The 72089-nt window shown below is 37.9% G+C and overlaps 1 protein-coding gene and 1 pseudogene across 1 annotated transcript; both read right to left on the minus strand.

Annotated features, from left to right (window-relative positions):
- Positions 1–23425: 23425 nt before the first annotated feature.
- Positions 23426–23896, minus strand: LOC149256654 (uncharacterized). Its single transcript, XM_089455428.1, has one exon. It carries the CDS (start codon positions 23894–23896, stop codon positions 23426–23428), a length of 471 nt encoding a protein of 156 aa, XP_089311554.1.
- A 48186-nt stretch (positions 23897–72082) lies between these two features.
- LOC149256655 (putative E3 ubiquitin ligase SUD1 pseudogene) overlaps positions 72083–72089 on the minus strand; it is a 1449-nt pseudogene continuing 1442 nt past the window's right edge.

Genomic DNA, 72089 nt, shown 5'->3' on the forward strand with positions numbered 1-72089 from the left:
AATCATAATCATAGCCGTCAAATTTACAAATGAAAATTGTAACAAATTGATCCCGGCTGTGAATTGAGGCAACCAGAATAACTCTACATCAGTTTCTGGCTTTTGCCGTAAATGTGAGAGTAAAAATTCTGCATAAAATGCCTTCATCAATTCCTTGAAAATCATAATTTGAAACCTTTTGAATAAATTGAAAGACGTGATTAAAAGCAGAAGAATTTCTCTTACTATTGAACTTTACCTGAGACAAGAGTCTTACTACTTCGGGTGGAGTATTGGAAGATGCACATCCATGGATACAACTCCAAATTAGAAGTTTAAGAGGAGCCATCGTGATTAAATAAAATGTTAAAATTTAAAAGACTCCAAAAGGCAACAAGTTTCAGGCTCTCCTTCTAGCGCCATTATGTTGAAGCCTCGGAAATTGCTACAACAACACGGAGGATAACCACCCGGTTCAGACCTTAAAGCAGCTCATTTTCCGTTTGAAATGATGGTTTCGACTAATTCAACTAGGCCCAGTTACCTTCTCTCAATCTCCAATGGCTTTAAAATATGACTTTCATTCACCAATGGAAAAAAAGACATCAAATCAGCCCTCTTGTTGATCAAGGAAGAAAATAATCCTTAAGGTGATTTGGGACTTAGCCAATCCACTACTAAAGTTTGCCTCTTTGGGAAGAAGACTTAAAAAAATGTAGAAATTAATCTAAATGCAAACTTATTCCAAAATGCAAGCAAAAGAAACTATCTTAATCCTATTTCAATTAGGCAGATATAGATCTAACCTAACCAAGAGCAGCTATTTAAAATATTGGGATTTAAATATGTCTGACTAATAATGAATATCAAGCTAATGAAGTAGTTCAATTAATTGACCTTATGGATACTAAAACATATCCTATTGAGACCTTTTAATTGAAATAATCAATCAACAACACTTAGAAAGAAGTTCAGAAAATGATATTGATCATTTAATCAGTAACTTGAATTATTAAATAATAATATGCGGAAAAAGTTCACAACATATCACTATTTATTAAACCAGTATTAAAAGACAGATTTATGAATAAATAGTTACTCAGAAATCAGAATTCAACTCATAAGAGCAGAGATAATAATAACATAAAATAGAGACAAATTACCCATACCGACAAAAGTGCACAAATATGAAAGTAAATTGAGATATTCATGTCATCAAAAATGAAACCATCATTTAAAATAATAGTATTCGAAATACCAATTTATTGAATCCATTTCTCTAGCTCTGGTCTCTAATAATCCTTTACAATGTCTGAGCTTCTGCTTTCAAAACCAGAGCTACAATAGTGCAAACTCTGTTCATTATACATAACTCAGAATGTAGAAGAAAAAACCTCAATAATCCTCAGATCTGAGATTCCACTCCTCCCACCTACAACTATAAATCCTTATTACAAAAGTGGTTTTATAATTCATAATTGCAGAAGAGAGCAGTGCATATTACATTTTGCAATCTGTTATTTATAATATTTGCAAAGGAATTCTTGAGAGGAAAGTTTGTTGAAGAAAAATCTGCCCAATCACTTTTATTTGCTCAAAATTTCGATCTTTTAATTGTTGGAGCATTCTCATTGATTAAGATCTCTCTCCATATCTCTTTTACTGTTTTCCTACAAAAAGAAATCAAAATAAATTAAGAGGCAACAAATAAAAGCAAAATATCAGTTCTGGCATTAAAATAAATCCAATCAAATTCTATGTAAATAGGTAATTGAAAATAAAATATAAGCTCTCCGTTGCTGCCTGTAATGGTTTATTTGGCCAAGGATATTATTGATGAGCAAATCTACAATTACAAGAGGTTTGGGCAAATGAAAATGAAGAAAATAAAACTCGAAAATTTGATTTTATTTTTCAAAATTCAAAACTTGATCTTCTGTCTGATTTTTGACCCAATAAATTACTAAATCTGTTAGTGAAACCTCCTCAGAAATATTCTCCTTGATTTTATCTTTTCAATGAGCCGTCCTGGACCTCATTTGGCCAAGTATAACTCATTCTATGAGCTTCCAAAGTTGATGAATCAAATCTGGCACAATTCTTAAAATTCTATTGCTAGGCTAAAAATTGAATTTTAATTAAAAATTTAATCATAAATTAAAATTCTAATTAACTAATAATTAATTCTAATTTAATTGTTAAGCATAAATTAAACTAATTATTTAATAGTCTGTTATTAATTAATGTTAATCTAATTAATTAACATAATTAACTATTTATAAACTACTTAATATTAATCTAAAAAATAATTAAATTCCAATTTAATTAAATTAATTATATGTTTAAATTAATTAATTATTTAAGTTAATAAATATTTATTTTAATATTACATATTTATTTTAATATTAATTTAAACTACCCTACCGCTACATTTATGTTACCACTTCAGTCATACGACGTTCACATTACCATCCACTCATTCGTGTGAGTGAAAACTTAACTAAAAAAACAAACAAACCATAAGTTAATGCCATGTGTTTTGACTTATCGCCATCGCATATTGGCGTCGAGGAATGGAGGTCGTTGCATTTTTAGAAAATGCATCACTTGAAAACCCGCGATGTGACTTTGCTATCGGCTTAAATTTTTAATCCATTTTTAATATTAAATTTTAATTTAATTAAATTAATTATATTTTAGTATGAAAATTAATTTAATTAATTTTAAAATTTAATGGTAAATATCAGTTTTTTATTTTGGTTTTATTTTCATGATGTTTAATTAAATTATGAAATTATTTAAACTACAGTTATTTTGAAATTTTGATTTTTCGAAATTAGTAGTTTATTTGAAAATTAGAATAAATTACTGAAATTCCGATGCTTCATAATTTGATTGTATAATTCGGATGCAGAATTGCAGAGCAGCCCCAGTCTATGGACGAAGAATGATGTTGTCATGGTAATTTATGTTTTGTTTGGGATTTTCCGGGGCAATTCAGTTACATTTTCCATATGTTGGCTTTACAGTCCAAATGTCGCTTGTAAATGTCCAAGTGTCCAGTGTATACGTCCAGTGTTCTATGTCTTTGTCCGTGTCAAATATGTTTATGTGCATCATATGTTCAGTCCAGCAATGGACAGTCTATCAGTGTTATGTAATAGAGTCAGCAGGAGTACAGCGAACCACCCAATTTTGAACTCTCTCAAGTTGGGTGCTGCAATATGGGCAAGGCCAAGGAGCCTGAGAAAATCCACTTAAACCTTGCCCTCTGTAATCTTTTTTGTATATTTGTTTTGTAAAGATAATAGAAGTAGTCATATTCAGAAAAAAAAAATATTTAAAATAAATGCATTATTGAACTAATTTATTTACAAAAATGGAATCTTTACATTTTATGCATTTTTAACCCAGGCAACATAAATGATTAGACTTCAAAGGAATATCATTTACAAACCAGTTGTCCAAATGAGGTAAAACAAGCATCAATGGGAAGCTTATGAAAAATTGATTTCAACAAAGCAATCAAAACAAAAATCCAAAGAAAATTAAAAATTAAAAATCGTGTATGATAATCAACTAAATAAAAATCCTAAAAGGTGTTTAGCCGAAATTTTTATGGAAAAGGTCCCCATTATTTGAAGTAAACAAATCAAAAATGGGGGTGTTGTGTTTTATACTATTAAAAAATTAACAACGATTTATATACCATTAAAAAATCAACAAATAATTTTCTTGAAATGAGTTTCATTTCATCACTTACTTTATCTATTCACTATTAAAAACAACTAAATTATTACCAAAAATTCATATACCATTTAAAAAACTAACAAAATTAAATCATTAACAAAGGATTGTATACTATTAAAAAAATAACAAAGGTTCATATACCATTAAAAAATTAACAATTTGGTTTTTTGAAATGAACTTCATTTTATCACTTATTTTATCTATCAACTATTAATAACAATTAGATCTTTTTTTCGATAAAAACATTCGGTATATTATCATAGCAGAAGTGTCAACCAAATACATCACTACTGCAACAAAATACAATGTCACAAGTTTAAGGGTTAACACAAGCCTTGCTCTAAACAGTAAGAAGCCTGAAGAGAATCTAAGACAGCTGGTGTCTTTGGTTATTGTCGGCACAAAAAGATCAAAATTACATGTCTTAGAATTACACATTAAGGAGGGGGATTGGGAAGAAACGTGGGAGGTGCAACAAAGAAAGCAACACGTTCATGCATATGATATTAATCAATGTGTTCCACCTGAGTCTCCAGGGCGCGGAGATGGTCGTTTGTGCGTCGAAGGCGTTGACACCGAAGATCTTCCACCAAATCCAGGGTCTCATTCTGCATATGCAGGAGATCATTAATATAAGCAACCAATTCATTCTTGTCATCGTACATCTACTCCCTCAGTGTATCAATGTTGAGTTGTATGTTATTCAACTAGGTCGTGATGGACTCCAAGGTGACCTAAGCTTCTACGTGGCCCAAGGAGCAGGCTGGGGACAGGGCCATGTCCGCAGTGAAGTGGTGACTCTTAGTCGACTCAGAGTCTGAACTAGGCTCTCCATCCTGCTAGCGTTCATCCATACGTGGGTCGGCACCTCCCCCTTTGGGCACGCCCTCGATGTTGAGGAATACAACCAACACCACCACCATCGATCGCACCGCCATGGGAAGTGTACCACCTGACCAGAGAAACACACCATGAAATTTTGAATTGATAATACTGAAATAAAACTCCACTTATTGTACCAGATTTGTTGAACATAATTAATAATATTATCTACTAGGATTAAAGAGCCCGAAGTCCCAAGCACCAGCACCATAACCACGGCCAACAAAGAAGAAGGAAGGCACGCCACAGGTCCCGGGGTCCGCAGAGCTCAAACAACCCCAGAGATGGCACCTGAAGTCACTCTCCCCTAGAAAAATATTATCCAGTGGAACTTCCTCAAACCAGAGATAGAGCCAGACTAAGGAAAACTATGTGTCTTCTCTTGACCCATGCATTCCAGTCCTGGAACCAGATTATAATTCGTTACGCTGGATAGAGAAATCTTCCCCTAGATCTAATGGCCATGCTTGATGCAGGTGAGAATTCCCCTCTCATCTGAATTTGATGGTCTCGTCCTATTCAGCTGCCCCATGCCACAACCCAAGCCAGGACGCAAACAAATTACCACATGACCTCATCCTCTCCCAACATTCTCTCCTCATCGCCCAACGCCTGTGAATGATCTCCTGCATGCAGTCCCTGTGCGATATTAAACACTGCTTGCGGGGAGTGGGGTATGGGTTCTGACAACTCTTCATTGCGTTCATGTGGCACGTGGAGGCCCCTCTAGCTCCTCGATCCAATAATATTGCACTGCCAAATGGCCTCCAAAATGATCACCCCCATCGGGGAACAATTAATTAATCGTTAACAAAGGTTCATATACCATTAAAAAATTAACAATTTGATTTTCTTGAAATGAGCTTCATTTCATCACTTACTTTATCAGCTATATATCCACTATTAAAAACATTTAAATCATTAACAAAGGTTCATATACCATTAAATAATAACTAGGGATGGGATATTTTTTAATCATATATATATGCACTGCAGATGGATTCAGAGACCCTTGTAGTGAAATGTAACACTTCGGTATCAAAATTTCAATTTTCCATTTCTAGGGTGACACAATTAAAAAAACTAACATAATTGACTAATTCATATACTTGTTGTACTTGTTATTTGGTTGTATTTTTATTCTTTGACTATAATAGTCATTTACGTTAATCATTATTAATTTTGTCACTTATTATGTAGTCATATATTTTAATCATAAACTAAATTAGTCATTTAAGTTAGTCGTTTTTAGTTTAGTCATTTATTATCTAGTCGTTTATTTTATCCCTAGACTAAATTAGTTGTTTATGTTAGTCATTTTTAATTCGGTCGCTTAAAATTGCTCAAATTTAGTAGTAATTCACTTGAAATAATTGCGGTGACTAATGTTTTTAGTCACCTAGTCACTAATTTCATCATTTTCTACTAGTGTTATCAACCCGGGGTTTCGTACAAACTTGGAGGTGACAGTGCTATATACACAGCAGATGCATCATTCTACTCATGTCACTTCTCAACTGGGGCACTTTACCATTATGGTTCTAGACCAACCCTCTATTGAATTAAAGGGAGTTTGACCACTGACAGTGAATGTAAAGCTAGCTCTAGTGCAGGAAAAGTAAATGCTTGTCTATGTAGGAAATGAAAGTTGCCAAATGGTAAATGATATGAAATTCTATAAATCATCTAACTATGAAATGACACAAATTACTTGTAGAAAGGAAACTATGCTAATCTTTCAATTGATCATCTAGCTATCAAGACTGCTTAAAAATAGAAAGTTACTTTATCATTTCAGAATTCAAACATGCACACATTAACTATCTCATTCACATTTGCAGAAAAAGTATTAATTGCTAACTTCAGAAATCTAAAAGCTAATGCTATCTGATCTTGCAGGAGGGAAAGGAATGGAAAAGCTGGTCTAAGTGGCACTTCCGGTCATGGAGTCCAAGCTGAGGGGATAATATACTCCTATACTAGGCTATCCTATCATTTCAGGTCAAAACACGGTCAAAATAGGCTACTACAGGTTTGTTATAGGACACTGGTACAGGATGACCTGATCTTAGACAAGATGTCCTGAAATGCTACAGGAAGTTAGATGAGAGGTTTTGGAGGGTAAGGATTGTTAAATGAGGTGTTGGAGGGGTACATGAAAGTTGTAGAAGGTGTAGTCAAGGTGAAAAATGCCCAAGGCCAAGCCCAACACCCCAAGGAGGTCAGATTTGCCAAAGGTAGCTTGCTCACGGTGGCTGGGAAATAGAGGTTCAAACTATGCGCTAGTATGCCTCAATGGAAGGTGGAGAAGACCTAGGTGAAGCTGGTTGGAGGAGTCCCTTCCTACATATTAAAAATCCCTGCAATAAAACCTATTTCTCTTTTCATTTATAAATCACTATATGTCCACATGGAAAAGATGAGTTGAATTTGAGAAAGTTGATCTATCTATTGTTAAGTAATAGTTGTATGAAATGGATTGTTTTTTAAGCTACAGAAACCCTAAGAAACAAGATAACGATTGTAGATGCTTCCAAGAAATCATAAACAGTTATCCAGCTAAGAATGAAAATCAATCTATGCAATAAACAAAAGACAAACTCTGTTTTTGGTGCTGTGAGAGTGGGGTCCTCTAATCATGATCCCGTGAGGGAGATTAGATAGGGGCCACTGTCACATGATTTTCTGGTATAATTTCACCTCATTAACCTTCAATACTAATCAACCTCTTTAAACTGATAAAAACAAGGTTAAGCAACAATTCAAATAACCTCCTAAGCTAAAAAAAAAAACACATAAATAAACTTCAACAACTAACTATCATTCTAAGCTAAGAATACAACTACAAAAGAGGAACTTCTATTGCTAGGTTTGGGCCTTAACCCAAAAGCTTCAGCCCTCTGAGTCAACTCAGTGCTGGATCAAAAATAAAATTCTCATTATCATAAAAATGTGAAGTACATCATAACAATAACACTCAAAAATTTTTAGCTCAAAATGGCCTCTTGGCTACAACAAAAAATCGAATCCTAATAACTCCCTTAGCTCTCTTATTTATACAAAACTAGAGCTACCAACATATCCCTAGAAAATAGGGATACTTGGTTCCCTAACTCGAGAATAACTCTTCCTTGGCTGTCGCTGGCTTGGCTCCCAAAGAACTCGGTTTGCTTGGTTGTCAGTGACACCGAGTTGATGAGATAGAGTGGAGGAATATTTTAATGATTTGAGGAGTTAAGGAGGGAGACCAACTCCTGAAAACTATCTTGCTTGCCTAACCCAAATTCCTGCACTTAAGTCAACCCAAAACTGGTCCAATTCTTGCATTTAACACACATTAGGCCACATGACATAGTAACTCACCTTTACTCTTCTCACTAAGAAAAATATAACAAAATATGTAAATAAATATGAGAAAAGTCACTTTAATAAGCTGGAGAGTGGCATTTTGATCCATATAGTTTACCTATTGATGAGCCTCATCAGTGCCGAGGTCCCATGCTTTGAGATCTGGTCCGCCAATGAATTCTACTCTATAAAAAGTGTCCTCCTTGTGTGCTTACTTGGTGTCAACTAGGGTGTTTTTCCAATGAAGAAACTCAAAACCCAAAATATTCAGTTATGGTATTACCAAGCCTGATTTTTCTTCAGTTCACAACATCTTCATTATTGTGTGATTAATCACTTTCAGAATATTTCGTATGTCCACCCCTCAAGTGCTTTTATCGATCAAGAGCTACAGTCTTTGTTGCCAATTCTCCTAATTAAGTGAATTATAGGAGTTATCTCTTGCACTGCTCCATGGCAAGTACTTTTCTTTTGTGCTCCTAATTTGGGTTGCAGCACCAACAATCATTGATGGGATTACCTATTGCACATGACAACACAATTATGTCTTGTCCTGTCCTGTATTGTTAATAATGTTTCTGCTTTTGTTTGACTACACACATGAAACATTCTCGCGTGAATTTAACCTCTAACATCAAGTAAAAAACAACAAAATATTAATAAGACGGAATGTAATGTTGCATTGAGAGATATATTTACTTTTGAACTATTTTTTCTTCATTGCTCGGATCTTTCTCCATAGGAAACTTAAATCTAGTTATGTTTCCCGATGCCTCTATCTTTTGTTGCATTAACTTCTCTCCATGTTTTGATCTAAATGGTTGGGACCCGCCGCCATGAATGCATAAGAGTACTCCAATCAACAATATGCAACTCAAAATACTAATTTGACTGCTCATTTTGACATTGATACTCACTTTTGTCTTCTCAATGACACCGGTGCTACTTGCCTCTATTCTAATTCTCGTCATGTAAATGCCTTGTCTTCCTTTCAAAAAATTGGTCTTAGAGCCCCCTTAATAGTTTGTGATGTTCCTACTAGCTTGATTGAGTTGAAGGAAAAAAATAATTATTTTTGAAGTTCCAATCTGAGGCAAGTAAGCCAAAAGACAATGACAATGATGGGTTGCATGACATTGTAAATAAGGTCACATAACTCACAAAAGAGAGTGTAGATCCTAGCAATAGTTATGATGGAAGAGAGGAAAACAAAGACAAAGCCATTGATATATCTCTTGTCAAAGATACCATTGAAGGATAGTGGCCTTTCTACATTGCCATAGGGAATTTTGAGAGCCACTGAGCTAAGAAGCTAATGCTGAAGGAAATTAGTAAACACTCCATTTTAGTAAACTCTGTTTTTGGGGTTGTGAGTGTGGGGTCCTCTAATCATGATCCCATGAGGGAGATCAGATAGGGGCCACTGTCACATGATTTTCTGGTATAATTTCACCTCATTAACCTTCAATACTAATCAACCTCTTTAAACTGATGGAAACAAGGTTAAGCAACAATTCAAATAACCTCCTAAGCTAAAAAACAAAAAACATAAATAAACTTCAATAGCTAACTATCATTCTAAGCTAAGAATACAACTACAAAAGAGAAAACTTTTGTTGCTAGGTTTGGGCACGAACCCAAGAGCTTCAGCCCTCTGAGTCAACTCAGTGCTGGATCAAAACAAAATTTCTCATTATCATAAAAATATCAAGTACATCATAACAATAACACTCAAAATGTTTTAGCTCAACATGGCCTCTTGGCTACAACAAAAAATCGAATCCTAATGATTCCCTTAACTCTCTTATTTATACAAAACTGGACCTACCAACATCTCCCTAGAAAATAGGGATACTTGGCTCCCTAACTCGAGAATAACTCTTCCTTGAATATCACTGGCTTAGCTTCCAATGAACTCGATTTGCTTGGTTTTCAGTGACGTAGAGCTGTTGAGATAGAGTAGATGAATATTTTAATGATTTGAGGAGTTAAGGAGGGAGACCAACTCTTGAAAACTCTCTTGCTTGCCTACACTGAATTCCTACACTTAAGTCAATGCAAAGCTGCTCCAATTCTTGCATTTAACACACATTAGGCCACATGACATCGTAACTCACCTTTACTCTTCTCACTAAGCAAAATATAACAAAATATGTAAATAAATATGAGAAAAGTCAATTTAATAAGCTGGAGAGTGGCATTGTGATCCATATAGTTTACTTATTGATGAGCCTCATTAGTATCGAGGTCCCATGCTTTGAGAGATGGTCTGCCAATGAATTCTACTCTATAAAAATTATCCTCCTTGTGTGCTTACTTGGTGTCAACTAGGGTACTTTTCCAATGGAGAAGCTCAAAACCCCAAATATTCAGTTATGGTATTACCAAACCTAATTTTTCTTCAATTCACAACATCTTCATTATTTTATGATTAATCACTTTCAGAATATTTCGTATATCCACCCCTCAGGTGCTTTTATCAATCAAGAGCTACAGTATTTGCTGCTGATTCTCCTGATTAAGTGAATTGTTGGAGTTATCTCCTGTGTTGCTCCATGGCAGGTACTTTTCTTTTGTGCTCCTAATTTGGGTTGTATCACCAACAATCATTGATGGGATTACTTATTGCACATGACAACACAATTATATCTTGTCCTTGTCTTGTACTGTTAATAATGCTTCTGCTTTTGTTTGAATACACACATGAAACATTCTCGCGTGAATTTAACCTCCAACATCAAGTTAAAAACAACAAAATATTAATAAAACGGAATGTAATGTTGCATTGAGAGATATATTTACTTTTGAACTATTTTTTCTTCTTTGCTCGGATCTTTCTCCATAGGAAACTTAGATCTAGTTATGTTTCCTGGTGCCTCTATCTTTTGTCGCATTAACTTCTCTCCATGTTTTGATCTAAATGGCTGGAACACGCAACCATGAATGCATAAGATATTCCAATCAACAATATGAAACTCAAAATACTAATTTGACAGCTCATTTTGACATCCATACTCGCTTTTGTCTTCTCAATGACATCGGTGCTACTTTCCTCTGTTCTAATTCTCGTCATGTAAATGTCTTGTCTTCCTTTCAAAAAGTTGGTCTTAGAGCCCCCTTAATAGTTGGTGATGTTCCTACTAGCTTGACTGAGTTGAAGGAAAAAAAATTATTTTTGAAGTTCCAATCTGAGGCAAGTAAGCCAAAAGACAATGACAATGATGGGTTGCATGACTTTGTAAATAAGGTCACATAACTCACAAAAGGGAGTGTAGATCCTAGCAATAGTTAGGATGGACGAGAGGAAAAAAAAGACAAAGCCATTGATATATCTCTTATCAAAGATACCACTGAAGGATAGTGGCCATTCTACATTGCCATAGGGAATTCTGAGAGCCACTGAGCTAAGAAGCTAATGCTGAAGGAAATTAGTGAACACTCCATTTTGGGTAGAAGGAAGGTGGAAAAAAAAAATCTAAGAGTTAATTAAACTAGATTAGGGGGGATTTCTGCGTATTTAGTCCAAGGGTGAATTTTCTTATTTAGAGGTTGTTGCTTTTGGGTAAAGAAAAACACTCACTATCAGGTTGCATCAACGCATTAATTTAGATGATATGGAACCGAGAAGGACTAATCTGCCTAGATACAATATAAGAGAAATGGTTTAGATAATAAAGCCCTTGAGCAAGACTTCATATTTAGAAAGTTTGCATCTTTTGGGTAAAACAATACTTGTTTTGGACTTGGGAAAATCCTTTGTAAAATTGTTTGAGCAACCAATAGCCAATTATTGACATATAAATGATGCAAAAGGTACTTTGTTGAAACCATCCTCTATTAAGAAATTTGGTTGAATCGATCATTTGATAGAACCCCTGCTAGAAGTCCCTACCATCTAGAAGGAAGCCATTAGGTTGAATAACTAGTACTACAAATGGTTGCACCTATCTTGATTGAAGATACATCGTCTTAACTCTTAAGGACAAAGGTACTCTGCTCAAATTATTTATCACTAACACAACAGAAACAATGGTTTTCTATAAACCCACAAATGGATCAATATGACCCAACAACCACCTCGCTGAACACCCCTTTTTATTGAATACTATGCCTTTTCCTTTCGGAACCCAAAGGCCTATGAAAAGGCTTAAAACAATGCTTTTTCCCTTTCAGGACCGAAATACCCTTGAAAACTGCCAAAACAACGTTTTTCCCCTTTTTCAAGCAATTCCATATATTATGTTGAAGATCCAGATCTGGCTGATTAGACGACCCAGATTGAATCACAATATCGGCGGTCGGTAGTCCCAATAGTCTGCACTATCGGCGCTTCCCTTTGGCAGAGGTCCGATGCGATATCGCTAATCGCTATCGGCGATTGCAATACGCCCACTTAATGCTTTACTACTCCCACTCCCGAATGCCGATGTGACGTGTCGGCAATCACAAATCGCAAAGGTTCAGGTCCAGATCTTAACATAGACCACTCCCTTGTAGCGATGCAATAATATGTGACGGACCCGACAAGACTCAACACTCATGTGCATAATATTTCAAATCCATTATACGGATCCGCTAAGTGTTTTTGCACGATTTATCTGTGTAAATGGGATTTTCACTCGCGAAATTAAACAACACTAAATTTGTCTTTGTCTCTGGGTTTTCAACGATCAAAGATGGGAACGCATTTGTTGATTCTTATGGAAATAGGAAATCATAGATTCTCTATCGAAATACAAACAAATAGATGTGAAAGCATGCACAATATGATTTTGACGGGTCTGATAAAGAAATTCACACAGACAGCATAAATTATTCACCAATTAAACAGTATTACAGAGTCTCGGCCTTGAGCCTGCTTACAACATGAAAAACCTCTGTTTCCGATGAAATCCACACACAATTCTTGGTTCTCAGTCTCCTCAATCCTATCCGCAATCCTTTCCCCCCCAACCTTCCTTCTTGTTTTCTTTTTAATACATCAGAGGCAGTTCCTCTTGCAATTCGAGGAACTATTTTCTCAGTTTTGAGACAATTTTCTCAAACTAACTCCCATCTAATCCTATCTTGTCTAATTCAAAACTAATAATGGTCGATTTAGTCTTCACTTACAATAATACAAAATGAAAATAAAATATAAATTGAGATGCTTTCCTCTCTATTCGTTAAAATAGAACGAAAAATAAACAAAAAACAAGAACCAACTCCCAGTTGTCGCCTCTTCATTCAGGTGCTCCTGCATCAGGCTCTCGAAGTGAATGAAATTCATGGCTCCTATCCATGAGCTCTTCAATAGAGTACCCAGCATTCTAAATCTGGCTAGCATCTAACCAAGAACTATCTTCAATAGGATGACCCTTCCACTTGACTAGGTATTGTAGATATTCCTTCCATCGGGTCCATCTAGCCCCCTGGGTATCTAGGATCTGTTCCATCTCTAGAGGCTTTGCTGGGGGAATTTGTTTAATCCACATGTCACTCTCTTCCTGGGTGTCCTGTGTTCGTCTTTCCGAACTGTCTTCATCCTCTACCGCAATGTAGTGGTACAGGTCTGCTATATTAAAAATGGGTGAAGTTCCAATACCTGGGAGTAACTGCAATTCATAAGCATTTGCAGAAAATTTCTGAAGAATCCTACAAGGCCCAATCTTTTTCCATTTCAACTTGTTGTACTCGCCTTTAGGAAACCTCTCCTTGCATAGGTGTGCTAATATCAGGTCTCCTACGTTGAATTGCACCTCCCGCCTTTTCGAAACTACCTTCTGCTTGTATCTTTGGTTGTTGTTCTGTAATTTTAATTTCACCTGTTCATGAAGATTGTTGATTGCCTTTGCGAAGTCTTCACCATCAGCACTCCTACGCTCCAACTGTCCCAAATCCCGTAACTCATGTACTCCATGTGGGTGCATTCCGTATAGGATCTGGAAAGGACTACTGCCTATACTCCGGTTGGACGAATCATTATAAGCAAATTCCGCTTGTGCAAGCACACAATCCCACTGTCAAGAATTTTCTCCAACCAAACTCCTCAAAAAAATTCCTAGACTTCGGTTCACCACTTCGGTTTGGCCCTCGGTCTGTGGATGATGAGCTGAGCTGAAGTTTAGTTTGGTGTCTAACTTCTTCCATAAGGTTCACCAAAAATGTCCTATAAATTTAACATCTCGATCTGAAACAATAGACTTTGGCAAGCCATGTAATCTAACTATCTCAGTAAAAAATAAGTGCACTACATGTGTGGCATCACTGGTTTTCCTGCATGGAATGAAATGTGCCATTTTAGTGAAACGATCCACCACCGCCATGATGAAATCGAATCCCCGTTGTTTCTTCGGCAGACCTAAGACAAACTATAAACTAACTAAGTCCCAAGGTCTGCTCGGAATGGGTAAGGGTGCATATGGTCAGGTGCTCATGTACTAAGTGTCGTAAAATGCTCAAAATTTAAAGTGCTCAGAACTGGTTCAAAGTTGAACGACTGGAAATTTCTCGTCTTCCCGATTCCGGCGCCATAAACGGTTCAAAAAACGGTCGCCATATGAGGAAGTTATGGCAAAAAGAAGAATTTGTCAATAACATTGGAAATTTTAATTTTTGAAAAAAAAAATTAAAAAAAGGAATATTCTGCGGAATATTCTAGGGAATATTCCCTTTTTGGCAACCAATCACAGGCTGCCACGTGGTAGGCCCGGAGGCCGCCATGTGGCCCAGGATGACGTCAACAAATGGCTATTGGGTGCGCATGTAAAATTTTGGAAGTCCTGTGGTTTGAACCCACGACCTATGTAACAATAATCAACCACCTTACCGTTAGGTCACGCTGTTATTCCTTATTATATGAATGGAAAAAAAAATATTTAAAGTTGACTTTCTGATTGGGCGGGGCCCGAAGGGGGCCAGCCCCCCCTTTCATATGACCTTGGGCCGAGAACCGTGGGCCAAACCCAACCACCAGCGCGCAATCCAAGAATAACTGCAACGTGGTCACATGCGGAATTTGTGGGCAGTTAATTAGCAGTTAGGATTTGGCGGAAATTTTGGCGGACATGGCGAATTTGGCGGACCCGCCATAATTGGCAGAGCTAACTAGACATTAACTAAAGTTAGCTGGAGTTCTTTTAGGCTAAACTGGAGGGGATCATTAAATGGCCATAACTTTGGCTAGGAAAGGCGGTTTTGGACGATTTTTTTTTTTTTTTATTTTGGGTATTTTCGACCTTCTGAAGCCATTGGTGCAGTTATTATAGCCATCTGAGGTCATTTGCAGAGGTTTTGGAGCCGTGAAAGTTCTAGGAGCCACCAGGGCCCAGTTTTGTGAAGACTGTATAGGGTTGCAGGTATCCATTGGAGGTGATCCAATAGTCAATCCTGAAGGATTCAAGTGTTCTGAATCCATTTTTACCATCTATTTCACCTGTAGATGCTTCTATTCAGCTGTATTTTCAATTTGAGCATTTAATGAAAACAAGGACAAGCCCATTTGGGAGCTTTGGACCCAACAGACGTAGCCCAGGAGGGGTGAACTGCTTTATCAACTTCTTTTGCATCTGTGGTTGATTTATTTTGCAGAACAAATTCGTTTTAGTGTGTTAAACAGTAAAAGGAAATAAATCTGCTATGCTTAAATGGGTCATGAACAGCTGAATATTTCATTTGTTTTCTTTCTGCAAGACATGGAAATCTTTTAAACATGTATAATTCTGAATTGAATACCTTGCAAACAAATTACAAGTAGTTTCAAATTCAGATCAAGTTGGTATCAGAGCTCAGGGTTTTGTGCAAAGATCTTCTAACTGTCTTGCAAGTATTGATGCTTACCAGGTTGAAACTTAAAAGAGGGGAAGGACAGTTGACTAGAGAACGAGAGAATCCTCAGTCAAGGAAGGCCAGAGAGCCATCACCTCCACCTTCAATTTCACCCTCAAGAGTCTCAACAGAAGCTTCCAGGATGTCTGAACATGAAGGAGAAATTCCTACAGAGACAGATCCAAGAGAATAAGAAAGAGTCTTCAGAAAGGCTTTCTTAGACCTCACTGAAATGGTGAGGATATTGTACCAAGAAAGAAATGAGAAATTGGCTGGAGAAGGGTCCAAACATCCACATGAAGGAGAGGGCTCTTCAGGAGGTAAGAAGGATGATGATCATTCCAAGAAAGGACATGGAGGAAATGGTGATCCACCACCCCCATCTTCACCTTCTTCCTCTTCATCCTCGTCTTCTTCTGTTCATAAGCATAGATCCTCTGGAAAAAGTCCTTTTTTGAAGCTTGATGTAAAATTCGAATTACCTATGTTTAATGGTGAAGTGAATGCAGAAAAGCTTGACAACTGGATTAGGCAGTTGGAAGTTTCCTTGAGGATCCAGAATATGCATGATGATGCCACAAAGATTCAGTTGGCTTCTTTGAGAATGGATGGAGCAGCATTGGTCTAGTGGGAGGCCAAGACTAAAGAGGAGATCAAGAAATTTGGTAAGGTTACCTTAACATGGCCTGAATTTCTATTAGCCATTAAAAAACAGTTTTATCCTCTTGCTCACATGCAGAAAGCCATTATGAATTGGCAAAATTTCAGACAACTTAAGGGTCAGAGTGTCCAAGACTACACCCAAGAATTCAGGAGAAGAGCTCTCTTGTTAGGGGTAGATTTACAGACCCAAGAAACCTTGATGAAATACATCAGTGGCTTGCATAGCTACCTTAGACACACCATCTTGATGTTTAACCCTACTAGCCTGGACAAGGTTTGTGTCCAAGCTACCCATTTAGAGGCAAGGGGAAAAAACACATTTGAAGAGGGTAGAAACAAGCCCCCCAAGGGGAAAAACAAAGAGAAAACCTCCAAGGGAAAGAGAAAAAAGAATGCATCTGTCAAATAGGAGAGTGAGAAAGTGATCTGTAAACACTGTTCTAAACCAGGCCATGAGGAGAAAAACTGTTGGAAATTACATCCTGAAAAAAGACCTCAATTTAACAAATCCAAAGGGAAACAGAAAACTGTTGCTACTACATCTACACCACAAGATTTAGGGGAAGATTCAGGTGATGAAACCAAAGTTGCAGCCATGGGTTTGAAAAACTTGAAGGGAAAAGAAATTGAAACTCAAGCCAGCACTAGTACCTCAAACTGCCATGTACAAGCTCCTAATGAGGAAGAAAGAATTGAACTGTTTCATGTGAGGGTGATTTCAAAACATACTAAAATTGACACACTTTTTGATAGTGGGTCACAAGCAAACCTTATATCAGAGGACTTGGTCAAGCAGCTTAAACTTGAGACCGTTCCACATCCGAAGCCATATCCACTTGGATGGATTTGCAAGGATGAAAATTTACAAGTTTCAAGAAAGTGCACATTGCGTTTTGCAATTACTGCACATTTTATTGACACAGTTGAACTTGATTTGGTACCTTTTGATATAGCAGGAATTGTTTTGGGGAGTCCTTACTTGTTTGACAGGAAAGCTATCTTTCATCGCCATGAAAACAAATATCATCTTTTCAAAGATGGCAAGGAGTTCATTGTTAGAGCTCATCGCAAGGAGAAAAATATAGCGATGGTGAATGCAGGACAGGTAAAAAGGCTGGTCAATTCAAGTAAGAATTTTGTTCTTCTTATGATTAAGCCCAAGGTTGATGTGAATCATGAGTCATTTGACAATTGTGATCCAAAACTTAAATCAGATCTGTATGATGTAGTTGATGCATATCATGAGATGTTTCAGGAGCCAACAGGTTTGCCTCCTAAGAGGGAGATTCAACATGAAATCCATTTGCATCCAGATTGTCCTCTTCCAAACATAGGCATGTACCCCATGTCTATTATGGAGAATGTTGAAATAAAGAAGCAAATCAAGGACTTGTTGGACAAGGGTTTCATAAGGCCAAGTACTTCGCCATGTGGGTCACTGATTGTATTGATTCCAAAGAAAGATGGCACTTGGCGTATGTGTGTTGATTTTAGGGCCTTGAACAAGATAACGGTAAAGAATCGTTACCCACTCCCAAGGATAGATGATTTGCTAGATCAGCTGAAAGATGCTCGATATTTCACTAAGCTAGACTTGCGCAGTGGATATCATCAAGTAAGAATTGAAGAAAGTGACATTTGGAAGACAGCCTTTAAAACCAAACAAGGACTCTTTGAGTGGCTTGTGATGCCGTTTGGTTTGTGCAATGCACCTGCAACTTTCATGCAGGTAATGGATGATGTCTTGCGTCCTTTTCTTGATGATTTTGTTATTGTCTACTTAGATGACATCTTAATTTTCAGCAAGTCTAGAGAAGATCATGTCATGCATGTTAGGAAAGTACTTGATGTTTTGAAGAAGAATCAGTTATTTCTTAAAATGTCAAAGTGTGAATTTGGAAAGACTTCTTTGGTTTATTTGGGACACATAGTAGGAGGAGGTGCTTTGAGAATTGATCCTGCTAAGATTGAGGCTATTGTGAAGTGGCCTACTCCCAAATCCATAACAGAGGTAAGAAGTTTTTTGGGTGTAGCTCAATATTGGAGGAAGTTTATCTCTAACTTCTCTTCTATAGCAGCTCCTATACATGCAGTGACAAGTGTGAAGCATGCTTTCCAATGGGGAGGCAAGCAGCAAAAAGCTTTCGAATCTTTGAAAGAGAAGATTAGTTCAGCTCCAGTCCTTGCATTACCGGATTTGAGACAGCCATTTGAGATACAAACCGATGCTAGTGATTATGCCATGGGTGCAGTTCTTCTACAGCATGGTAAGCCTATTGCTTTTCATTCTGAAACTTTTAATGGTGCTGTTGTAAATTATCCTACATATGATAAGGAGTTGTATGCGTTGGTACAAAGCGTCAAAAAGTGGAAACACTATTTGATGGGCAAAGAAACTGTTATACATATCGACCATCAGCCCTTACAGTACTTGCAATCACAAAGCAAGTTACAACAGTCACGACACTTCAGATGGATGGGATTCTTGCAACAGTTCCATTTGGTAATAAGGTACAAGAAAGGTACTTTGAATAAGGTTGTTGATATGCTTTCAAGGCCTATTATTGGTGCTGTTACTTTACTTAAGAATGATTCTATTGTACATGATAGTTACATAGAACAATATGCATCTGATGATGACTTTAAAGATGTGTATGCTAATTTGAGTAAAGGAATCATGTAGAGGAAAATGACTATCACATGCATAACAATTTGCTGTTTCATTTGGGAAAGTTGTGTATACCACAGGGGGAGAGGATAAATGTCATAAGAGAAGCTCATTCTTCTCTTATTGCTGGCCATTTTGGTGTGAGCAAAACAGTTGCACATCTACAGAGGTATTGCTATTGGCCTCGCATGGTAGATTTTGTTTCAAGGTTCATAAGAGGATGTTCATTATGCGCTACAAGCAAGCCTAGCAATAGGAAGCTTGGTTTGTATACTCATTTGCCGATACCTTCTAGACCATGGGAGAGCATCTCTATGGATTTTGTAGGAGGTTTTCCAAAATCTAGGAAGCGGCATGATTATTTATATGTAGTAGTTGATCGTTTCAGCAAAATGTGTATACTTATGCCTTGTAAGAAAACTATAACTGCTGAACAAACTGCTGAATTATTTTTTCATCATGTATGGATTCACTTTGGTTTGCCTACTTCCATTATTAGTGACAGGAATTCCAGATTTGTGGGGAATTTTTGGTCCAACCTATGGGAGATGATGGACACAAAGTTGAAGAAAAGTACTGCTTTCCATCCGCAAACAGATGGACAAACCGAAGTTGTAAACAGAACCATTGTGCACCTCTTGAGAGGTTATTGCAGCAAGCATCCCAAGCTTTGGGATGAACATTTTCACTACATACAGCATGCTTACAATCGTGCCAAGCACTCTTCCACAAACACCTCACCGTTTGAAGCTTGTTTTGGTTACTTGCCAAAATCACCTCTTGATTTCATTCTTGAGAAAGATGTCGCCATTGAGGGACATAGTGATATTGACAAAGCTCGTTCATTCATTGAAAGAATTCAGCAAATACATCAGCAAATTCAAGAACAGCTTGAGAAGAGTCAAGGCAAGTACAAGGAAAGACACGACAAGCATAGAGTCGATCACAAGTTTCAAGAAGGAGATGAGGTATGGCTGTACATTAGTAAGGAAAGAATGCAAGGAGAAGGTAAAAAGCTAAATCCTATTCATTATGGTCCATTCAAAATCCTCAAGAAGGTTGGAAATAATGCTTTTCAATTAGATTTGCCTTCCTACATGCAAATGTATTATGTTGTCAATGTGGAGAACTTACGTTTGTATGAACCTCCTTTGATTGTTGATCATGAAAATGCTGTTCAGCTGCCATCTATAGAAAATTTCTCGCCAGAATTCTTAGATGAGCTGAAAGAAGATACAATCCTTGACAGAAGGACACACACTTCAAGGAGGGGCAGTGTAGATTATGTTCGGGTTGGTTTCAAAGGCAGCAAACCGAACAAGGCAAAGTGGATGGAGGTGGACAGAGTGAGGGAGCTGTACCCTCACCTCATTAACAGGTAGTTGAAGGCTTTTGGGTTCCAAAAGCTTCCTAATGGGGAGGCGTGATCAGGTGCTCATGTCCTAAGTGTCGTAAAATGCTCAAAATTTAAAGTACTCAGAACTGGTTCAAAGTTGAACGACTGGAAAGTGCTCGTCTTTCCGATTCTGACACCACAAACGGTTCGAAAAACGGTCGCCGTATGAGGAAGTTATGACAAAAAGAAGAATTTGTCAATAACATTGGAAATTTTAATTTTTGAAAAAAAAAATTAAAAAAGGAATATTCTAGGGAATATTCCCTTTTCGGCAACCAATCACAGGCTGCCACATGGCAGGCCCGAAGGTCGCCACGTGGCCCAGGATGACGTCAGCAAATCGCTGTTGGGTGCGCATGTAAAATTTTGGAAGTCCCGTGGTTTGAACCCACGACCTATGTAACAACAATCAACCGCCTTACCATTAGGTCACGCTGTTATTCCTTATTATATGAATGGAGAAAACAATATTTAAAGTTGACTTTCTGATTGGGCGAGGCCCGAAGGGGGCCAGCCCCCCCTTTCATATGACCTTAGGCCGAGAACTGTGGGCCAAACCCAACCACCAGCGCGCAATCCAAGAATAACTGCAACGTGGTCACATGCGGAATTTGTGGGCAGTTAATTAGCAGTTAGGATTTGGCGGAAATTTTGGCGGACATGGCGAATTTGGTGGACCCGCCATAATTGGCGGAGCTAACTGGACATTAACTAAAGTTAGCTGGAGTTCTTTTAGGCTAAACTGGAGGGGATCATTAAATGGCCATAACTTTGGCTAGGAAAGGCGGTTTTGGACGAATTTTTTTTTATTATTTTGGGTATTTTCGACCTTCTGAAGCCATTGGTGCAGTTCTTACAGCCATCTGAGGTCATTTGCAGAGGTTTTGGAGCCGTGAAATTTCTAGGAGCCACTAGGGTCTAGTTTTGTGAAGACTGTATAGGGTTGCAGGTATCCATTGGAGGTGATCCAATAGTCAATCCTGAAGGATTCAAGTGTTCTGAACCCATTTTTACCATCTATTTCACTTGTAGATGCTTCTATTCAGCTGTATTTTCAATTTGAGCATTTAATGAAAACAAGGACAAGCCCATTTGGGAGCTTTGGACCCAACAGACATAGCCAAGGAGGGGTGAACTGCTTTATCAACTTCTTTTGCATCTGTGGTTGATTTATTTTGCAGAAAAAATTCATTTTAGTGTGTTAAACAGTAAAAGGAAATAAATCTGCTATGCTTAAATGGGTCATGAACAGCTGAAAATTTCATTTGTTTTCTTTCTGCAAGACATGGAAATCTTTTAAACATGTATAATTCTGAATTGAATACCTTGCAAACAAATTACAAGTAGTTTCAAATTCAGATCAGCATACAACCCTGTGTTTCGGCTGTGTCCCTTTGCAAGCTGACACATTTTGCATCTAGTTACAATTCTTTGTACATCTCTGCGCATCTTCGGCCAATAGTAAAAGTGGCTCAACTGATCCAAGGTCTTGTCTATGCCAAAATGCCCGGCTAAACCTCCACTATGCTTTTCTTGGATCAAGTTCTCTCTCATAGAACATTCCGGAATACATAATTGTCCTCCTTTGAACAGTGATCCTTCCTGCATCTTATAGTCCAACCACGAACTGTTATCTCTCAACAATGGATTTTGGCAAGCTTCATAAGCTTCCTTAAAATCTGAATATGCCTCATACAAGTCCTTAAGATGTTCAAATCCTAACACTTGTATGGTACTTTCCTATAGGATCAGATTCCTAATGCTTAACGCATCTACCACTTTGTTGGCTTGACCACTGATATGTTTCAACACAAATGTAAAACTCTACAAGTACTCCACCCACTTCGCATGTTTATGGTTCAGCTTATGCTGCTGCATAATATATTGCAACGCAGAATTGGCTGAAAATAAGACAAATTCATTGGCCAACATATAATGTCTCCAATGCTTTAGCGCTTGAACCACCACATAAAATTCCTTGTCATAGGACGTGTATTTTTGCCAACTTTCATTTAGTTTCTCACTGAAATAGGCTACCGGCTTGTCCTCTTGGCTGAGTACTGCACCAATGGCTGTCCCATTGGTATCACAACGAACTTGGAAAAGTTTGTTAAAGTCTGGCAATCTCAAAATTGGTCTTTCAGTAATTTTATTTTTGAGCAACTAAAAGCTCTTCTCTGCCATTTTTGTCCAATGGAAAGGCTGATTTGTTTTCTTAATGGTGTCTAGCATAAGTGCACAAATCCCACTGAAATTTTTAATAAATTTCCGACAAAAACTCGCCAATCCATGAAAAATCCGTACCTCAAAAAAAAATTTGGGGGATGGCCAGCTAACTACAGCTGCAACCTTTTTCGAATCCATTTTTAATTCATTCTCAGCAATCACACTCCTAAATAAATTAACTCTTTCTTGGAAAAAGAACATTTCTTCAAATTTATCAGCAATTTATTCTGCTGCAATCTTTCTAATACATACCTCATGTGTCGGAAATGTTCCTCCTTTGTCTTGCTGAATATAAGTATATCATCTAGATACACAATCACAAATTTCCCAATGAATTCCTTGAGCATCTCGTTCATCAACCGCACGAATGTACTAGGAGCATTGCTCAATCCAAATGGCATAACCAGCGATTCGTACAAGCCTTCATTTGTCTTGAAAGTTGTCTTCCACTCGTCACCTTCCCGAATTCTGATTTGGTGGTAGCCGCTTTTCAGGTCTATCTTTGAAAAGTATGTTGCTCCACTCAGACAATCCATCATATCATCCATTCGTGGTAATGGGAATCTGTACCTAATAGTAATCTTATTAATGGCATGGGAATCCGTGCACATTCTCCATTCACCTCCTTTCTTGGGAGCTAAAATGGTCGGTACTGCACAAGGGCTTAAACTCTCCCGAATCAGTCCTTTATCCAACAACTCTTGCACCTACTTCTGGATTTCTTCATTATCCTTTAGACTCATCCGGTAGGCAGCCTTGTTTGGCAAATTGGCTCCCGAAATAAAATCAATATGGTGACTGATGCTCCTCTTTGGTGGCAATTTGTCTGGCAGATCATCTACCACAATATCACTAAATTCTTGTAGCATGCTCTGTATCTCTTCTGTTAAATCAGTAAGGTTGGTGTGTATTAATACTTCTCTTGGTCTCCTTACAACTGCATAACCCATCTCACTCTCTTCAATCTGTCGCAGAAACTCCTTTCCTCCTATCAGTAATGCTTTCGCTCCACTTGTTTCTGTTGTCTCCTCTCCTTCCTTGGCTTCCTTCATAGGTACCAAGATATGCTTTATCCCATCTTTGACAAATCTGTAACAATTTGCCACTCCATCATGGACTACCTTTCTATCGTACTGCCATGGTCTGCCCAGCAGAATATGGCACACATCCATCGGCATTATGTCGCAAGTCACTTTATCCTTGTGCTTGCCTATGTGAAACTATACCTCGCATTGTTCATCAACCAACAATTGGTGTCCCTTTTGCAACCACGACACCCTGTATGGAGTTAGGTGTTTTACTTTCTTCAAACCTAGTTTCTCCACCATCTTCATAGCTACCAAATTATCGGTACTCCCACTGTCAATAATCAATTTACAAATTTTTCGTGTGACTTACATATAGTCCAGAACAATGCTTTCCTCTGTGTCTGATAAGCTACTACCTTGGCTATTTTTAATAACACCTTGTTCAACACCAAGGCTTCCCCAGTTTCTGGCATATTCTCCACCTCTTATGGTGGTGCCTCCACTTCATTGGGCTGAGCAATATATGCTCCTCTCTGCCTGGTTTTCTCATTTTCAAGACATTCAAAGGACCTGTGTCCCCACTTGTAACACTAATAGACATTGCCACTACCTCTGCCATTACCTCTTCCTCACTGGTATGGCCTTCCTCCTCTGGTGTTACCTTCCCTTTCACTTTGTCCTGAAGTCTTCGAACTACTACCCTCTTCATTGTTGCTCGCAGTCTTACCTCTACCAAAGGTCTGTCCTTGACCTCTACCAGAACCTCATCCTCTCCTGGCATTTTGTTTCCTGGAAATATTTTCTTTTGCCTTCAAAGCACTATAATAAGCTTCATCTAAGGTTCTAGGGGAAAGAATGCTAATTTCGTCTAAGATCTCCATCCACAGGCCATTTGCAAACTTCGTTGTCTTCTCAGGAGTATCTTCAACATAACCAGCTCTCAGGTTAATTTTATAAAATTCTTCTGTGTATTCCTTCACAGTCATCATTCTCTGTTTCACGTTCTGTACCTATCTATAAAGGGAAATCTGATAGTCTTTAGGCAGAAACTTGCTCTTCATTTTCGCAACCATCCTGTCCCACTTTCTAATCAAGGCCTTGTGTAGTCTCCTCCTTTTTGCCTGTACACTATCCCACCATAATGTTGCATGTCCCTTCAATTTGGTGACAGCAAACCTGACCCTCTTATCTTCACTGATTTCTTCATACTCAAAATATTTATTTAATTCATTTATCCAGTCCAACAGTGCCTTTGTGGACAAACTACCATCATAATTAGAGAGCTCTGGCTTTGGCTTGCTACTAGCCAACAAAAATGACTTTAATAGCTTAATTTTTGGCCCTTCATCGTCTGACCCATCTGTCATAACCACATTTTCCTCTTCACTATCATCTCCACCTTCCAGCTCTCTACGCCTCTCTGCTTCCAACGCTGCCAAACGTGCGGTTAGGTTTCTAATTTCTTCTCTTAATCCTTCATCTGCTGCTCTTCTGACGGCTCTTGCTCGACCCCTTCTTCCTATCTCCATCTTTATTGAGAGAAAGAAAAATCCCTTTCTCTGATACCAAAATGACGCAGCAGAAACAATGGTTTTCTTTAAACCCACAAATGGATCAATATGACCCAACAATCACCCCGTTGAACACCCCTTTTTATTGAATACTATGCCTTTTCCTTTCAGAACCCAAAGGTCTGTGAAAAGGCTTAAAACAATGCTTTTTCCCTTTCGGGACTGAAATACCCTTGAAAGTTTCCAAAACAATGCTTTTTCCCCTTTTTAAAGCAATTCCATATATTATGTCGAAGATCCGGATCTGGCCGATCGAGCGGCCCAAATTGAGTCACAATATCGACGGTCAGTAGTCCCAATAGTCTACACTATCGATGCTTCCCCTTTGGCATAGGTCCGATGCGATATCGCTAATCGCTATCGGCGATTGCAATATGCCCACTTAACGCTTTACTACTCCCGCTCCAGAATGCCGATGTGATGTGTCGGCAATCACAAATCGCAAAAGTTCAAGTCTAGATCTTAAAGTAGACCACTCCCTTGTAGCGATGCGATAATATGTGTCGGACCCGATAAGACTCAACACTCCCGTGCATAATATTTCAAATCCGTTATACAGATCTGCTAAGTGTTTTTGCGCGATTTCTCTGTGTAAATGGGATTTTCGTTGGCAGAATTAAACAACACTAAATTTATCTTTGTCTTTGGGTTTTCAATGATAAAATATGGGAACGCATTTGTTGATTCTTATGGAAACAGGGAATCATAGATTCTCTATCGAAATACAAACAAACATATGTGAAAGCATGCACAATATGATTTCCGCGGGTCTGATAAAGAAATTCACACAGACAACATAAATTATTCACCAATTAAATAGTATTACAGAGTCTCAGCCTTGAGCCTGCTGACAACATTAAAGACCTCTGTTCCCGATGAAATCCACACACAATTCTTGGTTCTCGCTCTCCTCAATCCTATCCTCAATCCTTTCCCCCCCTAACCTTCCTTCTTGTTTTCTTTTTAATACATCAGAGGTAGTTCCTCTTGCAATTCGAGGAACCGTTTTCTTAGTTTTGAGATAGTTTTCTCAAACTAATTCCCATCTAATCCTATCTTGTCTAATTCAAAACTAACAATGGCTGATTCAACCTTCACTTACAATAATACAAAATGAAACTAAATAAAATAGAAATTGAAATGTTTTCCTCTCTATTTGTTAAAATAGAACGGAAAACAAACAACAAACAAGAACCAACTCCTAGTTGTCGCCTCTTCATTCGGGTGCTCCTACATCAATCACAAAAGGGAAGAATACGTAAATATAGAAAAAATTAATCTATGGAGGTTAATATTTTAGGCATTGTCCATTATGTTAATGCGTTAGTGAGAATTACTTCCAACTTGTTGTAATCACTCTGATTAGGAAGATTGTCGCAGGAGACATAATGTAAGTCTCTAACTTAGTGTGTCAGTTTGTTGAGAATTGACTATTCATTAGGTCATCTATTTACTGGGCCATCCTTGTCATGCATGATGCACCTCCTACCCAAGGTGGGACTCTGCTTAGCACTAGATTTGTATTTGTATCAAACCCATACCCTTTAGCCATATGTCTTCCATCTTTGTTTATAATTAGGGACACAAAAACAATTGGTGATTTGGAAGAAGGGAAGCTCTGAATTGTGTCCCTACCCTTCCATCTTGAATTGATCCATGATTGTATCACTGACCATGTACGTCCATTTGTCCCTTGAGACTCACTATCTCAAAATCAAAAGCAAAATGTGGCCAGGTTTCTTGCATAAAATGTCTTATGGTGGTGTTTATTTGAGAACTTTGACAATAATTTGTCTATTGTATTTGTGAAAAATTGTAGTTCATGAAACATTGATTAGTATGAAAATTTGGATTTACAGTTTGCAGGGCCGTTGTTCATTATAATTATTATCTATATGGAATTATCTGATCACTATTATCATGTTGCAAAATGTTGTTTATGTAAATTTCGAGTTTTATGATCCCATGTAGGATGACTTCCATGGGCTTAAGAGTTCGCTGACAACCTATTACTTTATGTCTTTGTAAATTTTATGATCAAGGTCATGTCATGAAACATTAATTAAAGAGTAACCCTTTTCTTTTAATTGGGAAACTCAAATGAAGCCAAATTACATTTGTAAGCACAATTCAAAAAAAAATTGAATTGATTTTCTATAGTAGCGAGTCACTAAAAAAATTCATTGAAGAACATACAATAGGTAATAATCATTATATTTCAATCCTATTTGGCAAAGTTTGATAAAGATTCTATTAAAGATAATGGAATATTGATTTACAACTTTTTCAATTTAACGCCTATTTGGAGCATTTAGAGCAATCACTAGTGTTACATCTTTCTATAATTTAACCAAATTTCTTTGTCGTTTCGTTGTGCGCGTAATACTTTTGTTATGATGGTGGGTGGCATCCTTCAATGAAAGTCAGATGTTGTACGCGTTGTGGCACCTCTCAACGAAAGTCAGATGTAAAACTTTTTATATCTCTCGTACACAAGATTGTATGGTTATCAAACACGTAGCACAAGGAAATTATCTATAATAAAAAAATGAAGCGAGCGCTATTTCCACTTCCATAGAAACATAAATATCTGTCTTTTACAGCTCAGATATTCTTCCTCTTTAGGTCATCATATGTTCTAGACCATACATCCATCGCATGTTGACGTAAGGAGACGTGTAAAGACGGGCATTTATGTTTCTATGGAGATGGAAACAGCGTTCCATCGCATGTTGACGTAAGGAGACGTGTAAAGACGGGCATTTATGTTTCTATGGAGATGGAAACAGCGTTCGCCGAAAAATGAGCCATCGGGTGTCAGGGAAATCACAGAGTGATGCAGGTCACACAGCGACGGAGGCCATCCTTCACTTGCAAATATCCCGAGTATCACGGAGCAGCTTTATTGATACTTCGAACACAACTGATATTTGGGATTCCATCACCATCATGGGCAAATCGAGGAAGTCTCTCCGTTTCTTCTTTGATGATGCTTTAACGCGATACTTGCGCTGAAGCCAGAGTACCAGTGATTACATTCACGCATTAAGAATGCCATCCGTCGTTTATAAAGGCCTCTGCGCTCTCATCTCTCCATAGACTAACACTTCCTTTACCTCCCGATCGTCACAGACAGACAAAGAAGTAGAGTTCAGTATGGGCAGTTACGTTTCTTGCGCTTCGAACTCTCTACCTTCCAGCACTCTGAAAATCATAAACTCTGATGCAGTAAAATGTTGAAGAGTTCTGCTAGCATGAGTATTTCCGTTGAATCAACACAATTACTGAAGAGTTCCCTCAGAGACGATAGGTCAATCACCCACATTGGTCTGTCAAATATCGGGGTCAGATTTTCAAAATCGTATGAGGAGATCAGAATTGAAAATCATGATGGCAGAGTTCTCTAGCTCTGATTACGCTGAAAATAAATAGTGGGTTAATGGGCATTAAATTAGTGGGCCTATATATGTTTAAGATTGGATTTTATTCAATCAAGGGTGGACATATATCCACCAGCTTATTTAATGTATATATTTTGGCAAGTCATTTAACATATACAGTGTATTTAGCAAGTAGTTTATTCAGGTTCAAAATTGTTGGAATTAATGGAGAAAGCTAAACTTAGATTATTGTTATGATAATGATAAGATTGAGATTCTAATTTTAGATCTCGGAGTGGTTGAAACCACCCTGATTGTAAGAAAGTTTATGTACTACACTGTTCTCCCGACTAAACATGTAATGTGTGTATAAGTACTTAGACACTCTCCACATATCTCACCTGAAAAATCATTTAATTAATAAAACATCGATTTTTATCGAGAATATGCATTGTGAGAGGTTGAACTAGCTCCCTATCACATTCTAGAAATCTAAAGATAATTTTGTGAAAAGATGAGGCCAGCGATAAAAGGCACTCTTTAGGTAGCCGATTTTGTGGACGTGATTTAGCACTGACGGCTAAAGAAAAGGGTTTGATGCCTTTTTAAGTCAACCATGCATATCAAACATGTGATCTACGCTGCATTATACTTTTTAAATTATGATATCGATTATTTATATTAAATGAAAATTTAATATGATTGGGTAAATGAACTCCATGAGATGTCTATTGAGCTCTCTTCAACTAAATTTCCACCCTCATTTGTTTGTCAAGCCTTGTATGCATGGCAAACTCGAAAGCCTTACCCACTTTTTCTATGGTTACATGGACTCGTGAGACTTACAATTCTCTTCTGGAAAGTCTTACCCATTTTTTTTTATGGGCACATGGACCAGTGAGATTTACAATTCTCAAAAGAGAAGAGTTCCATTCACAAGTGTTTCCCTAGTGGCAAGTGAGACCTACAACTCTCGAAAGAGAAAGAGTTCCATCCACAAGTATGTTCAGAGTGGGAGATAATGGAAAGTTACACATGAGATATTATTGATAGCAACAAGTTGACGATGACATCAAATACAAACGCTATTCACAAAATACGAGTATTATAATTGCATAGTGTTAACAAAATTTTAAAAGAATTTTCAAGTATATCAATATTATGTATTTTTTTTAAATATTTTTTATTTAATATAAATGATATAATATATATGTAGTGTTAGAGTAAGGTTTATATATATCTATATATATATATGTTTATGAGGTAGTTTAATTGGTAATATTCGTGGGAATGAAGTCTTACTAGAAGTTTTGGGTTCAAATCTTATCCCCGATCTTGGTGAGAAGTTGGACATGATGAAGATGTAGTCGTGTCAAGCTTACAAAAAAAATGTTTATATATATATATATATATGGTTAAGCATGACATCGTGAAAATAACATTGATATTAGAAAAACCACACAATTTAATACAATTTTTTATTTCATGGTAATAAAAATTATCACTATGACTAACATTAAACTTTGGTGTTTGGCTTGAATGGATTGGATGTATTTTGAAGCTTTCAACCTGGAGATGTTAATTGTTTCCAATTTCAGAGCTAAAAAACAATCAGGAAGGAGGTGGTGTGAGATACCAAAATGAAAGAAAACAAATGTCATGGGTTTTTTCTTTCTTTTGGGATAGAGTGTTAATGGTGGACATTTCTTGTTGCAGGGAGGATGCTAGGCTGAACTTTAAGAATTCATATTTTACTTCAAAGTGAAAATTTGGGTGAATATTAGTTTCTTATAATGCCAATCATAAATTGTTCAGTATTATTTTTGTAAATATGTTCAAATTCCTAAGTACTTTTTATATAGTTATAGGAAAAATTGGTGATTTTAAAAGTAAAATACTTTTATCCTATAAAAAGCTAAGTGAATGATTTTAGAAAGAATGGAAATTAGTGATTTATTTATTTCTTTATTAGTCCATAGGTGAAATTTAGCCCCTAAAATTTTCCTTGCACCATGCACTAAGGTAATGGAACAATGTTAGAAATGGGGTGGCAAGGAGAAGAAATAAATGGGTCAAATGGAAGGACATGTGAAGGGATATGGTAGTAAGGTGACATGTGTAGATGGGGTGGACACATATTTGAAAGGGGCTTCAAGTCATAATTTCTTATCTGATCCACTTAACTCTTGATTGATTATTGAGTTAGGGGAAGACGCTCCAAAACCATGAGTATCATAGTTTGTAGATGCTCATGTTCAATGCCATTAGTAAGGGAGATGGATAGGAGAAGAGACATTAAAGCTTGGATATTGGGGAAGAAGTGCTTTCTACAGAGGGGGAGGGAACAATTTACAACTTTGTTGAAAGGGTGGTTGGTCATTTATCCAAATGGAAAGAGTAAGAGCATAGATCTAGGGGGAGGAGTTACGGTTGAGACTATTAACCTAAGAACTCTATTTTGGCACTAATTTATGACTGGAGAGAGCCTAGCGGCTTTTGGGTGGCATTGAAGATGGAAGGTGAAAAAGGAAAGGGGTTTGGGGATTCTAAATAGGGTGTATATTAAGGTAGGCTAAGGACCTATAAATCTTATGCCAACTAGAGCTCAATGTTATCCAATTATAGAGTCATAGTTTGGGTGGTATTAAAAAAACACACACACACACACACACATTGTTGTTAGTACTACCTAGACCATCATTAGAGAGGGAGATAAAGAGCTAATTCTACTCTCTTGTATTGAGAACATAAAGTATGCATTTACATCTAAACAAAAAAGGCTATAGAACTAGTCTACCCAAAGGAAACTAGACTAATTTCTACAATATTGTGGCATAGTCTTACAACTGGTTTATGAGCAAAGGAATCATTAGTAATTAGAAATTTAATTGGCCTTTCCATTGGCAAACTCGACCACACTATCATGCATAATTTTAGTATGATAGTATAAAATAAAAAAACAAAATACATTGGTCCTCCATGTAGATAATAAGACTCAATATCACATTTAGAGAGTTAATGGTTTTCAGATAATGAGTAAATTTGTAACATATAAGAGTAGAAACAAAACTCATAACTAAGAACCTGAAGTTAGGGTTAGTCACCTATCAATGGTATTTGAGTTTTAGTCTAGAGGAGAAACAAAATAATAGAATTTGCAATACTAGGCTACCTGATGTTGCATGTGTTCCTAAGGAATTTGATTTCAAGGAAATCATTTGTTGGTGCATTGGTCGATATGATCCCAAGAACATAACTATTAAGCTTGTTTTGCAAAAGAAGAACCCTTCTAAAAAACAACAAAATTCTCCCAAGCAAAGAGTTTATAAGGCTAATTCTCATAGTAATGTGCTCCTTCCAAGATCACAAAAATAAATTTTATCACACAACTAAGATTGTTACAAAAGAGAGCTTGGCTATCAAACATAATATTTCTACAATCAGCAATAATTAGTAGGTATTTGATTTATACACTCAAAGATGTATTTCACTTGCAAAAGAAGAAATTTTATCAAGAACATCATTAGGAGTTGAAACAGTTAGAAAAGAAAAAGGAAATTCTCTAAAGTGTATTTTATTGAGCAATCTTTCAAGGAGATGTGAAAAAACTTGTTCCAAAGAAAATTCTCGTTAAAAAAAATGATCTTATTACCAAGGGAGATTTCATAGAGCAATTCAAATAACAAGAAGAAATGGGTTCATAAGGGTTCCCCTGCATAAGTATCTTAAGAGCATAGGTGAAACAAGTTAATAACACATTTCATATTTTCATAACTAAATATTGCATAGTAAATACCTGACCAAACTTAAACAATTAGAATGCAACAAAGGAGATTGGGCATAACTAATTTGGTAGTACAATTGTGTATCTCAATTTTAACTACTTTTTAAGAAAAAAGAAATTCAAATGTTTTGTCATTTATACCAAACATGAATATTGTTAAATCACAACTGTGCCTGATAATTCTTATTCTTCTCACCCTATTTCAAAAACAAATATTGTTTATGGATTTCATCCCAAAAAGAAATAAGTCTGTGCACTTTTCAAACCAAGGACTGATCTTTGCCAATCTTACTCAACAATGTTACCAAGTATGTGCATCAAGGAGAAGAAATCACACCTTTGAAATGGAAGGGAAAATTCCTTAACAGACAATTGAACACCAATAAATAACATTAGCCCACCAAGAGAAGGAACATAATACTCTTTGGAAACCCTGTTGAGCAAACCATGATTTTCTAATTCAACAAATGTTCAAAAATTGTGAAAAAGGAAGTGCAAAATATTGTGCATTATTTTAAGAAACTCATGTTTATCTTATTGAAAGGGATGCAATTATCATCCCTTAGGTACACAAGGCTATCATCACATCAGCCAATGTTGAAATTTTTTTCTTGACTCGATGACGCTAAATTATATGAATTTATCTCGGACTTAGAAAACGCTTGGCAATGAAGATTGTTCAAAAGTTTTTTCTTTTTTTCTTTTTTCTTTTTTCTTTTTTTTCATTTTCCTTAACATTTTTTGAATTTGTATTTGATACTAGGTTTACTCGCAAGTCTTAGTTGTTTCTAGGAAGCTTAACTCACCAACGAAGAGTCATACTCAGGACCAAATTAACTAGGTTGGGCAGTAGGGCTGACAAGAGACTTATTGTGGATTCCTAGAAGATTGGATTATTTTTTGGTAATATGATCAAGATGGCCTTTTATCTACATGTCATGCAAGCAATGCTAGTTCATGCAAACTAACTCCTATTTCTAGATTTCCCTTCTCGGGTTTAAATATGATGGAGAGGGGTTGAGGGTGGGAGTCAATTGTGCGGTTACATTGTCTCAAGGGGAAAGGGGCATCTTGGCTTTCAACTTGTAGGATTAAAATGTTTCAAATTTTACCTAAATATGGAGGCCAGATGGCACATGAAATCAAAACACAAGAGACAATAAAAGAGGATTAAAATGTTTCAAATTTTATGTGAAGATAGAGGCACAATGTTGTACGCGAAATTGCTACCTCACGAGGTGGCGTGATCTTTAATGAGTTGATCAAAAGAAATATTGAGTGATCATATGACAATCATTAAAAATCCATAAATGAAAATTAAAGAAAGAATAAACATGATATACAACAATCCAATCCCATCACATCACGTAGAAACATTAAAATGCGGGTAAAATTCTAAAAATACAAATAACAAAATGGAAACTTAGTATACAATAGCAACAAGAATTGTACCATTTGCACATGAAGCTCTAATATCCAAATGAATCTATAATAAAAAATAAATAGGATATCCACAAAGGGAAAATGCAAAATGAGACAAAAAGGATTTGAAAAATCAAAGTGGGAAATGTTGTAACCCATCTCCATATGTAAAATTCAAAATGAAAACCATATAATTTGATGAACAATTTAATGGAGTGGAATGAATAAATGTAATTGTGTTTATGTACATCTTGGAATAGTAAGAATGTTGTTTTCTTACTAAGAAGTATAGAGCCTATGGTTGACAATGTTGGTGCCTTTAGGTTTCCTATTTGCAATGGATGATGTTGCAATAACAATAAATGCTATGCTGAAATTGCATACTTACATACATTAAAGGTAGCATCAATTTATTTAACAACTTAACTAGTAACAATAATAAATAAATACACAACTAGGAATAAGAAAATAAGGTTTCCTACGTAGAGATGATTTTTGGAAAACATACTTTACTAACTGAACTCTTGCTAGCCTGGAAAATCGAGACTACTGAAGAATAACATAATGAAAAACAGGAATAGAAAATTGCTAGGATTATAAGGACGTATGAACAACAACCTAGGAAAAGTAATAATGGCTCAATATTCTAAGATCAAACTACCTTTAATATTTTATGAAACATATACACCAATGTAAAGAGCCACATCTAAACCAACTCCATTCTATTTATCATGTTGACACAACCAAGCAGTGTAGGCTGTTACCCCTGCCTTCACTTCTGATATGGATTTTTGAAAAAACTCAAACCTCTTCACCTACTAGACCAAGGAGTAGAATAGTGAGCCACCTTGTTAAAAAAATGACACAACTTTCACTATTGGAGATCTCCGCCATAACTGTTTAAAGCACACTGCAAAATCCATGCCGATTAGGGCCACATTTTTCAGGATAATAATTGAAATAAAAATATATATATATATATATATATATATATATATATATATATATATATATATATATATATATATAAAATCACAATAAAAAATAAAATAGTAAATAGTATAAATAGTAAATTAAATTAATATGAAAATTTTATGGAATAGGAGTGTGAGTTTGATTTGAAAATGGGGCACTTAGGCTTCTTGTCCAACTTACAAGAACCTCTCCCACTTCCAAAGCTTTAAATTTTCCCAAGTCTTATTGATTAACCAATGCGGAATTAAAAATGCTTGAAAACAATGGTGTATGCTGGTATTTGTTTTTAACTATTCATGTGTTGTAAATTAATGTGCTGAAATTGATGTATAAATACATGTAACAGAAAATAAAGCAGCAATAAAGACAAACACATAAGACAACAAATTAATTAGGAGTTCACCCACAACTCTTGGGCTACATCTCCGTGAGCTCTAGTCAACTCAACTAGGCTCTCTGGGATTATGGTATAAGTCTTTTTTACAAGCTCTAGGCTTAACTCCTGTTGTTTTACACAGAAACAGCGGGTTTAGACACCATATTATTCCTTGGCTCTTGAAGCTCTGGCTCTTGGCTCTTGGTTCTGCCTCTTTGGCTCTGACTCTGGCTCTTCGGTTCTGGCTCTGGCTCTGGCTTCTTTCTGCCCTCTATCACTTTACAGCCCTCTTGGCTTTTCAATTAGCTTCCAAGTGACTCCCTTGGCTAACCTTTTTCTTTTGCACTGCTTCTTTTGCCTTAGCTTCCTGCTTCAGCTTTACTTTCAGCAACCAACAATCAACTACAGCAACCAACAGTCCTCCCTATTTCTGTTGTTCTGTGGCTTTTTAAGCCAAATTGGCATTGTTGGTTCATTTCCGCTTCTCGGCTTTCTGTCTTCCAGCCACAGTCCACTCAAATCCCTTCCCTGAGCATTAGCAATCATTGCTAAATGCCCTCAGGGATGGATGCCACCTATTCTATAACGGAAGGGGCAATTGGCGCTTGAAATCCCCAAATTTTGGCATTCTCGGCTTACACAGGTAAATGCACTAAACACGGGAAAAATTTGCAGAGAACACTATTCCGGACTTCAAATCTTCATAATTGCACTTTATAACCTTATCAAGTCCGCCCATAACTGCTATCACAAGTCGCTTTGGCCCTGTTCCAAGGTTTCCCTTTGTATTTTAAAAATACATTAAAATTGTGAAAACACCGCAAAAATGGCTTATGACGAATTTCAAATATATCAAATGTCATTTATCACCCCATCAAATCCGTGTATCATATCGCACCAGCGCATATACATATGGCCCGCTCCGTCGCATGACCCCAATGCGATATTGCGATATTGCGATATCGCAATCATGCATTGCATATTGTATCGGCCCTGCTCCTTTGAATAAATCCAATGCGATATTGCGATGCGACTTGTCGCAATCGAAAATCACACATACCCTCGGGCCATTTAGTATGCGCACCACTATGATCACCGATTGTGATTTCGCGATCACAATTGTCATGTATTATGCTCTGACATCCTCCGATAGCCACCGCCGATTGTGATTCATAGATTGGATCTGGAGCGTTGATTGGCCAGATCCGATGGCTCCTGTTCACTATCCCTTTGACCTCCAATGGGCTCGATTTTTCCTGTTTTCTCAAGTTTTTGCCTCTTTCCCAAAGAAAAAAAGGGGAACTTCTTTTTATGATAACTCCCTGGTGTGAAGTTCATTTTCGCCCATTCAAGTTGCGTTGGATTCAAAATGAGGAGATCTTTGCAATGAGACTATTTCTGAGAGTAGCCTATGTTAGTGTCAGTATCTTCATCCCTCCATCAATGATCAAAATTCTCTTGTTGCATTTCATTTTAGGTGTCTCATCTGATCAGCTGCATTCCATTAGGATCATGGATCATCTGATGGCAGTGGCATTTTATAAATTTTTCCCTCATGATCTTTACCTGTTAGCCCATTTTCAGGTCATTTACAATCATTTCTGTCTTTACATCTACAAAAAGTCATTTTTAGGGTTTTAGGTCTCATTAGGTCTAGGGTTTGTCCTCAAGGTCTTATAAAAGCTCAATAATGGTGAGCAGGTGCATGAGGAGGTCAAATAAAGTCTCAGCAACAAAAATTTCAATAATCACATGCTCAGTCATTGAATTTTCCTCAAAACCCTGTTTTGAGGAAAAACAGAGTTTTTTTTTATGTTTTATGTACAAGATTTCATGTAATTTCATTTTTCCTATATGTAATAATTTCAAGATGTAGCCCTCGTCACTTTGCCAATATCCTGCATTCCATCCCCTACAAAAGAGTCAAAAAAGTCAAAGCATTTAATCCATCAAAGGCAAAAAGCAGTCAAATTGCCAAAACAGAGTTTTAAAAGATGAAGTGTAATCCTAACATTAGAAAGTGGGTTTCTTTTCAGTGAAAAATTAAAGTGATGATTATATAAAGTAATTTTCATGTTGAAGACATCATTTGTGCCCAAATAAAGAGTAAGCAAGAGCCAAATCGCGATTTGAGGCCGAAGGAGTGAATTTGCAGCAAAATTGTGAAAATTCTTGAGGCGCGACACACCTAGGTTAAGGCACGGCGCACCTGGCCAGCGCGGCGCACACAGCGCAGGAAATACACTCAAATTTACAAAGGCATAGCGCACTTGAGTGGCACAGTGCACCTATTAGTGGGCGCAGCGCACCTGCCTTCAAAGCCCAAAATTCATCCAAATCGCCTCCTCCCAGCTCCAAACTTGCAAATTCCTCATTCCACAAGTAAGTTAACAATCCCAAGTGCCATTGTGAGGGATTTTCATTAGTTTTTATGGTATTCAATAGGTAAGAAAACAAAGCCCTAGTTCCTTCACAATCGATTGAAAAAGCTGCCTAGGGTTTGCAAAACTACAGTTTTTGCTGTCTAATTCCCATCCCTCATTTTCATTTTTCTCTCACTACACTTCCTTCATATCGCTTTCCCTCTCCTCTTCCATTCACATTCACCTATCCCCTTATTCCTAAAACTAAAAACCCTAATCCCTAATCCCACTACTCCCAAACCCTAATTAACATCCCTAAGCCCTAAATCCTTATTCCCCAAACCCTGTCATTCCCAAAGACCCTGCAGTCATCAAAAAACTTCCACATTCATAGTCCCCATCATCAAATCCCTGTCATTTAGCAGAAAATACCTATTGTTCCTATAAACTCTCTTCATACTCATCAAGAAATATCAAACAATGGCAAACATGGAGTTAGATTCATCTTATGACAAAAATGAGGAAACAACAAGCGATTCCTCCCAAGAACTTCATGCACCCAGAAAACCTCATAAGGGAGGAAAACATATCCGAGAGGAGCCCACTACACTCACTGAGCTACTGGCTTGTCCGCTTGTTGTAGCATGCTTCAAGCATCAATCCTTCTATCAATTTTGTGAGATGGTGGAAAGAGTCAAATACCATCATGAATTGGCTAGATTGTTTGTCCTCCATCTTCACAACAGTCAGGTCAATTTGGCAGGTGTTACATTCACTTTGACACCTGAATCAATAGCTGAAACAACAGGTATTCCGAATGTGGGAGAACAATGGAACAAGGGACAGTTGGTCGAAAAAGAACATTATGAGCCTTATATCAAGGTTGGCTTTCAGAGGCAGATTAGTAGAGTTTTCCCTTTCAGGTATCTTCAGGACACATATGCTCCATTGATGAAGCTCATAATCAAATATTTCAGCTGTGAAGGCAGATTTTCTCGCCTGTATACCTACCACATTAGATTATTGATGCATTTCACTAGGGTGAGGATGATGAACCTCCTCTATTTCATGTGCCCGCATATTGAGAAAATGACCACATTTGTGAAAATAAAGCCTCCTCATCAATAGTACAACAACATTTATCACTTTGCATTGATCAAGATTGTGGTGTTGCATCAGCTGAGGTAGGAGGGCCTTCACATTAGCAAGAAGTGCATGAGACTCAAACCACCAGTGTGCTAGTATTTATCAATTACCAAAGGGGGACAAGGAGGCTATTTGCAGCAACAAAATGAGTACTATCTCCACCTGGGGTGGAAGGGGTCTCGTTTCCTTCAACAGCAAAGTAGGTACAGGACAAAGGTAAACAACCGGTGCATGATGAGGGGCCTTTGGAAGGTCAAGAGACAGATTTCATTCTCATTCAGGATGATGATGTTGATTTGGGCCCCCAAAGCTTAAGACTAAAAGAGATCATCCAGGAACAGCAAGTTGACATTCATGACTTGTCTCTTAACCTGGAAAGAGTTAAGTGGATTATAAACTATCTTGAGCAAAGGAACAAGCAGCTGGAGGATCAGCAGGCAATCATGGAGCTGCAAACTATAAGAGAAAATCGGCAAGCAACCAAGAAGAGGAAAATCAAATTGACACCACTAGGGCAAGAGATTGAACCTGATCGTGAATCTTGGCTAGAAAGGACAAATATGCACTTGGAGAAGTTGTTGGAGAAGGCCAACAAAGAGAAAAAGATGTTGAGGCACATGGCCTACCACTATTTGGCAAGAAATAAGATTTGCAAACAAGAATAAGGTCAAAATCTTAGTTGAGGCTTCCTTAGCCCAACATAGTACTTGATGCAGGTCACTCAACTCAAATTTCAAGAAATTTGGCACACTTATTGTCAATTTTGAATTTTTGGAGGAAAAAACAAGATTTTTTGCGTGGTGCACCGCGCCACCTGGCACTCGCTTTTGCTAGGGACCTCCTTTGGAGGAAAACTCTGAATTTTTTGATTTCTCATGCAAAATATGAATTCCCACAATTGGCCCAGAAATTTTGTCAAGTTTTGAGCTTCCAAAATGGTCAAAAACACCTCAAAAATGCCCTTTCTGCCCCTTTTTTGCCACACGGGAAGCAGTGTTGGAAGAACTCACTTTTGGAGGGGAAAATGGACTCCAAATTCAGAAATGCCACTTGTTTTGTAAAGTAGACAGATAGACCTTTCCAACAAGCCCACTTGGAGAAACTTTGGTGCATGGGAAGGCCTCCAAAATCAGCTGCAAAAAGGTGCTACGCACAAGGACAGTGGCACGGCGCACAGGATGAAAAATTGTCATTTTTGCCAAAAAAACTCTGTTTTTCGCCCAGTTTTTTCTCAGTTTGACTTTTCTCTCTCTCATGGTCAAACTCGTGATGTAATTTGATGTAACTTGATGGAATTTGATGTAAAAATGCTGAAAATTCACTCATAGAGGTAGATACATCATGAAAAGGTAGTTTTGAACTGAATGAATCAGTTTCCTAGATTTGAGAGGCAAGCTGTTCCACTGCCTACTTTTCAGTTCTTAGTTTAGATCTTGTTGGAACAACTTCTAAACTCATGAATTCGAGCCCTAAATCCTAGCATGAGTTTTTTTTTGCCTATATCTACTACTTTTTCAGTCATTTGTCAAGGTTGGACTTTTGTGAAAGCTTTGAGCAACATTGTACATTCATCTTTGCAGTTTGGCAAAGGAATAGACCAGGGTTTGCAGCCTTTTGTGGGATTCTTGTGGAAAATTGATTTGGTATTGTGTCGTCTTCTGTAATTCAATTTTTACATGTGTTTATGTATGCCATTCTCTCTCTTTTTCAGCTGAACTAAATGAATCAAGGATAAAGGTAGAAATCATTGAAGTTGCAGTGCTCTACCTAGGGTTTGTTTAGTTATTTATGTTTTGTATTGTTTGAAGAGGATCCCTGAGACTCTCATGCCCTCTCCAACTCCTCACCAGCCCTAAGACTCTCCATCTCATTCAATTTAAAGTACTAAACCATTTTCCTACCTCGCCCCACATAAAACTCTCCAAGACTGAGTCCATTCCCTAGACCCAAATCTGCCTTTCACTTTTGAGCCAGCAAAACATCATCAAATTCAATCAAACTCCTCTAAGCATATACCTAGCCTAAAATTAGTCTTTACATAAGTCATCTCAAGCCTCATTTGCTATATTTTACTGAGATTGACAAGGAGAGAGCCCTCTCCTAACCTGGTAGGGCTAGCTACCAGGCTAAGCATGGTTTGATGTTACACTAGATCCTGCCTTTCTCAGCCTGAGGTAGATTTAAGCGTAACATAGTGGCAACCATACTGGGGAAGATAAGCTTATTTTTTTGTTAGTGTTCTTTCTTTATAAACTGCAAACGGAGCCTGAAGTTATGCTAGGAAGCCTTCGAACTACACATTGCTTTGCGAGTGCATAAGTAGATAAAAGCAGCTTCAGTCAATCTCCGGTCTAGTCTTATAAGCTAAACATCTGACTTGCAAATTGACCCAGTATATCAAATCATTCTAGACTTTTGGATGAGGAGTTTAGAATTTAGTAGGCCGACAAGATTGTAATGTCAATTTGATTTTTGGGAATAAATCAACACACTGACTTCCAGACGATACACCAGAGCAAATCCTGATCCTGATCCTTCTCCCATGTATGAGAATCCAAATCTTATTCCAAGAATTCTCTGCCAATAAAGTTTTGTGATTCCTGTGTTTAGATCTTGTTCATGCTCTGTTGTTTTTGAATATCTTGAAGATCTTCCATTTAATGAAAGTTTTGGGTTATCTTTGTTTGAGACTAAGTTTGAAAGTGCAGTTGGTGCTATTGCTCTAAATCCCAAGTTTGTCAAGGATCTTGAAACTGAAAGAGCAAATCGATCTATTGATGCTTATATTCTGAATCTTCAATCTTCAATTGTGGCTACCAATATTCCTGAGTTCTTAGAATCTGCATCTGCTACTCTTGGTTCATCTGTCATTGTATCTAATTCAGAAATTCCTACTGAAATTCCTTTTATTCCCACCATTCTCGTGCAGCCCCCCATCTCTGATCAGAAATCTCCAGTGATTTCACCTCCATCCACTCCTTCTACACCTCAAACATCAATAATTTCTTCACCCCCTTCAACAACCCATACACCGGTCATCCCAACTCCTCCTACATCCCCAAGGCCAGTTGTAAATCCACCTTGGGCAATGGCTTCCAGATATGCACCTCTTGTTTTGCCATAGAACTTGGATGCCATGCCTGCTGATTACCAAAGCAAAATTCCATTGTTTGATGGTAATCCCAAAAGTATCACAGCTCAGCAGCATGTCGATCGGATGAGTGATTTCTTTAATCTTCACGAGATTGATGCAGAGAATGTAACTATGAGATTATTTGTGCAAACTTTTGGAGGCGAAGTGCGAAAGTGGTTTAGAACATTGCCTGCTGCAACAATCAAGTCATTGGAGGTACTTCAAAGACAATTTTTGGATCGCTGGGAGGTAAAGAAAAATCCACTTCAAATCCTTTCTGAATATGAAAACATAAAGAGAAATGTAGGTAAAAGTGTCCAAGATTACTGTGTTAGATTCAATACTATTTACAGTGCCATTCCAGCCGACATCAAGCCATCTATGGGGCTGGCTTTGATCAAATTTCCTGATTGTTTTGATCCCGATATGGCATATTAGTTGAGATAAAGAGACCCGGCTACATTGGAGGACATGCAGAAAATCGCAGTGAGTGTTGAAGCAAATTTGTTAGCTAAGAGAGCTAGGACAAAGGACAAGAAAAAGGTGACTATAAAGAAAGAAGCTTCCACTTCAGATCAAGTGCTCCGTAATATTGAGAAGATGTTTGATAGATTAACCATTGATAAGCCCGAGACACAGGTTAGAAATCCAAACTTTCGTGGTCAGCAACAACCACAATTCAGAATCAAGCAACGAGAACAAAGAGCGCAAGACCAAGCGGCACTGCAGCAGGTTAAGACACCCTTACAACAGAATTTTGTACATGGTTTGGGAATCAGATGATGATGAGAACATAATTGGAGAGGAGAATCATTTCTTTACACATAATGATCTACCAATTTATATCACCGAAGATGAGGAGTATTTAGAAAGTCCAGCTGTACAAAAAGATGAAGATTTCATCTTGGCAAACAACACAATTCTTGAAGAAGAATCTGATGAATATCAAAGAGGATACATGAATGCTTTGACAACCCAACATCGACAATATTCACTCAGGAGTAGAGAAGTACCCATCAATCCAATTCAGAAAAGGAAAAAAGTGACATCGCCAAAGAATGACTCTCTAAATGTGCAGAAAAAGGGAAAGGAACCAGCAGATCCAACTTCTCGTAAAGTGCAATCAGCAAAACGAAAAGTCAAATCAGCCAAGTGCAACAAAGGATAAAGCTGAAAAGAAAGATGCTTCAGTCAAAGAGGTAGAGAAAACTACAGCCTTTAGCTTGGAAAATGAAATTGCTAAGTTAAAAGTATCAAGACCTTTGACTGAGTTAATGAAGAACAACAGTTATAAAGGTCAAGTGGCTAAGATTTTCAATGTAGATCCTTTATCTGATATGGTAAATGTAGAAGATGACCAACCTGAACTTATCTTTGGTCTGGCATTAGAAGGTCAATTTGAGGATAGTGATGTAGCTCCTTTTTACATCAGCCTTAGATTGCATGATTATGTTTTGCACAACGCTATGTTTGATTCGGGAGCATCTCATAATCTTATGCCAAAGGCAATCATGGAGAAATTGGGTTTGGACATCACCAGAAAGTATCATGACCGTTATTGCTTTGATTCTGGTAGAGTAAGATGTATTGGTCTCATTAAAGATTTGGTTGTCAGTTTGGATCAGATTCCAGCGAAAAATGTTCTTATGGATGTACTTGTGGCTGACATTCCCCCTAGATTTGGCATGCTTCTATCTAGATCATGGGGTGCAAAACTCAAAGGGTCATTACAATTAGATTTCTCCTATGCTACTATTCCCATGTTTGGTCAAATGAGGAAATTATATAGAGAGAAAAAAGATGAAATACATGAATACGAGCAAGGAGAAACCTATGAATCATCCAATTAGTTATGTACATACAGATTTAGAGTCTTTTGTTCTGTATTCTAATAGTTTTAATGATGTAAATAGTCAATTAGTTTAAGTAGAAGATATTCCAAAGATCACTGAAATTTTCAAATTTGTACTTCATAAAGAGAGGCAAAGGCTTGAAGGTACGGCTGAGCAGTCAACATTCCACCAGCAGCAAGAAAAAGATGGACAACAGCCAAAGGTGGAAAAACAGGCAAAATTTCAGCATTTGGAAGAGGAAGCTGGCTTGTGGAGTATGGACTTTGATGGAGAAGTAGGTAGGGAAGGTGCCGGAATTGGTATTTGGATACGCAACCCTATTTTATCACCAAATAATGTCCCGAGTAATGTAAGAGTTTGTTCCTACAAGTTGGCTTTTGATTGTTCTAATAATGAAGCTCAATATGAGGCTTTAATTGCTGGTTTGAAAATCCTCAAAAAGTTAAATGCAAAAAGAATTTTAGTTTATGGCAACTCTGAATTAGTAATCAAGCAAGTCAAGGGAGAGTACTGTTGAGCCTCAAACCTGCACTTCTTTACACATCCTCTCAGCCTCCTTTTCCTATTCATTTCCTTCTTTTGCCACTCATTCCCTCCATCAAATTGCTCAAATCATTGTATTTCAGGACTTTTACATGGCTTGTTAATTATGCTAATGACTGTGTTGTTGGTTTAGAATTTTGGTCAAATGCTGCACTTTCCGCAGCTCACACAGGGTTTCCGCAGCTGATCCCGGTTTCCGCAGCCAACCTCGGATTCCGCAGCTGTTTTATTAAACGGCATGTTCCAGGTGTGCTCCGGGCAGAAGAGCCACATGGGCAAGTTCGTGGAACCAGGGACATGGTGTGTGTCCTTCCAGCTCAGCCAAACCAGTCATGAAAACCCATGGTCAACAAGGGGGCAACTACGGTCAAACAGAGGTCATTGACGGTGGCACGGCTCTGCGTGTTCGGTTTTAGAGCACGTGAAGAACAGCTGGCCTCTTCCTCAGCCACGCAGATGATGGGAAACACGAATCCAACAGAAGATTTAATGACCACCTCGACCGTTGCCTAAATCCGAGGACTGTGCTAGATTACGTGTTTTTACACAGCTAATAGAATAGCGTAGTTGTGTTAAGTTCGTTTTGTTTTCTCTGCTATAAATAAAGCGTCTCTGAACGCTGATTAGTTAGCTGCTGTTATGTAATTTTGATCCCCCACTGTACTCTTTATTTTGCTACATAATATATGAGAAGACCGTTCTGTTTCTAAGCGTGTAACTGATCTTTTGAGTTGGCTGGAGTAGGCAGAGGGCCCCTGTTTACTAAGGCCTGTACAGTGCTTTTCGTTTCCTGCATTTCTTCTTATCAGTTTATGTATAATAGTTGTACAGAATGCTTTTGATTGCTATGTTTTGATCATGTACAATAGCTGTATATAACTTTGAATTCTTCTCATTTATATTTCTACACTTTTCCATGACTGATCAGTGCGTTTTTGCAGATTTCTTAGGTGCCCGGGACAGTTTTCTTACTTCTCTTTTTACAGCTAGTGGCATTTGTGATCGTCTTATCTAGACTGTTGATCTTTATTTTTGATTTCCATTAGTATCATTGCTTTATTTTGCACTTTATTTTCTGCTCATAGCTTATCAAGTTGTTTATCTTTTGATGGCTCTTTTTATCATAATCAACTAACTTTTAATGGAGCCAGAATATCACTTAAGTGCAGCTTCGTTTACTTTGTTTTAAGACTCACATTGCTAACTTGCTCATAACTCTTTCTTATATGATCAATCCAGCTGAAGGCAGAAAGGTTAAGGGAAAATTAAGTAGTGTGATTTGTCACTTAGATTGTACATTGCTTAAGATTTAATTGAAGAGTTAAAGTAGTTGTTCTTGTTTTTAATTGAGTTAATATAGATGTCATTTTCAATCTCATTTTTATCAGCAGTAGAGGTACTGGGCCAATGCCATTGGTCTTTTACTTGATGCTTTCATTTCCCTTCAAGAGTTAATTTCATTTCAGTTGTTATTCAAAGCTTTCTGGTAGATCACTTTTAAGTTTTAAGAAATCATTTAGGACTCATCACAATCACACACACTTCACTCATTTTATTTCATTTCCATCACATCACTGTAGGAGAAATAGAATTGAAAACAAACTTAAAAAAGTTAAAAACGACAAAAACTTAAGAAATAGTTGCCTAAGTACATACAGTACACATCACTTCATCAACTTACGAGCCCCGGGTTGACATTTAAAAGTTGCAATTTAGACATCACTAAATTGACCAAACATTTTGGCGTCGTTGCTGGGGAAGTGAAAATTAGGTAGCCTATTCTTAAAAAAAAAAAAACAAGAAAATTTCAAGAAAGGAAAATTAATAACCTCTTAAAGTATGCTCTCCTCTTGCACCTAGAGTGATCTGGAGGATCAGAAAAGAGAAAGTTATTGGTTTAATAGTTTCTTGAGTATGCTCTCTTCTTGCACTTAGAGTGATCTAGAAGATCAGAAAGAGAATTATTACCCTGACTTGAAGGAAAATAAAAAATGACATGCATAGAGCAAGAGATTCTAGGGGAAGGTTTTTAGCTAGAGCTAAGAGTTCGATTTTTACAAGTCCATCTACTCCAAGGAATAGACAAGAGACACCTCCATCATCTCCAACTCACACTCCTAGCCCTAGGATTCCTAGAATTCAAGAGGCGATAGTTGACTCTCCCACACCATCCATCGAATCTGAACAAGAAAGAGACCCTTTTCTCTCTTCCATAGGAGGGCAAATTGTAATTGAAGAAGTAGAAACATCTGAATAAGAGCGAGAAATTCCTTCTTGTTCACCCTTAGTAGAGGAACCAGAAAACTCTGAAGTCTCCAAGGGAACTATCATGACAGAGGAAGGATCAACTGGATTTGGTAGGGGTAGAGGTAGAGGAGGAGGAGGAGGAAACAATGGAGGAGATCGAGGTAACATTGGGGGAAATAGGGATGGAGATAACTCATTCGGGTTTCCTATAGTTGATGAGGACTCCCGAGCCACCATGAAAAACATCTCACCATCTGTCCTTCCAAATTTCCATGGGATGAGGAATGAGGACCCTGAAACATTCCTATTTGAGTTTGAAGTCGTTTGTCGAACTTATGATTATCTGGAAGACTCTCAAAAACTCAAACTGTTTCCTTCAACATTGAAAGGAGCAGCTCTGAAGTGGTTCATGGGATTACTCACTCAATCCATTAGGTCTTGGAATGATATGAAACAAACATTTTTGGATAGGTACCTGGATTATTGTATGCCCACCAATCATAAGGATGAGGTATTCAAAATGGTACAAAAGGAAGATGAAAATTTGGAGGATTTGCTTGAAAGATTTCAATATAATTTGAAAAGAGCAAAAATGAACAACTTAGATGAGGAGACCTTGAAAGCCCTTTTGTTAAAAGCCATTAGAGATGAATGGATAGACATTTTGAACATGATGGGGAAGGGAGATATATCTCAACTTTCACTCAATGATATAGCAGAACTATGTGTCCATCTCTCAAGGGGAAAATCTAAAACTCAAAAAGGGCCTAGAGATCCTTCTCTCCTCAGAGCAAACAAATCTGCAACTGGATCGGTAAGTAGGGCTGAAATTGGCAGTATGCTTGATGAATTTAAAACTGACATCTTAGGGAGTCTTAGTGAACAACTAGACACTCTTAAGATTCACAATAAGCAGAAAGCAGAAGCTGAGGCTTTGGCCATCTTTTGCCCAAAGTGCAGAAAGAAACATGCTCTAAGGGAATGTCCCTTGGAAGAAAAAGTTGTAGAGACATGTGTAATTTGCTCAGAAAATCATGAGACCAAGGATTGTCCTTCAATCCCTGGGCTCAAAGCTGTCTTTCAAGAAGATCCAAGTACACTTGAATCTCTCCGTTTTGTTGCAAGGAGACCTTGGCAGGGGCAACAAAATCAAGGGTTTAACAACTCTATGAATTTTCAACCTCCACCAAATTGGAATCATTGGCAACAACCTTGGCCCCAAGCTCAAAATCCTTTTCAAGCATGGCTACAAGGTATGCAGAATCCTTATGGTAGATTTGCTCAATTCTACCAATATCCCCCATCTTTCCAAAACCAACAAACTCCACAACTTCCAAATCAAAACCCACAACTATCATTACCATTTCCACAACAACAACAACCTTCTCAACAGAATCCCAATTCTCAACTCTTGCTCCCATTCCAACAGAAGTTAAATCAACTTCCTTCTCAGCCATTGCCAAACCCCAACAATAAGAATCCTCAAAATGCTTACATGATGGAAGGACAACCTTTTCCTACCTATATGATTGTTCCTCTCAATGAAGTACAACTCAAATCAGGTAGAGTCTTAGACAAACCTTCTATAAAAGCTCAAGAGCAAAACATTTTTGAGGAAGAATCTCTTGAAGCCAATAAGGGTTATGAAGCATCTCTTCAAAACCCAAACACTCAAAAAGGAAAAGAAAAAGAATTACCCCCCACAACTCCTATAGTTGAGCAACCTACATCTCTATCCACACCTCCTTTTCCTGAAAGATTACAAATTGACAAAGGAGTGGAAAAACAAATTTGGTTGCCTGACTATAATTTCCTAGATGAATTGAAGAATGTCTGTATCAAGATTCCCTTGTTACAAGCCATTAAGGAAATTCCTATTCTAGCGAAAACAATAAAAGAGTTGAGCCTTAAAAGACCAGGAAGGAAACCAAGAGATACCAGAAGGATCCACCGGGTAGGAAAAATTGCAGACATCATGATGGGAAAGATTACTATGCAGAAATATGTAGACCCCGGTAGTCCAATTGTCAAAACACATATCAATGGGGTAGAAATACCAAATACTTTGATTGATTTAGGGGCTGCTATTAACATTATGAGTAGGCAGACTATGGAACAGCTAAAACTTCCTAATCTTCTTTTTACACCTACTTTATTGCAACTTGCAGATCGATCAATTATTAAACCAGATGGTGTATTAGAAGACATTCTTGTCTCCTTAGATTCTTGGGAATATCCAGTGGATTTTATGATTTTAACTCCCAAGAGTAATTTAGGAGGACATCCTCTTATTTTAGGAAGACCTTGGCTAGCCACAGCTGATGCTTTCATAAGTTGTAGGTCTAGGGATATGTACATTTCTGATGGTAATTCGACAAAGAAGTTCAATCTGTATCCTCCAGCAAAAGCAATCACAGAAATAGGAGATAATGAGTGGGTTGATGATGAAAATACTATACAACCTGTCTTTACCATTTCTGAGATTAGTGAAGATAGTCAAATTCTGAACACATTAGAAAATTTTGAACCATCTTCAGAATATGACTCCACACAATTTCAGTTGGATTTTGACATAGAGTGTCTATCATCTAGACAAATGTCTCTTTTGGATTTCAGAGATCTGTGGCTTGAATCTTTTGAATTATTGATCGGAGAGTCCACAGTTTTTGTATTTTTGTACCGACGTTTCGAATCCCAAATGGATCCCATTTGGGATTCGAAACGTCGGTACAAAAATACAAAAACTGTGGACTCTCCGATCAATAATTCAAATGTCTCTTTTCTCTATGGAAGAGTTTGGTAGTTCTGCCATTGAGATCTTTCCAGGAAAAACACTAAACATCAATAGAAACTTGGAAAAATCACAACAGGAAGAGCTAACCAAAGTCTTGCAAAGACATTCTACTGCATTTGCATGGGAGTATACCGATATGAAAGGTATTGATCCTAAGATTTGCATTCATCACATCTACATTGAGGAAAACAGTAGACCAATCAGACAACCTCAAAGAAGGATGAATCCAAATCTTAGGGAGATAGTGAAAGAAGAGCTCCAAAAGTTACTTAATGTAAACTTCATTTACCCTATTTCAGATAGCCGGTGGGTTTCCCCTTTGGTTATAGTACCTAAAAAGAATGGTAAATGGAGGGTTTGCATTGATTACAGAGAATTGAACAAAGCAACCTTGAAGGACCACTTTCCTTTACCCTTTATTGATCAAGTATTAGATACTCTAGCAGGAAAAAAGTATTTCTCATTCTTGGATGGTTTTAGTGGTTACAATCAAATTCAGGTAGCACCTGAAGACCAGGACAAGACCACATTTACCTGTCCATGGGGAACTTTTGCTTATCAAGTACTTCCTTTTGGATTATGTAATGCACCTGCAACATTTCAAAGGGCAGTACTAGGAATCTTTTCTGATCTAATTCATGATTGTGTAGAGGTCTATATGGATGACTTTACAGTTTATGGTAATTCATTTGAAGAGGCACTAGAAAATTTGGAAAAAGTCCTTGTCAGATGTAAAGAAACAAATCTTTCATTAAGTCATGAAAAATGTTTTATGATGTTTACTGAAGGGATTGTTTTAGGACATCATATTTCAAGAGATGGAATCAAAGTTGATAGATCAAAAGTCGAAGTCATCTCCAAGTTACCTATTCCAAATTGTCAAAAAGATGTTAGAAGTTTTCTTGGGCTTACTGGGTATTATAGAAGATTTATTGAAAACTTCACCAAGATATCATCTCCACTCTTCAAATTACTTACCAAAGATTGTGAATTCAAGTGGGATCCTGACTGTCAATCTGCATTTGAAACTTTAAAAACTAGAATATCTTAAGCACCCATTTTGAGAGGGCCAAATTGGAAACTCCCTTTCCACATTTCTACAGATGCTTCAGATACAGCTCTAGGAGCTGTGTTGGGTCAAAAGGATTTAGTTCCTTATGCCATTTATTACACCAGTAAAAATTTGACTCCCACTGAGTTAAATTATACTGTGACTGAAAAAGAGTTCTTAGCCGTTGTTCATGCAATCAACAAGTTTAGACACTATATAACAGGCTATGAAACTTTTGTCCATACTGATCATTCTGCAATTAGATATCTCATGAAAAAACCTGTTACTAATGGCAGAGTTGCAAGATGGCTTTTACTTCTACAAGAATTCAACATTATTGTGTTAGATAGACCAGGAAAACAAAACACAGTAGCTGATTTCTTGTCTAGAATTCAAAATACTAACGAAGATTCTCCCGTAGAGGATAAGTTTCCAGATGAATATCTATTTGCAGTAACTACTAAAAATCCTTGGTATGCAGATATTGCTAACTATTTGGTTACAGGGAAGCTACCTCCACACTTATTTCCTAATGAGAAAAGGAAAATCATTCAGGAGAGCTCAAAGTATTCTTGGATTTCTAATGAATTGTTCAAAACAGGGCTAGATTGTGTGATCAGAAGATGTGTTCGGGAAGATGAAATGCCTGACATCCTTAAGGCATGTCATGATGAACCGTGCGGCGGACACTTTGCTGACAAGAGGATGGCCTATAAAATCCTTTCTTTAGGATATTATTGGCCTTCTCTCTTCAAAGATGCAAAGCAATATGTTAGAAGGTGTGACAGCTGCCAAAGAGTTGGGAGACCAACTCCTTCAAATGAAATGCCACTACTGCCACAGGTATGCATCGAACCCTTTGAGAAATGGGCTCTAGATTTCGTTGGACCTATTAATCCACCATCTAAACAAAAGAAGTATATATTGGTTTGCACTGATTATGTTACTAAGTGGGTAGAAGCCAAGGCATTGCCTTATGCCACTGAAAATTCAGTTGTTCAATTTCTTTTTGAGGATATTTTTACTCGTTTTGGTGTCCCAAGAGAAATTGTGACAGATCAGGGAAGTCAATTTACATCTAAATTGATGGAGAAGCTGATGGAGGAATACAAAATCAAGCATAGAAAATCTACTCCATACCATCCGCAAGCAAATGGTCAAGTGGAATCTACAAACAAAGTTCTTGAGAGCATCATCACCAAAACTGTTCATCTTCATAGAAGAGATTGGGCAGAAAGGCTTCCTGAAGCCTTATGGGCCTATAGAACTACATGGAGGAACACAACAGGACATTCTCCCTATGAACTTGTTTATGGGAAAGAAGTCTTGCTCCCCATTGAGTTTCAAATCAAGACCTTCAAGATGGCAGTTCAGTTGGGGATGAGTTTATCAGAAGCCCAAAAGCACAGAATGGACCAGCTAAATGAGCTAGATGAAATAAGACAAGATGCAATTCTAAGGACCGATCTAGTTCAGCACCAAAGAACTAAGTGGCATGACCGATATATCAAAGAGAAGAAGTTCCAAAAAGGAGATTGGGCGCTACTGTTTGATTCCAAGTTTAAGGACTTCAAAGGAAAATTTCAAACTCATTGGCTTGGACCATATGAGATTGATGAAGTCTTTAACAATGGAGCAGTTCGAGTAAAGACCATTGATGAGTTTCAGACTCCTCTCATTGTGAATGGCCACCGATTGAAAGTCTACCACAAGCCACTCTCAAAGGAGGAATTTGTTAAAATGTTCCAAGAAGATTTTGCAATGAGGCTGGTGGAGAAGAATTCTTCTCCTCCATCAGCCTAGTCTTTGTTTCTTTCAGTTGAAAAAAAAAAAAAAATCTCTTGTTCCTGAAAACCAATCTTGAATTGGCAGTCTTATGCAGAAAATATAAGGTGAAAATCAAGGGTACCTGACACTTTATATTTTCCAAATAAAAAGTCTCTCTCTCTTTCCATCTCATTCGCCATTTTAGTTCATCCACTTCACTTCCATCTCCATTTCACTTCATTTTCATTCATCTCATTTCATTTTCACTAATAAAGTCCCTCTCAAGACTATTTCATTTAGTTAAGTCTTCTCTAACTACTTTTTGGTATAGACAGAAGGGTGTTGTTTCAGTTTCCGCAGCTGAAAACTGTTTCCGCAGCTCGCACCAGTTTCCGCAGCCAGCATCACTCTGTCTCTACAGCAGCAGTACTCTGTTTTCAAAAATCACAGTCAGAGGCATCATCATCACCAAAGGCAACATGGATAGGAGGCACCTGCAGGAACAAAAGGCAATCATGGATCAGCAACCTCAATCAACAAATGGCAAACCCATGAAGGTATGATCAAAATCTTTTTCAAACAACCATTTAAATGTCATTTCATGCATAATTATTAAATCGTGGACAGAGCCACTAAATACAATGATTCGGCAAAATCATCCCACTTCTCCTCCACGATAGTCCTTCATCCACCTCATACCCTCCTAACGGTCTAATAATCACTCTTAGTTCAACTCAAGTTGAGACTGCGCTTTCATTTATGAGCCGTACAAGGAAGAAGAGACCTATCGTACTACGTCTCTTCTCTACCACGATCTCCACAGCCAATAACTGAAACGTGTCCTTAAGCCACCCGAACTCCAAGGGATTTGGCCGTTATTTCATTCTCTCCGCACGCATTTGACCTCATTCTCGTGTTTGTCTTCTACTCACTCGCACTCACACCATTTCCATTCTCCTTTTCGCTGCAAACTCCACGGCTCTGTTTCAAATTCCGTGGCTCTGTTTCAAACCCCGCGGCTCTGTTTTAAACTCTACAGTCCTGTTTTAAACCCGTATTGCCTCGCATTACATTGCGGATATTCCACTTATGGTCGTAATACACCTGTTGTTCCCGTGAGTATCCTCCTTGAGCATCCATACACAGTCAAAAGCCTCAGCCGAAGTTGAAAACCGAATATGGGGAAGCTACTTAGAGTAGAACCTGAAGGATCAAAGTATCTAGAAGGATACCCACAGACAAAGGAAGCATTAAAGAAGGCAAAATGGTTGAAGTTCATTCAAAAATTCAGAGGATATGATAAGGAGGTAACGAAGGCATTTGCTCGATCATTCAATAGCCACAGCAACCAGTTTACCTCAGCTAGGAGAACGATGGTTCAAGAACAGAACAGTGGAAGATCAGAGATGGAAAGATATGCTTAAGAATCCAGGTATGGACACTTCAATATTCACCAAAGGGATTCCTGTACATGTGATTAAGGAAGAATGGACTGCATTGTTATTACTTGTTCAAAAGTTTGTTACATGTGAGGGCTGCTTTGGCATTATGTATATGTACCATGCTAGAATTATGATGAACTTCATGGAGGGACATGCCATCAATTTACCCTATTTTTTGTTAAGAAGCCTAACAAAAATGAGTTCCACTGTCCAAAAGAATATAGGCCATATTGAACCACACTTGTATCATCATGGGTTCATTAAAATTCTCATAGAGGACCAATTGAAAAACAACAATGATACATGGGAAAAGTTTTTAATCAGGAATCATTTTCAAGAGGTAACTGAAGCTTCCGCTAGAAGCTCTCCTAGAGTCCCAAAAAGAAGTAGGAGAATGAAAAGAGATGTTGTAGCCCAAGATCCTCCTATTGTAGAAACTCAGGAGACTACTCAAGAAGAAGAGGTAGAGAGAGATAAAACTAAGAAACAGAAAAAGGAGAAAGGGAAAGCAATTATTCAAGAGTCATGTCCATCACCTGAACCTTCAATAGAAGAAGACTATCAAAACTTGGCTGATAGACTCTCACATCTTCAAACTGCTGCCCTCTCAAAGAAGAAACAAAGAGAAAAACAGAGTGCCAAAACAAAGAGCACTAGTGCACAAGTGAGAAGAAGCAGTAGAATTAAAGAAAGAATGAGTGTGACTAAGGAAAAATAGTCACATTTCATTGATTTGGGAGAAAGTACACCTGAGAAGACTCCAATTCAGCTAGTTATTGAGCCAAGTCCTCCACGAGAGGAAAGTCCCTTCCAGCAAGAAAGAGAAAACAGTCCTCAAGAATTCGAGTTTAGGCCAAGAAGAACACCTGAAATTGACCCTGACCAGCAGGAGGCATACAATTATTTGGAGACCTTGGAGCAATCAGTTGCAGGTCCAAGTACTATATTGCCTCTTAATGAACAAGTTGAATCTTTAAAACAAGAGGTATTTGAGCTAGAAGTCCTGAACCGGCATATAAAACAAGAAAACGAAGCATTGAAAGAACAAAGCAAGGTGGACAAAATTGTCCATGACAACACCATGCTTCACCTAGGACTCTGGCAGAAGAAGAACAGAAAATTGAAGAGAAAATGCAAGAAACTGAGCAGGGCCTTGATCAATTTGAAATTCAAGTGTTTAGTGAAGAAACCAAGAACAATTTTGGCAACAAGAAGAAAGAAAAGAAGGCTAGATGTTTTGGCAGAAGCATCTGAGCACATGGACTGAAGAGCAATGACAAAGTTTTGGTTGCATGAGGACATGCAACACCTTCACAGTGGGGGTATGTTGAGCCTCAAACCTACACTTCTTTACACATCCTCTCAGCCTCCTTTTCCTATTCATTTCCTTCTTTTGCCACTCATTCCCTCCATCAAATTGCTCAAATCATTGTATTTCAGGACTTTTACATGGTTTGTTAATTATGCTAATGACTGTGTTGTTGGTTTAGAATTTTGGTCAAATGCTGCACTTTCCGCAGCTCACACAGGGTTTCCGCAGCTAATCCCGGTTTCCGCAGCCAACCCCGGATTCCGCAGCTGTTTTATTAAACGGCATGTTCCAGGTGTCCTCCGGGCAGAAGAGCCACATGGGCAAGTTCGTGGAACCAAGGACATGGTGTGTGTCCTTCCAGCTCAGCCAAACCAGTCATGAAAACCCATGGTCAACGAGGGGGCAACTACGGTCAAACAGAGGTCATTGACGGTGGCACGGCTCTGCGTGTTCGGTTTTAGAGCACGTGAAGAACAGTTGGCCTCTTCCTCAGCCATGCAGATGATGGGAAACACGAATCCAACAGAAGATTTAATGACCACCTCGACCGTTGCCTAAATCCGAGGACTGTGCTAGATTACGTGTTTTTACACAGCTAATAGAATAGCGTAGTTTGTGTTAAGTTCGTTTTGTTTTCTCTGCTATAAATAAAGCGTCTCTGAACGCTGATTAGTTAGCTGCTGTTATGTAATTTTGATCCCCCACTGTACTCTTTATTTTGCTACATAATATATGAGAAGACCGTTCTGTTTCTAAGCGTGTAACTGATCTTTTGAGTTGGCTGGAGTAGGCAGAGGGCCCCTGTTTACTAAGGCATGTACAGTGCTTTTCGTTTCCTGCATTTCTTCTTATCAGTTTATGTATAATAGTTGTACAGAATGCTTTTGATTGCTATGTTTTGATCATGTACAATAGCTGTATATAACTTTGAATTCTGCTCATTTATATTTCTACACTTTTCCATCACTGATCAGTGTGTTTCTGCAGATTTCTTAGGTGCCCGGGACAGTTTTCTTACTTCTCTTTTTACAGCTAGTGGCATTTGTGATCGTCTTATCTAGACTGTTGATATTTATTTTTGATTTCCATTAGTATCATTGCTTTAGTTTGCACTTTATTTTCTGCTCATAGCTTATCAAGTTGTTTATCTTTTGATGGCTCTTTTTATCATAATCAACTAACTTTTAATGGAGCCAGAATATCACTTAAGTGCAGCTTCGTTTACTTTGTTTTAAGACTCACATTGCTAACTTGCTCATAACTCTTTCTTATATGATCAATCCAGCTGAAGGCAGAAAGGTTAAGGGAAAATTAAGTAGTGTGATTTGTCACTTAGATTGTACATTGCTTAAGATTTAATTGAAGAGTTAAAGTAGTTGTTCTTGTTTTTAATTGAGTTAATATAGATGTCATTTTCAATCTCATTTTTATCAGCAGTAGAGGTACTGGGCCAATGCCATTGGTCTTTTATTTGATGCTTTCATTTCCCTTCAAGAGTTAATTTCATTTCAGTTTAAGTATGGGGGATTTACGCAGTGCATTATATTAGATATCATTTTTGGGATTCAACTGCGTTAAGTAAGTCATTCAAACGTATGACCATTTCCATGAGAGGTAGTCGTAACTGACTAATTTCTCATGATTTTTGAATAGTTCACTTAGCACTCATTGCATCGGGTGATGCTCACAGGGGTGAAGAAGTGGGATTGAAACTAGTGAAATGTGGAGAACGAATCACATAGCATCAATCATCACTTCCGGGGCTTGCACCCGGTAACCAGGACTTCCCAGGAGGTCACCCATCCCAGAACTCCTCTGGCTCAAGCGCGCTTAACTGTGGAGTTTTTCCCCACAATCAAGCCCACTTAGCTTGCTACCCCATTTGCAAAACCTTAGCAAGTATTGTGCCTCATGAACCATTCAAGTAGAGATCCCTTGACTCTTTTTGAATTTAAGTATGGGGGATTTACGCAGTGCATTATATTAGATATCATTTTTGGGATTCAACTGCGTTAAGTAAGTCATTCAAACGTATGACCATTTCCATGAGAGGTAGTCGTAACTGACTAATTTCTCATGATTTTTGAATAGTTCACTTAGCACTCATTGCATCGGGTGATGCTCACAGGGGTGAAGAAGTGGGATTGAAACTAGTGAAATGTGGAGAACGAATCACATAGCATCAATCATCACTTCCGGGGCTTGCACCCGGTAACCAGGACTTCCCAGGAGGTCACCCATCCCAGAACTCCTCTGGCTCAAGCGCGCTTAACTGTGGAGTTTTTCCCCACAATCAAGCCCACTTAGCTTGCTACCCCATTTGCAAAACCTTAGCAAGTATTGTGCCTCATGAACCATTCAAGTAGAGATCCCTTGACTCTTTTTGAATTTAAGTATGGGGGATTTACGCAGTGCATTATATTAGATATCATTTTTGGGATTCAACTGCGTTAAGTAAGTCATTCAAACGTATGACCATTTCCATGAGAGGTAGTCGTAACTGACTAATTTCTCATGATTTTTGAATAGTTTACTTAGCACTCATTGCATCGGGTGATGCTCACAGGGGTGAAGAAGTGGGATTGAAACTAGTGAAATGTGGAGAACGAATCACATAGCATCAATCATCACTTCTGGGGCTTGCACCCGGTAACCAGGACTTCCCAGGAGGTCACCCATCCCAGAACTCCTCTGGCTCAAGCGCGCTTAACTGTGGAGTTTTTCCCCACAATCAAGCCCACTTAGCTTGCTACCCCATTTGCAAAACCTTAGCAAGTATTGTGCCTCATGAACCATTCAAGTAGAGATCCCTTGACTCTTTTTGAATTTAAGTATGGGGGATTTACGCAGTGCATTATATTAGATATCATTTTTGGGATTCAACTGCGTTAAGTAAGTCATTCAAACGTATGACCATTTCCATGAGAGGTAGTCGTAACTGACTAATTTCTCATGATTTTTGAATAGTTCACTTAGCACTCATTGCATCGGGTGATGCTCACAGCTTTAAGAAATCATTTAGGACTCATCACAATCACACACACTTCACTCATTTTATTTCATTTCCATCACATCACTGTAGGAGAAATAGAATTGAAAACAAACTTAAAAAAGTTAAAAACGACAAAAACTTAAGAAATAGTTGCCTAAGTACATACAGTACACATCACTTCATCAGCTTACGAGCCCCGGGTTGACATTTAAAAGTTGCAATTTAGACATCACTAAATTGACCAAACAAGTACCAAGCAAAACATCCTCGAATGAGGGCTTATCGTAATGCAGTTTTAGACATTTTGAGGATGTTTCCAGATTTCACTTTGACATGTGTTCCACGTGCACAGAATGTTATTGCAGATTCCCTTGCAACAGCAACAAGTAACTTGAAGATTCCGACGAATTCAAACAATAAGTTTGAAATTCATGTGAAACATCACCCTGGTGTCCCTGATAATCAAAGATATTGGCAAGTGTTTCAAGATGATAAGGAGATTGAAGATTTTATGCGAAATGAAGATAAATATCAAGACACTTCTATAGATGGCAAGCAAGATAATGGCGAACTAGATTTAGAAGTAAATCAGATGGAAGTTTTGCAGCTGAAAGACAATGTCATCCCTAAAGGCCTTATACCTTTAGAGGAATTATTTGACCAAGATGATGTAGCCCAGAAACCAAGTTTGATGCCAACTGAAAAGGGAGTTGAAGACATGAATATTGGAACAGCAGAAAATCCAAAGATGGTGAAGCTGTCAAAGGCGTTACCTCCTCAGGTAAAGGCAAAGTACATTAGTTTATTGTCTTCATTTACTGATGTATTTGCATGGGACTATTCAGATTTGAAGGAGTACAATAAAAGTATAATTCAGCACGTCATTCCAATCAAGCCAAACCAAAAGCCATTTCGCCAAAAGTTAAGAAGGATCAATCCTAAGTTGCTGCCATCCATAGAGAAGGAAGTCAATCGATTATACAAGGCTGGTATAATCATTCCAATCAAATTTTCAGAATGGATTTCCAATTTGGTGCCCGTGCAGAAGAAAACAAGTGAGATTAGATTATGCATTGATTTCAGAAATTTGAATAAGGTGCCTTTGAAAGATAATTATCCATTGCCAAAGATGGACCACATACTTCAAAGAGTGGTTGGGGCATCTCGTATGTCGCTGCTCGATGGGTATTTCGGAGACAATTTGATTTTGGTCCATGAAGATGATAGAGACAAAACAGCGTTCACCACTCCATGGGGAACTTTCCATTATGCGAAGATGCCATTCAGATTAAAGAATGTTGGTGCGACCTTTCATTGGGCTATGGATATTGCATTTGCAAATGAAAAATATGTTTTTTTAGTTGTTTATCTTGACGATTTGACAGTTTTTTCTAACTCAGAAGAAGAGCACCTTTATCATTTGAAGATTGTATTTCAGTGGTGTAGAAAGTATGGCATATCTCTCAATCCAAAGAAGAACTTGTTTGCCATGGATGAAGGCAAGCTTCTCAGTCATATCATATCCAAGGAGGGCATCTGCATCAATCCAACTTGAGTGGAAGCCATTCAGAAGATTGATTTTCCACGAAGTAAAAAGGATATCCAAGCATTCAATAGTAAGATGAATTTCTTACGTCGTTTTGTGCCAAATCTTGCAGAACATTTGAGGGAAATCACAAACATGTTAAAGAAAGATAGTGTAGTGAAGTGGACCGAGGAAGCCATCAATTCTTTCAATTTGGTAAAGTTGTCCCTTTCTTCAGCTCCAATTTGATCAACCTGGATTATTCCCAAGATTTTATTTTACTTTCATTCACTTCAGAGCATACTATGGCAGCAGTCTTAATGCAAAAAAGAGATCAGCCTGAGAAGCCAATAGCCTTTAAAAGCAAAATGATAAAAGATGCAGCCTTAAAGTATAATAATATTGAGAAGCAAGCTCTTGCCTTGGTGAAAGCTGTGAAATATTTCTGAGTATATATTTTTCATTCTCATATTCTTGCCTATGTTCCTAACGCAGCCGTCAAAGATGTTTTAGTGCAGACAAATCCAGAAGGGAGACGAGGCAAATGGATCGCAACTTTGTTAGAATATGACTTGGAAATAAAGCCAACAAAGCTTATCAAGGGACAAGGTTTGGCTAAACTAATGGCAGAGTCTAATTTGCATGCCTTGGACATAAATTTAATTCCTGCTATGTCCGAAAAAGATGAGGACAGCTCACATGTTTAGGTATCAGAAAGTTTTATCCATTCCCCTTGGTATTCTGATATTATATATGTGCTCCAAAATCTTTCACCGCCTCCGGGAATGGCTAAAAATAAAAGTAGAACTCTGAAATTGAAGGCTGCCAAATTGCATTGTATTGGAAAGATCCTAGTGGTGTCTTCCTAAATTGTTTGGTTGAGGATGAAGCAAAACAGATCATGGATGATTTTCATAAGGGAGATTGTGGAGGTCATATATTTTGGAAGACAACAGTCAATAAGATTTTGAGAGTAGGATATTATTGGCCAACCCTCTTTGCTGATGTGTACAAAAAAGTTACAAGCTGCCACAAATGTTAGATTTTTCAAGGTAGGAGAAAATTACAGCCTTTACCACTCAAGCCGGTGGAAGTAAGTGCTCCATTTCAGCAGTGGGGCCTTGATTTTATTGGAGAGATCCACCCTACATCTTCAGCTCAGCATAAGTGGATCTTGACAATGACAGACTACTTTACAAAATGGATCGAGGCCATTCCCACTCGGTAGGCTACTGATATGGTAATAATTCAGTTTCTCGAAAATAATATTTCGTCACGTTTTGGTTGTCCAAACAAGCTGATTACAGATAATGCAGCAGCTTTTAAATCTAAAAGATTTATTGATTTTTGTAATAAATATCAAATTACCTTGGGGCATTCAACTGCATACTATCCACAAGGTAATGGATTGGTGGCATCTTCAAATAAATCATTGGTTAACATTATCAAAAAGTTGTTGGAAATAAACAAAAAGAGCTGGCACAAAAAGCTTGTTAATGCACTTTGCGTAGATAGAGTAAGTCAGAAGAAATAAGTTGGCATGTCTCCATTTGAACTAGTATATGGTGTCGACAGGGTGTTCCCAACATCTCTCGCAGTCCCGGTGGTAAAACTTCTGCAGGAAGCTGGCAGCGAAGAGGATCATTTTCAGTGAAGGATAAACCAAATGATCCATTTACAGCAGATGAGAGAGGAGTTTTACAAGAATACCTTCAGGCTGAAAGAGAGGATCAAGAAAATCTATGACCGAAAGGGAAAGTCAGAAAAGTTTCAGATTGAGGACATAGTGCTCAAATGGGACGCTAGAAATGAAGACAAAGGTAAGCATGGAAAGTTCGAGAATCTATGGAAAGGTCCATTCAAAATTGTTGCATATCGGGGCCAAAATGCTTTCTTGCTGAAAGAAATGAAAGGAGAAGATTGTTCAGGTGGGCCGGTCAATGGTCGGTTGCTCAAACGGTACTATATTTGAAATGTTTTCTGTTGTCATATGTATCACTGTACATACCATTTTATTTCCTTCATTGCAAGTGTGTACTGTCATCACTCATTCAGTTTGGAGCCTGAAGTGAAGGCTATAAAACTGAAGGTCTGATTTCATTTTTGGTGTGAATTGTTTGTGTCAGTTTTGAGTCGGTTTTCAGTTGAATTTCAGTCTTGAAATTGAGTCAGTCCTTAAATTCAGTCGGTTTTGAGTTAAGATATTGGTTTTGGTTTGCTGAAGTTATTGACTCCATAACCCAATGGACGAAGGCACTGCCTGCTTTCCCCAGAGATCTGTAGTTCTTGGCACCTCCAAGGAGCTACCATCCCCATTGGAGCCAATGTTAGTGTCGGTATCTTCATCCCTCCATCAGTGATCAAAATTATCTTGTTGCATTGCATTTTAGGTGTCTCATCTGATCAGCTGTATTCCATTAGGATCATGGATCACCTGATGGCAGTAGAATTTTATAAATTTTTCCCTCATGATCTTTACCTGCTGGCCCATTTTCAAGTCATTTACAGTCATTTTTGTCTTTACATCTGCAAAAAGTCATTTTTAGAGTTTTAGGTCTCATTAGGTCTAGGATTTGCCCTCAAGGTCTTATAAAAGCTCAATAATGGCTAGCAGGCACATGAGGAGGTCAAATAAAGTCTCAGCAACAAAAATTTCAATAATCACATGCTCAGTGATTGATTTTTCCTCAAAACCCTATTTTGAGGAAAAACTGAGTTTTTTATGTTCTATGTACAAGATTTCATGTAATTTCATTTTTCCTATATGCAATAATTTCGAGATGCAGCCCTAGTCACTTTGCTAAGATCCTGCATTCCAGCCCCTGCAAAAGAGTCAAAAAAGTCAAAGCATTTAGTCCATCAAAGGCAAAAAGCAGTGAAATTGCCAAAACAGAGTTTTAAAAGACAAAGTGTAATCCTAACATTAGAAAAGTGGGTTTCTTTTAAGTGAAAAATTAAAGTGATGGAGATATAAAGTAATTTTCATGTTGAAGACATCATTTGTGCCCAATGAAAGAGTGAGCAAGAGCCAAATCGCGATTTGAGGCCGAAGGAGTGAATTTGCAGCAAAATTGTGAAAATTCTTGAGGCGCGGCGCACCTAGGTTGAGGCGCGGTGCACCTGGCCAGCACGGCGCACGCAGTGCAGGAAATACACTCAAATTTACAAAGGCACAGTGCACCTGAGTGGTGCGGCACACCTACCTTCAAAGCCCAAAATTCATCCAAATTGCCTCCTCCCAGCTCCAAACTTGCAAATTCCTCATTCCACGAGTAAGTTAACAATCCCAAGTGCCATTGTGAGTTTTCATCAGTTTTTATGGTATTTCAAAAGGTAAGAAAACAAAGCCCTAGTTCCTTGCACAGTCAATTGAAAAAGCTGCCTAGGGTTTGCAAAACTATAGTTTTTGTTGTCTAATTCCCATCCCTCATTTTCATTTTTCTCTCACTACACTTCATTCATATCACTTTCCCTCTCCTCTTTCATTCACATTCACCTATCCCCTTATTCCTAAAACTAAAAATCCTAATCCCTAATCCCACTACTCCCAACCCCTAATTAACATCCCTAAGCCTTAAATCCTTATTCCCCAAACCCTGCCATTCCCAAAGACCCTACAGTCATCACAAAACTTCCACATTCATAGTGCCCATCATCAAATCCCTGTCATTTAGCAGCAAATACCTATTGTTTCTATAAAATCTCTTCATACTCATCAAATAAATATCAAACAGTGGCAAACATGGAGTCAGATTCATCTTATGACAAAAATGAGGAAACAGCAAGCAATTCCTCCCAAGAACTTCATGCACCCAGAAAACCTCACAAGGGAGGCAAACATATCCGGAAAGAGACCACTACACTCACTGAGCTACTGGCTTGTCCGCTTGTTGTAGCATGCTTCAAACATCAATCCTGCTATCAATTTTGTGAGATCGTGGAAAGAGTCAAATACCATCATGAACTGGCTAGATTGTTTGTCCTCCATCTTCACAATGGTCAGGTCAATTTGGCAGGTGTTACATTCACTTTGACACCTAAATCAATAGTTGAAGCAACAGGTATTCCGAATGTGGGAGAACAATGGAACAAGGGACAACTGGTTGATAAAGAAAATTATGAGCCTTATATCAAGGCTGGCTTTCAGAGGTAGATTAGTAGAGTTTTCCCTTTCAGGTATCTTCAGGACACATATGCTCCATTGATGAAGCTCATAATCAAATATTTCAGCTGTGAAGGCAGATTTTCTCGCCTGTATGCCTACCACATCAGATTATTGATGCATTTCATTAGGGTGAGGATGATGAACCTACCCTATTTCATGTGTCGGAATATTGAGAAAATGACCACATTTGTGAAAAGAAAGCCTCCTCATCAACAATACAACAGCATTTATCACTTTGCATTGATCAAGATTGTGGTGTTGCATCAGCTAAGCTTGATGAATGTTTCATGGGATGATTTTATTTCACATGAGGTTTTCAGACGTCCTCAAGTGATCTCATCAGTTTTTCATGAGGTAGGAGGGCCTTTACATCACCAAGAAGAGCATGAGACTCAAACCACCAGTGCCCCAGTATTTATCACTTACCAAAGGGGGACAAGGACTCTATTTGCAGCAGCAAAACGAGTACTATCTCCACCCGGGGTGGAAGGGGTCTCATTTCCTTCAACAGAAAAGCAAGTACAAGACAAAAATAAACAACCGGTGCATGATGAATGGCCTTCAGAAGGTCAAGAGATAGATTTCATTCTTATTCAGGATGATGATGTTGATTTGGGCCACCAAAGCTCAAGACTGAAAGAGATCATCCAAGAACAGCAAGCTGACATTCATGACTTGTCTCTTAACCTGGAAAGAGCTAAGTGGATTATAAACCATCTTGGGCAAAGGAACAAGTAGCTGGAGGATCAGCAGACGATCATGGAGCTGCAAACTATAAGAGAAAATCGGCAAGCAGCCAAGAAGAGGAAAATCAAATTGACACCACTAGAGAAAGAGATTGAAGTTGATTGTGAATCTTGGCCAGAAATGAAAAATATGCACTTGGAGAAGCTGTTGGAGAAGGCCAACAAAGAGAAAAAGATGTTGAGGCACATGGCCTACCACTATTTGGCAAGAAACAAGATTTGCAAAGCAAGAATAAGAATCGTGAAGGCCAAATTGAGGAAAACTTTGAGAAGGAAGAAAGACCAAGATAGACTCAAAATATTGGCTGAGGATTCCTTAGCCCAACATAGTACTTGATGCAGGTCACTCAGCTCAAATTTCAAGAAATTTGGCACACTTTTTGTCAATTTTGAATTTTTGGAGGAAAAAACAGGATTTCATACCTGGTGCATCGCGCCACCTGGTGCTCGATTTTTCTAGGGACCTCATTTGGAAGAAAACTTAGTATTTTTGGATTCCTCATGCAAAAATATGAATGCCCACAAATGGCCCAGAAATTTTGTCAAGTTTTGAGCTTCCAAAAGGGTCAAAAACACCTCAAAAATGCCCTTTATGCCCTTTTTTGGCCACACAAGAAGCAGTGTTGGGAGAACTCACGTTTGGAGGGGAAAATGGACTCCAAATTCTGAAATTCCACTTGTTCTAGAAATTAGAGAGACATACCTTTCCAACAAGCCCACTTGGAGCAAATTTGGTGAATGGAAAGGCCTCCAAAATCAGCTTCAAAAATGCGCTACGCACAGGGACAGTGGCGCGGCGCACAGGATGAAAAATTGTCATTTTTGCCAAAAAACTCTGTTTTTCGCCCAGTTTTTTCTCAGCTTGACTTTTCTCTCTCTCATAGTCAAAATCGTGATGTAATTTGATGTAACTTGATGGAATTTGATGTAAAAATGTTGAAAATTCACTCACGAAGGTAGATACAACATGAAAAGGGAGTTTTGAACTGAATGAATCAGTTTCCTAGATTTTAGAGGTAAGTTGTTCCACCGCCTACTTTTCAATTCTTAGTTTAGATCTTATTGAAACAACTCATAAACTCATGAATTCGACCCCTAAAGCCTAGCATGAGTTGTTTTTTTCCTATATCTACTACTTTTTCAGTCATTTTTCAAGGTTGGACTTTTGTGAAAGCTTTGAGCAGCATTGTACATTCATCTCTGCAATTTGGCAAAGGAATAGACCAGGGTTTGCAGCCTTTTATGGGATTCTTGTGGCAAATTGATTTGGTATTATGTCTTCTTATGTAATTCAATTTTTACATGTGTTTATGTATGCCATTCTCTCTCTTTTTCAGTTGAACTAAATGAATCAAGCATAAAGGTAGAAATCATTGAAGTTGCAGTGCTCTACTTAGGGTTTGTTTAGTTATTTATGTTTTCTACTGTTTGAAGAGGATCCCTGAGACTCTCATGCCCTCTCCAACTCCTCACTAGTCCTAAGACTCTCCATCTCATTCAATTTAAAGTACTAAACATTTGCCTACCTCACCCCACAGAAAACTCTGCAAGATTGAGTCCATTCCCCAAACCCAAATCTGCCTTTCACTTTTGAGCCAACAAAACATCATCAAATTCAATCAAACTCCTTTGAGCATATACCTAGCCTAAAATTAGTCTTTACATTAGTCATCTCAAGCCTCATTTTCTATATTTTACTGAGATTGAAAAGGAGAGAGCCCTCTCCCGACCTGGTAGGGCTAGCTACTAGGCTAAGCGTGGTTTGATGTTACCCTAGATACTACCTTTCTCAGCCTGAGGTAGATTTAGGCGTTAACATAGTGGCAACCATACTAGGGAAGATAAGCTTATTTGTTTGTTAGTGTTCTTGCTTTATAAACTGAAGACAGAGCCTGAAGTTATGCCAGGAAGCCTTCGAACTACACATTGCTTTGCAAGTGCATAAGTAGATAAAAGCAGTTTCAGTCAATCTCTGGTCTAGTATTATAAGTTGAACATCTGACTTGCAAATTGCCCCAGTACGTCAAGTCATTCTATACTTTTGGATGATGAGTTTAGAATTTATTAGGCTGACAACATTATAATGTCAATTTGATTTTTGGGAATAAATCAACACACTGGCTTCCAGACGATACACCAGAGCAAATCCTGATCCTAATCCTCCTCCCATGTATGAGAATCCAAATCTTATTCCAAGAATTCTCTGCCAAGAAATTTTTGTGATTCCTGTGTTTAGATCTCGTTCATGCCATGTTGTTTTTTAATATCTTGAAGATATTCCATTTGATGAAAGTTTTGAGCTATCTTTGTTTGAGAATAAGTCTAAAAGTGTAATTGGTGCTACTGCTCTAAATCCCGAGTTTGTCAAGGATCTTGAAACTGAAAGAGAAAATCAATCTATTGATGCTTATATTCTAAATCTTCAATCTTCAATTGTGGCTACAAATATTCCTGAGTTCTTAGAATCTGCATCTACTACTCTTGGTTCATCCGCCGTTGTATCTAATTCTGAAATTCCTACTGAAATTCCTTTTATCCCACCATTCCCGTGCAACCCACCATCTCTGATCAGAAATCTCCAGTGATTTCACCTCCATACACTCCTTCTACACCTCAAACATCAAGAATTTCTTCACCCCATACACCAGTCGTCCCAACTCCTCCTACATCCCCAAGGCTAGTTGTAAATCCACCTCGGCCAATGGCTGCCAGATATGCACCTCTTGTTTTGCCACAGAACTTGGATGCCATGCCTGCTGATTACCAAAGAAAAATTCCATTGTTTGATGGTACTCCCCAAGGCATCACAGCTCAACAGCATGTCGATCAGATGAGTGATTTCTTTGACCTTCACGAGATTGATGCAAAGAATGTAACTATGAGATTATTTGTGAAAAATTTTGGAGGCGAAGTGCGAAAGTGGTTCAGAGCATTGCCTGCTGCAACAATCAATTCATTGGAGGTACTTCAAAGACAATTTTTGGATCGCTGGGAGGTAAAGAAAAATCCACTTCAAATCCTTTCCGAATATGAAGACATAAAGAGAAATGTCGGTGAAAGTGTCCAAGATTACTGTATTAGATTCAATACTGTTTACAATGCCATTCCAGCTGACATCAAGCCACCTATTGGGCTAGCTTTGATCAAATTTCCTGATGGTTTTGATCCCAATATGGCATATCAGTTGAGAGAAAGAGACCCGGCTACATTGGAGGACATGCAGAAAATTGCAGTGAGTGTTGAAGCAAATTTGTTAGCTAAGAGAGCTAGGACAAAGGTCGAGAAAAAGGTGACTATAAAGGAAGAAGCTTCCACTTCAGATCAAGTGCTCCATAAGATTGAGAAGATGTTTGATAGATTAACCATTGATAAGCCCGAGACACAGGTTAGAAATCCAAACTTTCGTGGTCAGCAGCAACCACAATTCAGAATCAAGCAACAAGAACAAAGAGCACAAGACCAAGCAGCACAGCAGCAGGTTAAGACACCCTTACAGCAGAATTTTGTACATGGTCTGGAATCAGATGATGATGAGAACATAATTGGAGAGGAGAATCATTTCTTTATACCTGATGACCTACCAATTTATATCATCGAAGATGAGGAGTATTCAGAAAGTCCAGTTGTACAAAAAGATGAAGATTTCATCTTGGCAAACGAAACAATTCTTGAAGAAAAATATGATGAATATCAGAGAGGATACATGAATGCTTTGACAACCCAGCAGTGACAATATTCACTCAGGAGTAGAGAAGTACCCATCAATCCAATTTAGAAAAGGAAAGAAGTGACACCACCAAAGAATGACTCTCTAAATGTGCAGAAAAAGGGAAAGGAACCAGCAGATCCAACTTCTAGTAAAGTGCAATCAGCAAACGAAAAGTCAAATCAGCCAAGTGCAAGAAAGGATAAAGCTGAAAAGAAAGATGGTTCAGTCAAAGAGGTAGAGAAAACTACAGCCTTTAGCTTGGAAAATGAAATTGCTAAGTTAAAAGTATCAATACCTTTGACTGAGTTAATGAAGAACAACAGTTATAAAGGTCAAGTGGCTAAGATTTTAAATGTAGATCCTTTATCTAATATGGTAAATGTAGAAGATGACCAACCTGAACTTATCTTTGGTCCGGCATTAGAAGGTCATTCTGAGGACAGTGATGTAGCTCCTTTTTACATCAGCCTTAGATTGCATGATTATGTTTTGCACAACGCCATGTTTGATTCGGGAGCGTCTCATAATCTTATGCCAAAGGCAATCATGGAGAAATTGGGTTTGGACATCACTAGAAAGTATCATGACCTTTATTCCTTTGATTATGGTAGAGTAAGATGTATTGGTCTCATTAAAGATTTGGTTGTCAGTTTGGATCAGATTCCAACGAAAAATGTTCTTATGGATGTAGTTGTGGTTGACATTCCCCCTAGATTTGGCATGATTCTATCTAGATCATGGGGTGCAAAACTCAAAGGGTCATTACAATTAGATTTCTCCTATGCTACTATTCCCATGTTTGGTCAAATGAGGAAATTATATAGAGAGAAAAAAGATGAAATACATGATTACGAGCAAGGAGAAACCTATGAATCATCCAATTAGTTATGTACATACAGATTTAGAGTCTTTTGTTCTGTACTCTGATAGTTTTAATGATGTAAATAGTCAATTAGTTGAAGTAGAAGATATTCCAGAGATCGCTGAAAATTTCAGAGCTATACTTCATCAAGAGAGACAAATGCTTGAAGGTACAGCTGAGCAGTCAACATTCCACCAGCGTCAAGAAAAAGATGGACAGCAGCCAAAGGTGGAAAAACAGATAGAATTTCAGCATTTGGAAGAGGAAGCTGGCTTGTGGAGTATGGACTTTGATGGAGCAGTAGATAGGGAAGGTGTTGGAATTGGTATTTGGATATGCAACCCTATTTTCTCACCAAATAAGGTCTCGAGTAATGTAAGAGTTTGTTCCTACAAGTTGGCTTTTTATTGTTCTAATAATGAAGCTGAATATGAGGCTTTAATTGCTGGTTTAAAAATCCTCAAAAAGTTAAATGCAAAAAGAATTTTAGTTTATGGCAACTCTGAATTAGTAATCAAGCAAGTCAAGGGAGAGTACCAAGAAAAACATCCTCGAATGAGGGCTTATCGTAATGCCGTTTTAGACATTTTGAGGATGTTTCTAGATTTCACTTTGACATGTCTTCCACGTGCACAGAATGTTATTGCAGATTCCCTTGCAACAACAGCAAGTAACTTGAAGATTCCGATGAATTCAAACAATAAGTTTGAAATTCATGTGAAACATTGCCCGGTTGTCCCTGATAATCAAAGATATTGGCAAGTGTTTCAAGATGATAAGGAGATTGAAGATTTTCTGCGAAATGAAGATAAATATCAAGACACTTCTATAGATGGCTAGCAAGATTATGGCGAACCAAATTTAGAAGTAAATTAGATGGAAGTTTTGCAACTGAAAGACAATGTCATCCCTAAAGGCCTTATACCTTTAGAGGAATTATTTCACCAAGATGATGTAACCCGAAAACCAAGTTTGATGCCAACTGAAAAGGGAGTTGAAGACGTGAATATTGGAACAGCAGAAAATCCAAAGATGGTGAAGTTGTCAAAGGCGTTACCTCCTCAGGTAAAGGCAAAGCACATTAGTTTATTGTCTTCATTTACTGATGTATTTGCAAGGGACTATTTAGATTTGAAGGAGTACAATAAAAGTATAATTCAGCATGTCATTCCAATCAAGCCAAACCAAAATCCATTTCGCCAAAAGTTAAGGAGGATCAATCCTAAGTTGTTGCCATCCATAGAGGAGGAAGTCAATCAATTATATAAGGCTAGTATAATTGTTCCAATCAGATTTTCAGAATGGATTTCCAATTTGTTGCCCGTGTGGAAGAAAACAGGTGAGATTAGATTATGCATTGATTTCAGAAATTTGAATAAGGTGTCTTTGAAAGATAATTATCCATTGCCAAAGATGGACCACATACTTCAAAGAGTGGTTGGGGCATCTCGTATGTCGCTGCTCAATGGGTATTCCGGATACAATCAAATTTTGGTCCATGAAGATGATAGAGACAAAACAGCGTTCACCACTCCGTGGGGAACTTTCCATTATGCCAAGATGCCATTCAGATTAAAGAATGCTGGTGGGACCTTTCAGCGAGCTATGGATATCGCATTTGCAAATGAAAAAGATGTATTTTTAGTTGTTTATCTTGACGATTTGACAGTTTTTTCTAGCTCAGATGAAGAGCACCTTTATCATTTGAAGATTGTATTTCAGTGGTGTAAAAAGTATGGCATATCTCTCAATCCAAAGAAGAGCTTGTTTGCCATGGATGAAAGCAAGCTTCTCAGTCATATCATATCCAAGGATGGCATCCGCATCAATCTAGCTCGAGTGGAAGCCATTCAAAAGATTGATTTTCCACGAAATAAAAAGGAGATCCAAGCATTCAATGGTAAGATGAATTTCTTACATCGTTTTGTGCCAAATCTTGCAGAACATTTGAGGGAAATCACAAACATGTTAAAGAAAGATAGTGTAGTGAAGTGGACCAAGGAAGCTGTTATCTCAAAATCAGGCCCTGATAGGCTGTTGGTCAGGTTGACTCTAAGTAACTATTTCAAACCTACTTTTGGCTGAGGCTTAGCCTCCTCAACCTGAGAGGGCTCTCTCAAAGGTTAATGGTTTTGATAAAGATTAGAGGGCTAACTCTATGAAACAAGTGAAAAATATGAATGGTTGAACATGATCAATAAACATCTATTGGGCTTATGGAGTCAACAACACCTCAATATAACAATGAACTCAACCTTACATGGAAGTCAGGGCATTCAGCATTTAAACATTCAGAACATAAACTCATATGGGACCACACAGTTTATAAATGTATACAGGAAGCCAGAGCACATTCAGTGAATTCTGAGTGATTATACATCCATACCACTGTAAGAATTAAGAAAAGGACAACATCACATATTCTGAACATAAAAAATCCTTCATGGATCCTGAGAAGTAAAGTCAAGCATGTATTACTGAAAATGAGTCTTACATAGGCCAAATACAAGCTTTTCCATAAAATTTCCAACCCTAATTACATTGTTGTTTCAGCTATATATAGAGCTCTTATTCTAACTGATCGAGATTCCTCCTCTAGCATGAGGGGAATTCGAAAACTACTTCTATTACTGACAACTCTTAAACTCTAACTACTTAATAAATACAACAAAGTGTTGACTGGAGTTTTTAGAGATCTAAATCAACTATGACTCTAACTCCATAACAGCCTTGGTCTACAATCATTTTCGTTCTCTGACATCTGGTTCCCTTTGGCGGTGGCTGTGATGGACCTTTAATGCTTCATGTTGCTCTTCAATGTCACACGTTTTCCATTGTCCTGAAACATAGGAAATTATCCCTGTTTTACTGGTCTTTGGTTTACCTCAAAATGTTCGAATCCAAAGAAGCATGTCCTTTATCCTTTAATTACCCAAAATAGAGCAGACTGCCACGTCCTTGATGTGCTGTCCACCGTTTTCATGTACCTGTGTGATGACAAAACCTTTCAAAAAGATTTGCCGCTTTGTCAATCATAATTGATCAACTGAATTGTAACATGCAGCTACAGCAGTTTCGTAGCGCGCTACGAAACTGCTGTGTAATTTCAAAAGCACAGTCTTCCTTTCATAGCTAAATGATCGCCATTGTTCATGGCTTAAGCACCCTACTCCCTTGATCACTTT

The sequence above is a fragment of the Pinus tabuliformis genome, chromosome 7 (assembly GCF_031772625.1).
Source record: "Pinus tabuliformis cultivar Carrire ecotype Pingquan chromosome 7, CPIR1, whole genome shotgun sequence".
Classification (NCBI taxonomy): Eukaryota; Viridiplantae; Streptophyta; class Pinopsida; order Pinales; family Pinaceae; genus Pinus; species Pinus tabuliformis.

Bases quoted from the DNA above. Each gene is read 5' to 3' on its own strand.
- LOC149256654 (XM_089455428.1), bottom strand. From the start codon at position 23,896: ATGCCGATGGATGTGTGCCATATTCTGCTGGGCAGACCATGGCAGTAC.